We start from the raw sequence: 68847 nt of genomic DNA on the forward strand, positions 1-68847 counted from the left end.
ACATCTCCTGCTGAATTATCAACTAAGAATGCGAACCAGAACTCCAGGGCATTGGTTGCCGTACCAACTGTAAGTGTGGAGGCCTTGGCGGTGGTGCCCCTCCATTGCAAGCCCCGGCGGAGTGAGCTCGTTCAGCGTCGAACACGGCGACCATTCTCTGTTCCAGAGGTGGAAGCGCTGGTAAAGGCAGTCGAGAAGCTTGGGACTGGGAGGTATGTATCCGTGTATGTTCTGCAACATTTGATTCTTTGGAGTGGCCAGAACCGATACCATTGAGACAAAACTGACTGGTCGAACTTGGTACAGTTCGATCATAATCGCTTTGCAGCATTCTGCTCTTATTGGCGTTTTTTTGGTTGTTTTCTCAGATGGAGAGACGTGAAGCTACTAGCTTTTGACAACGCGAAGCATCGCACGTATGTCGACTTGAAGGTAGTTGCTTCTCCATCGAGCTCTCTGCTCCTTCATGCTTCTTTTCCTCAGTTTGGTACTCTTGTCTATCACGTAATCTTGCCTTGAACTACCGCATTGTTTGTGAGCTGTGAGGGACCTATGTCCTTCAAAATATCCCCTTCCTGTCCCTGAGATCGAGACGTCCCACGGTATTGTCCAGTCAAATCCTATCCGAAAGAAAACGATACGGTGCCTGAGGAAAGCAGAGGCGTGCAGGCGGACGATTCTCCTACTTCCGCAGATGAAAAACTCTGACTTCGTCCTGCCTATGGAATCTATTGCTTCTCATCTTCGGCAATCATGAAGATGAGAAGAAAAGGGAAAAAAGGAACGAGGATGGTGGAAGGCTTCCGTGGGAGCCACGGTTGACTGTAGCCTTGCTTGTTTTGGGAGCCAACTGTTTTCAAGCCACGTTTGGCCAGAAGAATGCTTGGTCTTGTGTACTTGGGCTGGACAGATAAGGTTGGCTGTCAACTTTAGAAGGCATTTTTTTCCTTTTCTGGGTTGAAGTAAACGGCAAGGGCCGCAGTCCCGCGTACTACCTTCCCTTCTCTGTACTTCTCCTGTGGTTATTGGTAGTTGGTACTGGGCCACAGGCCGCCTTCTTTTTCCTTTTTGCCCTTTTCTCTATTTCTTTAATGAAGGGCCAAACTGTCCTGGCAGCTTAGGAGTAGGATAGTGGGGCACCGTTGTCATTTTAGTATTAGTTGGCATGTTGGCTTGCAACCTGTTTCTTTTCCTTTTCTTCTTTTATTTCCGAACGTGGTGTCCTTGGTCTCATCACGTTTGCTTTTGTCTGAACGTGGTGGTGCCCTGGTCCCAGCCTTGCTGTCCGCCTTTAATTGCCACCGTCTATTTCTCGGATGGATGGTGTACGTAGTCTTCTGCCATGATGTGTTAGATTTCACGGGCTTTTTTGCTTTTCTCTTGGTCCCCTACGCTACCCGTTTGACCGTGCAGCTGGACCCAGCATGGCTTCTTGAACCGGCCCTCCTTTCCGTGAACAAGGAAATGATGCCTCTCTTTTCGCTTGGCGGACCCTCATAGGGTGGTTTCAAGTACCTGGACTCGATCATCAGAAAATGAACCGAAACGAAAGGCCTCTTTAGGTTCTCAAGTGGTCTATTGGTCCCACTGCTTCTACTAATCCAGAAGGCTTCAACACCAATCGAAACCGGTCCATTCTGACTTCCATTAGTCATCTCTATGCACGGTCGGCATCAGCTATGCTCCCCGTGGTTCTGGTTCTCTAGCGTCACGGTTTCGAGCCGAACGAAGTAGGCTGACCACACTTGTACTGCCCAATTTGAGAAGCCAAAAGACTCATCTTACTGATCCCAATTCCTATGTTTGTACACGATGGCTTGTATTGATGATGGCGGTATTATTGTTACAGGATAAGTGGAAGACGCTCGTGCACACGGCGAGGATCTCTCCGCAACAGAGGAGGGGGGAGCCGGTGCCGCAGGAGCTCTTGGACAGGGTGCTGTCCGCCCACGCCTACTGGTCGCAACAGCAGGCGAAGCATCAGGTCAAGCAGCAAGGGGAGACACGCTTGCTACTTTGATTCCCGATCTGTAAAAAAGGAGTGAACACAAAATGGAGACGAGAAGGAAAAAACCAAAGTCTGTAATATTCTCTCACCATGATTCTTGGCCGGAATTTTCCCTTCTGTTCTTTACTTACGAGGGAAGTCTGGTATGTGTATATTCATGAAATAAAGAAAGGGCAAAACCTTGTGGATGGGAAATGCTAACAAAAAGTCTTTCATGGTCGTCGGCCGTCGTCACCGGCGGCCGTGCCATCTCTGTTCTTTTTTAACCATCTGATGGTTCCTGACATGTGTGAATTGGGAAGAAGGAAGCAAGGGGGGTTGGTGGTGTCCTGTTGATTGGAACGGAGAAAGGGAGAGGTGTTCGATTTGTTTGGGGGAAGGTCTGTTGTAAAGAGATGGTCGACGATTCAATTCTTATTTTCTCTTCTTTCTAGCTTCTCTTTTGTTACTGGAATAATCAAGTGAAATTATGTGCAGTTTCTCCTTTCTTCACTGCGTCTCTTCCTTTTGCTTCTTTCCATTGACATTCCTTTTGTGGGCATTAGATAAGGCCACCTCAAGAAGCGGGGAGCAGACTGGAGCTCTCACGCTTGTGTATCGAAGCTGGCCTCCCCCCTTGGCTATGGAGGTACCTGAACTTCTTTTCTAATCTAAAACCAATTACAGTCGTCTTCATTTTCAGTTTTATGAAAAGCATACATCTGGTCTCAAATTCGAAAGGATGAACATCTTAACAAAGGGTTGGTGGCAAGTGCATTAGTATCGCTATTATCTTTTCTTTGATTTGGATACAGAGGGAACTTGCGACACGGCGCTGCATAGGCTTATGCTAGAGATTCACAACCATGATAATTGAACCAGTGACCGACCTTATATCAGTTGCAGCACAACCAGCCATGCCAAGCCACGCCCATGGGAATTGAACCAGTGACTGACCTTAATATCAGTTGCTGCGCAACCAGCTATGTCAAGCCTCTTGATGTTGGTGCCGCTTATGACGTACAATATTCTTTGCAGGTGATGTATATAATTCAAAAAATCAGAAATATTCTGTCATCAAAATTCCAATCGTTGTGAAAAATCAAGTTAAACATCTATGCAAACCAAGTCAGTATTAACAACAGGCTGCTATAGGCAATGTCAGGTGTATTTCAAAGGTTAGGCACACCAACCTTGCCAGTACATTGCGTTGCACATGGAGTTGGCAGTGCAGCTCCACCAGAAAAAGTAAAAACTGCAATACACCGCCATCCTGATCAATAAATCGTTAACGACAATGCACTAATTTGATCTGAATGAAATGCCGTTGTATATTTTCAGAACTAAGCGCAAGCTCTTATAAACGCCAGAATTGCTTGAAATCCAGAAGATGATTGCAAACAGCTTGTGTGGTTTATTACTACTTCATAAGCTTTAAGCACCATGGCTACAATTGCAAAGCACCCATGTTTATAGTTAAACACAAAGCTCGCAAGCACCATATAATTGAAGGGCTTATAAAGTAGAGAAACACTTACAATTGGGGAAGTCAATGGATGAGATTGGAATCGAATAATACCCTCCACCACATTCGACCTATCAGACATTCCCGTATTCATGTTTGAATTTTAATTCGAATGTGTATGAAGAAAAGTTTATATATTTATATCCAAATCTGAGTTTTAAATTCGAAAATTGAATCCAACGAAGATTCAAATTTTAAAATAACCAAATTCGACTCCGACTTTCAAGTACACAACCAAATCAAAACTTCATTATGATGTATTAAAAAAACTTTCAGACTGTGTGGACATAGGATATATGGTATCTATTTAAAACTAAATCCGAATCTGATCAGGTCCTTATTTAAAATTGAATCCAAATCTAAATTCAGTCAAATGTCATTAATTTGGAATCCCATCTAAATATCTTTCATACCTGAAAGGGCTTTTACTGCACCGGTGGTGGAGATCGGCGTCCTTTTCAATGAATTGCTTGAGTTATTCAAGGCATCAATAGAGACATTACTATACCGTGACTACTCCCTAGTGAAACAAAGGCTCTATGCAAGTAAAAAATCAGTGGAAAACACACCTAAGAGCAGAGGGATCCCCTCGCACGCCATGTTCGTCAAAATCAAGCTAAAGTGGTAAATTCCAATCAAATTGGTGGCAAATCGATTTAATTCACCAACCAATCCAATTTGTATGAATTCTTATTTGGATTGAATTTCCAATTTTTATAAAATGATTGGCATCTTTATACGTCAAGTTATCAGTGATTCCAAGATTCATATCTGTGTACTGTTTCAAGCAGATCGGGATGCATGCATGGAGGACGTAGGTTCTTCAAGTTAACCAGAGGTGTCCCACGCCCACCTGAGATTGGTTTCTCTTTTTTCTCCAAGGAAATATGACCACGTATCTGTTGCACTTCCTTTAGTATCCTTTCCTTTTCCCTCCATCCAAACGTAATGCTACGTGTAGGTTCGAGTAATGAATCCATGTATGTTTGTTGGCTTTAAGCAATTTACAAGAACATGTTTAGATCAAAATCCATGAATTCGAGTAATGAATCCATGTATGTTTATTGGTTTTAAGCAATTTACAAGAACATCTTTAGAAATACAAGTTTTCTAATGGGCCTGAAGCCTCGCAGGACGATATAAAATGCAAGACGGATTTCTCTTCCACTCAAAAGCCCGTTCATTTATGAACAAGCACTGCCTCTCACCTTCAACATCATACCATTAGGGTTGGCAACTCTTTGAAGGTTCATACTTTGGATTTCTGGTTCTGCTCCACACACAGGCACACAAACACACGCACTGTGAGAGTCTGCTGCCCAGAGAGTTGGAGGTAGTTGATCGGACCGGTGACTGATAGAAGATCTGTCTCCGGTTCATTTCAGATGGGCATCAATTTCCTGTACGCACGGCTTTAGACCCTGGAGACATGGGGAAGGTGGAGAGTTATCTTCTTGTTCCTCACCGGAAAATTTTCTGCTAATAAAAATCTAGCCCTTTAAAAGGTTTTTCAAAATGTGGAGCAACAAACATATATAGATTCTCGAATGCCATCAAAGAAACTTGCCCTTGAAGGCTTCTTCGTTTCAAGATATAGTTGCTACATGTTACCAACGACACGTAAATAGGTCACACACATATTATATATATATATATATATATATGTGTGTGTGTTTATCTTGAGATTTTTTCCCTCTTAAAACTGGGAAAATCTTCAAGAGAGGTTTGCCCCTCGAATCAAACACCACCCCTAGACTCTAAATTTTTCCCGTTAAAAACTGCTGCAATGCTGTACTTGACAAGCAGGCAGGTGTCCCGCGAAAGACGACAGTGAGAGAGGGAATGGAATGACCAAATATGGTAATCTTCCTCCTCTGAACGGTTTGCGGTCCCCACTTGCCCAACTGCAACGCGGTTTAGATTCCTCCGCCCTTACTTACATAATGGTCCCCACAAAGGTCCACCGGTGTGCTCTCGCCTCGGTTGGTCTTCCTCCTCCGAGTCGGACGCCTCCGCCACCGGTTCGGACCCCTCGCGTTCCGAGTCGGTAGCGGAAAATGATGAAGCCTGCCCAGCCCGCCGGCCTCGTCGCCCCCGAGCCGTTCCAACTCCTTGAGATCAACATCATATCCGGCCAGGGCCTGCACCCCCAGACGAGGCCCATGTCCACCTACGCCGTCGTTTGGATACGTCCCGACCGCAAGCTTTGCACTCGGGTCGACTCCGACAACCACACCTCTCCTCAGTGGAACGACAAGTTCATCTTCCGAGTCGACGAGTCGTTCCTCCGCAGCGAGACGTCCGCGATCATGGTGGAAATCTACTGCATTCGCTGGTTTCGCGACACCCTCATCGGCACCGTCCGGGTCCTCGTCGAAAACTTGCTCCCACGCAAAGGCTACGGCGGCTCCAGCATGAAGTTCACGGCGCTCCAGGTCCGGAGGCCGTCCGGTCGGCCTCAAGGGATTCTCAACCTCGGCTCGGCTGTGCTCGATGGGTCGATCTGCAGCGTGCCCATATATGCGAAGCTGGCCCCGGCGGTGGATTACCGGGACCTTACCGGCGAAAATTTTGGTCTGATGAGGCGGACCAAGAGTGAGTTCCACTTGGATGAGGCAGCGAACCGGAATGATTCCGATTCGGATGAGGATGACGAACCTGAACCGAAGTTCATGGGGAGGTCCTCGTCATTCGGCGGGACCGAGACGGTGGACGAATCGGAGGTGCAGTTCTACCCGGCCGAGGTGGGGAGCTCGGTGGAGAAGTGGAGCGTGCCGAGCAGCGGGGGGAAAGAGGAGCTGCGGCAAAAGCTGGAGAGGTGGAGGGCGGAGTTTCCGTCCGGCCACGACTTCCGGCGGGAGTCGCTGCAGGAGTTGAGCGCATGCCGGACGCCGGTACTGGAAGAGAGCAGCGGCGGTGGCCGGAACGGGGGAGAGGGAGGGGGTCCGTTCTCGTGCTTTGCGAGAGGCTGCGAGTGCTCCATCTCTTGTGGAGTGAAACCCGGGACGCGCTCCACCTGAGGTCCCTCGTCCCGCTCCTCCATTATATTACACTGTTCCCGTCCTACGCCAATCAAAAAATGCCTCGTGGACAACACGGGCCCACACTTACATACGTGGCAAAATGCAAGGGGAACGTGGGCCACCTTGGGTGCAATCAGCAACCGGTTTATTGGATCGGGTTTCGGGTTGATCCGGACTTACTCTACTCCTACCGCTCATCAGAAAACTCTCTCTTCTTTTATTGTTGTACGCCATTTTTCTCTTCGTTATTCATTTGTTCATAAAACGGTTCAAACTTAAGTGCTGTTCTTTAGAAATACAAATGCAAGCACGAAGTGTATTTTTTTTGGCGTATGCTGCAGCATATATGCACCTAAAAGTCTCTCTCTCTCTCTCTCTCTCTCTCTCTCTCTCTCTCTCTCTCTCTATATATATATATATATATATATATATATATATATATATATATATATATATATATAGGAATGACAGTGAACAAGAATGCTTAACTTTAGTGAAGTAACGGAATCAATAATAAGTTTAGTTTAGCTGCAGCTCGTCTTATGCGCTCAAACGTCAGGTTTGTTTTTATTATATTCCATATAAAAATGTTAAGTTGCTTGTGTGCAATATATCAATAACAACAAAGAACAAAATATAAGGATCTGACATTGGCAACATCTGACGTAATAATTCTAGAATTGAAAACCATATTGGCAGCATTTCGTTTCTTGGGTCAGAGTCCCATCAATTTTGAGAGTCCAAAGTTATCAAAATCTGTGGTTCTGAAACTGTGGTGCCGTTTCCTGTAAGCAATATCATAACCACCTCATCATATACTATGTTGCATATCATATCATATCATATCATTCAATATCTGTATTTCTTTTTGTTGGTACTCTTGGTTGGTCACAGCTTAAAAAAATGAAAGGAAAAAACTCGGAGAATGACAGCAATTGCGTGTTTGCTTGCGGAGTTGTCAACAACAGTTTTGTGTTAATGACGAGGAGGCACGAAACTCCGCTTATACGTCACGGACATACTTCTCGTTGATTTCTTATCCCCAGATATAGTTTGTCATGTAGTGAAATAGATTCTGACTAAATTACTTACACACATTAATAAAAAAAAATATGTAAAAAAAAAAAAACTGAGTACTTCTTCTCAAAATATAAAAGAAAGCTCTTCTGTGAAACAATTAGATCTGTACTTTCAAAAGAAGCTTTTTTTTTTGTTGGCATTATTATAATTATAATTATTATTATTTTGCATGCCAATTTAACGACAAAATAGTGTTCTACCTATTCTCAATTTTGGGTATGCAGAGGCCTATTTCACCATTCAAACGAGCACTTTGAACTAAGTATGAGGCTCAAATTAATGAATTAATTTACACTATTTGTTTCTTACATTACTTAAAAAAATAATATCAAGATGCAAAGGAACCAACTCATCTACAACAAGGGATCTAATTCTTTAAAAAAGAAAGGAGCCACGACACATTAATTCCAAGAAAAGAAATAGAAAGAAACACTGTTCATGTAAGCTTGATGATCTTTAATTCCTACCCATGTTTTTCTTTTTACATATATAAAGGGATTACGTGTTCCTCATTATTATTCTGGTCCCCAAAAGCTTACACATCTCAACCCTATCTTGCCTTACAATGTTTATGTGGTAGAAATTTGGACTCCACAGTGCTGCCTTGTCATCCAATCAATAAAGTGAACGCACCCAAATCAAAGTGAAAAACCTCAAACATAAAGCAAAAGGAGAAATCTACATTTCCATGTCCCATCTCTCTCTCTATATATATATATATATATATATATATATATATATGTTAAGGTTCTTACATCCTCAATGACTGACTCGCAATAAATATCAACAACAAAAGGTATGGTATAAAAGCAACCTTCAGTAAATAAAATATGAGCATACATGTCACCCACTTGCAAAGTCTTTGCCTCTCCCCACTGCATGAAGCCCCAGGGATGTCAACGGTTTTCGCCTTGGATCTGATGTCTCATGAATAATTCGGATCCGGGGAAATGTTTGATCTGGTTACTGATCGGGTCGGGTTTGGGTCTAGATCGAGCTGGTGGCAAATCTGGTGACTCAGGATTTGCATCTCGATGAAGAATGAACATGGCCATGATTTGATAGCCGGTTGCTGGTTTTAGTGGAATAGACATCAAGTCATTATACCAACCGACACAGCTCTGGACCCTCGAAACAAGGGGAGCCTTAGCTCCTTGCCCGTTATCAATGTATACTATTGTATATGTAGTATTTATAATCAGGGTAAAAGTTTTTTCTTCTGGATTTGAATCAGACCCAACAATCTCATTTGGGGTTTGGTCATTCTATTTAAAGGTGGGCTGGAACTCAGTTTCAAATTCAGGATAAGTCTGAGTTCAACGCAGTTAGGTCTGAGTGGGTCGTCGGACTTGGTAAAGCTTGAGTCTGACCGAGTGTTGATTTGGGTAGCTACCAACTGCCCTTTTTACCGGCGGTACGAAGTCACCATTTCTTTCCTTCGCCCTCGGACTTTTTAGGGTTACTAGAGGATTTGGGTGGTCCTATTGTACATCCTTCTGAAACACATCGGCGACGCAACAGCCGAGCCGACCATGCCCTTAGGATAAAAAGAAACTCAAATCAGAAACCCAATATTGCAAAATAAGTGAAATGCCTGATAAATTGAAAAAAAAAAATCATGACAATCACTTAGTCAAGTTTCTTGTGATTAAACAATATTGAATAATAGTTGCTAAAAAGCTTCAAAACTAAGCTTAGGTAACACGAAATGATATATGCTTGTTTCGTGCTTTGGAAAAATGCGACGAAATTTTTGCCGATGAATTATATTATTAAAAAGAGATTCCTTAACATTTTTATTTTAGAGCTTGTACTTAATAATGTTTTGATCAAGACGCAATTAACTATAAGTGCACTTTTTATTCACCGTTTACTTGCTTTTATTCTTTAGTTCCTAATCACTTGTTATATTTTCTACCAAATGATAAAATTCAATACCAAATACGACATCAAATTTGGACAAGAGAAAGTTAATAATCATTTTAAAGGTTTCATGCATCTTAAAACTCCCACACGACGAGCATTCTTTTGCAAATTTCCTTCTTGTTTTAAAGAGAGGTAACTTTAAATTGCTTTAACTTTTAAATTATTTAATTGATAATACAGTGTTAAACTAAGCTTCAGCGTTTGCTTTAAGTCAATCGCCCCATTGTTTAGAGGGAGGGAGAAGGATAGAGTGAGGAGCAAGTTTCCGTTGAACGTCGACCTGGTCTACCGGGCGAGCCGGTGGCGGGCTCTCCGATCGGCGACTCTTCTAGAAGAATCGGGCGATGAGGAAGCTTCGAGGTACGTGGGGTGTGGGGTCCGCGGCCACTGCCTTTGCTGTTTTCCTTTCTTTTTGTGCCCCAGTAAATGCATTAGCTTGTATATCAAAGTGGTGGCAAGGAAATATGAAGCCGCCAATAGGTAACCGCCACGTTTGAAATTTGGTGGGGCCAACAGGGCGCACTTCACCGATGGAAAACGTGGCGGAGCTTTATTAACGGGTCTGAACTGCTAAGGTGCGATTCGCGGTCGCGTATGACATCTTCATCTGGTCATGAAGGACCGTGACGACTGGTGGGGGTGTCGAGGCGCCGGGGCCGCTGACATGCACAGAGCCCATGTAGTAAAATAAATAAATATATATATATATATAGTGTTTTTATGATAATAAATGTGCAAAAAAAATAAAAAGATTTTTCATTTGAAATTTTTGATTTTTCAGACAAAACCTTGGCTTTCATTGGCAAAATGATTCTTTCTAATAGTTTTGAAAAATATTTTTTTTATGATTGGCTGGACAGGTAAAAGTTGGTTTTGGTAAATAACTTTAGAAATAGTTTTCTCAGTATTTTACAGAAAATTTGATTTTTCCTTTCATAAAGGAGTTTTAAGTATACAGGTTAATACACCATTAAAATTTAGAAAACAATAAAAAATATCAAAATCTTTCCCGCACTATCAAACAAAAACAATGGAAACAAACAAAATATTTACGCTAAGGACAAGTTACGTCAGGGGTATGTCCGAGGCAACTTTATTCTTATGTAATCGCTTCATTTTTGTCCTGTTTTTAAACACGACCGAACCAAACTAAATGTTTTTTCTTCCTTTAAAAAATTTTAAATCTCAATCTGAAATCGGCAAGTAGGGCTTAATTAATCACGCGAATCTGAACATTAACTCTTGATTGGTTAACAACCATATATTTCCTATCATTATTAGGCAATATAAATTAAAAATTAGTTCGATCGAGTCATTAACGATTATATTTTAATGAACTTAGATCAGGGCAGAGTCTCTTTTGGACGAGGAAGCTCTCCACCGTTGGCTGCTCAAGTCTGTGAATCTGATCTTTTTTCATTATTGATTCACGTCTTAAACTTTGGTCTTTTATTTTTATCGAGGGTTTGTTTCATGTGAATTGGGGTTTGTTTCAGTAAAACAAACATCCAGTCAGTGCAAATGCTAGTGGTTATGATGAGTGGCGGAGCTAGAAATTTTAAACATAACCGTGTTGTTTAAAAAAAAAAAAATCATATAAGAGAGCTGAATAATTCTATAATCTACTAAATAATAACATTTTTGAATAGTTTTCACATAGGCCAACCTTTATTTTCTCAAAAGTTTTACCTTCACTAAACCAATATATATATATATATATATATATATTAAAGTAATATGTAAAATCTACTTTTCCAAAACTTAGGAAGACCATGGGCTCTTATGCTCTCCCTTGCCTCTGCCCCTGCTTAGTTAGATCTGAAAAGAAAACACTAGTCGGTTTAACGATGGATTTGGAATTTTGAGGAAGATTTGCTCACTAAATTGAACAGGCATAAGTGCATATATTTATATGCAAAGAATTGGATAAGAGTTTCATTTTGTACCTTTAAATCCAAACCCCTGCCTCAAGTCGAAGTAAGTAATATTAGATTAGTTGAAATCCTGCAATAGTTATACTGAGGAGCAGAATGGGGTCCCAAATATAAAATTTTGAAAAAGTATTACAAAAAAGTTGCTTTAAGTTTGGGGAAATAACAAATCACAGTCATCTTTTGAAATTTAATAAATAGGTGCCCAATTTTTCTGAAAAATTATCAAGGAAATGCTTACTAATAGGGAACATTAATTCTTGATATGATATGACCAAAATGCCCTTCTTAAAGACAATGATATCTTCCATCAACCAAGGGGTGTAGTACTTTATGGCAAGTGATTCTGACCTGTTTTTATGAGATAATGAGTAAATGTTTGGGCGAGCAAGACGAGTATTTTACCTTACTTTTATAAAAACCCAGTTTAATGATGCATGATATAGAAAATATACTATCAACTAGCACAATGCTTCCACCCCAACGGTACATAGACATAATATGAACAAACTCGACCAGCTATCCTATGCCCTTAAAACAATTTTATTGCGAATAATACTTAAATATTTTGTTTTTAAAATGTCCTCTAAATTATGCTGGTCCGTTCACATTCCAACAGAAATATATCTTGTCATGAAATTTTAATATTGTATGTAAGCATCCATACAAAGTCTTTACATTAGATCCCAACTCATTTCAAGGGCGCCCCTCTAAATGGTACATGATCACGATCTTCTCTAGAATTATGCTTCGTGTTTATGTAAATATGAGATTACTTCAAATGGTGGAAAACATTTTTAAAATGTGCATAAGTTAGGGTGCAAGCTTTAAGTATCTATTGCGCCATTTAACTATTGGAACGGATTCAGTTTCAACGCTTCGTATTTAATTTTAATATTCAATTTATCACGATTGCCTATATTTTTTTATTGATATTATTAGTCGCTTCGAACGTGATAACTAGTTGCCAAATAAAGAACTCGATCAAACTAACTTTGAGGTTAATTACTTTAGTTCGGAAATTAAAACCAAGCTCCGAAGTTAAATTAACGACTTTTATATGTCTTTCATAAATTCAATGAATGTGTGTGTGTGTGTGTGTGTGCACGCAGGCATGAGAGCAAATTCCCTTTGCCAAGCTTTAGAAAAAAACAAAAGTGTCACTATTCTTAGTTACATTAATAAAATTTAGTAAAAAATTACAAATCACGACTCAACAAACGAGCGAAAGATGAATCACCTCCTATCTTTTCAAAAATGTCGAACATGCGCTCAACTTTTTCCTGCATTCCATAAACAACACCCCCTTGTTAAAAAAAAGTTAAAATAATCGTCCAAAAGACAAAATTGACCATTCAATACAAATTTAAAAAAATGATTTAACCCTTACAGTCCACCAAAGGGCAATTTTGTTAACAAAATTAGTCTTTATTTAAAGGGTCATTTTTGTCATTTTAACAATTTTTAATTAATAATGACTGTTTGAGAAATAAGGGGAAAAGTGGAGCACCGGTTGGATTCTTAAAAGAATGGTCCAATGGCGAAAACTTAGCAAAATAATGAATCTTATAGTCAACATATAAAGTAAACCAAAATGCTAAATTTTTCAGCTATCGAACATGATAGCTACACTTGAGCATTTCTTATTTTTCAAGGAACGAACGAGTCTTGAAAGAATAACAAAATTTCATAAAAACAAAAAAGAATCTCTTAGTCAATTTATAAAATAAAGAGACACCTTTGTTTTTAAACTTAAAAAAATCACGAACTTTTAAAAATGCTTAATTTAAAAGTCCCGTTAACGTTCTCTATGACAAAAACTATCATAAAAGCACCTATCGCTTTGCTCATGAAAGGGGCCACGATTTTTCAATTCTATTTCGAGTTTTTCAACCATCGATTGCCGACCACGGATCTTCACATCTTTATTTAAACCACATTCCCCAGATTAGCCCTGGCCTTTTCCTGCTCTCCAAGGCGTGGGAAGGTTAAAGCCCAAGTAAACAAGCTAATTCTTAGAGGGTGTTTAAGTGATTTCAGGGAGACAGCGACAAACAATTGACGAAGAATCTGAAACGGGTCAAAGGGGGGAGCACGTAGGGACGAGCGGTAGAAAATCGGCAGCGGACTACGCCGAGGAATCGAGGGGCCGCGCGGGGAAAAGCGGCAGCGCCACCAGAGTCAGCGGTAACCACGAGGGGTCACCGGAGACATCCCGTGGACCGTCAGTCCCGATGATCCGACGGCCGGCGCTCCTTCTTGCGGGCCCCGCCTTCCCCCTCTTCTCCCTGTCCGCTTTCTCTTAAACCAAAAGGCCGAAGGAGATTTGCTCAGTTCCCTCTCTCTCTCTCTCTCTCTCTCTCCCTCACGCACACACACACACACACTCTCTCTCTGGTGCGATTGTCATCATTTCCGGGTATCTCTCTTTCTCTCTCTCTCGCTCGCTTTTGTTCGATCGTCTTAATTAGGGAATAATTTCAGTTCTTTTTCGGACGTTTTTGCATGTTAAGTTGGTAATACAAGCCGTGAATTAGTGGGACCGAGCTATTTTTGGGGGTCATTTGTGCGGGTTTCTGGATATCTCCATCTTTTGATATGTTGGTGGGATTTTTACGTGTTTTTCTTACTGTAGTAAGTTCTTGGATTGTGATTGTCGAATTTGATGAGTTTCTCCGTGGTTGGTACATAATCAAGTTAAGTTATTGATCCTGGTGTTTCTTCCGGTGTTTTTGGAAGGGCGGACTGTAGGAATATGGAGGGACTGAAAATCTGTGAATGATTTAACTCTTGGATGACCGAGTTAGGAACGTAGTATTAGCATAAGAAATTTCAAATACTTGTTCTGATGCTAAAACCAGCTTCTTAACATGGTATTAGAGTCATCCAAATGGAATCTTATGCTTTTTTTTTTTTTTTGAATTTATAGTTTTATCTTTTAATGGAGCTTTGGAGTTGACCCACTAGCAGGGTTTATGCATTTTTCCGAATATTTGTCTGTTATTTTACTGAAAAGTTCCGTAGATTCAACCAAAAAATTGAGGACCATGCATCAGAAGTTTGTGCGGAAATAGGCATGGATAACTGAATCTCAGGCTACCAATTATTTTCTTTTGTTGGCATGGTGAAACTGAGTTACTCTTGTATGATTGTAGTTGGTGGGCCTTGTTGGCATGGCCTTTTTTTACTTTTTGAGGAGAACTGAGTTGTTCTTGTGTGCCTTTATGGTTGTTTACCCCTAGAATTTTAGGATTGCTTTTAGTTCAAGTTTTGAGTGTTGATTCGTTGAATGTGTCGCTCTGATGTGCTAAATTTCCTCTTTTATGATTCCATGTTAAAGCTGTAGAGAACCTCGTTCTATGATTTTGGAACTGCATCTCGTTAGGCTGCATTCTCTCCTTCTCTTGCCATAATTGGAGAAGCTATGGATCCACTTGAAGATTTGTCAATTTTCATGAACGGGTTTAAAGTAGAAGAGACCTTCCAGGATGTTCCCTTAATTCTATCCGATCCTCCTCCCTCAAATTTTCCTGCTCCTCCCTGCACTTATGCTTCTTCTGTGCCGCCCACGGATAGTGAGCCTCCTGATGACTGTGAATTGCTGTCTGACGTGCTTCTGAACTATATAAGAGAGATGCTAATGGATGAGAATGTCGAGGAACAAAGTTATGTGTATGAAGAAAATTCTGCTCTTCAAGCTGCTGAGAAACCTTTCTATGATATACTTGGTGAAAAGTATCCACCATATCCTGATCATCACCCGCTGTACCAAGGTGATGGTCCAGAGAGCCCTGATGATGGTAGCTGTTCAACCGCGGATGCCACAAATAGCCATCAAGCTGGTAGTCATATCAGTGGCGGCAGCAGCAGCAGCAGTGGGAGCGATTCTCACTGGACACCTGATCATGTTGCATATCCCCACCCGAATGAGTTGGTTTCCCCTGTTTCTACTCTCTCATTAAATTACTCGGGCAAGTCATCTTTTAACTCCCCGTTGGGTAGCAGACTTGATGAAGTAGAAGGGTGCAGGGAGACCTTGGTAGAAAATTTTCGGCTTCCTGACTTCTTTGATGAGTCTCATGTTTGGCAATTTAGAAAAGGAATGGAGGAAGCAAGCAAATTCCTTCCAAATGGTAGCATATCATTCAACCTTCAAATGAATGGATTACCTCCAGACTCTAAGCTGGAAGTGAAGGAAGTTCTTCCCAATGGTAACTTTGTGATTGACACAGAAAACAATGTGTCGGTCCAAGAATCAAAAGCTGGCGGAAAGTTTACTTCCAACAGAACCTCGATGGTTAATCCTAACAGTAGTAAGCAGGAGTTCGAAAAAGATGTAACCAAGTGTCTTCCCAATGGTAATGCGGTGGTTAATCTAGAAAACAATGCATTACCTAGAGCTGCAAAACTGGAAGCCAATAATTTTCTGCCAAATGGTAATGTGGTACTCAACCAAGAAGACAATGCATCGCCTAGAGTTTCAAAGCAGGAAGCAAATAATTTTCTACCAAATGGTAATTTGTTACTCAACCTGGAAAAGCAAGAGGCAGTGCATGATTTGAAGCTGGGTATTAACAACATCAACATCAAAGTGGAGAAAAGGGATGAAAGGGAGTCCTTGATCGTGAAATCTACAGATGATAATGATCAGAATGGATTTAGAGGGCATAAGAACCCTCACAGTGAAGACTCAGAATTAGAAGTGGGAAGGAGTAACAAGCACTCAGCAATCAGCTTCTCTTCAGATACTATTCGGTCAGAAATGTTTGACCAGGTCCTGTTATGTAGAAAAGGTAAATGCGTTGAGTTGGTAACCAATCTTCGAGAAGCTATGCAGAATAGCTTGGGTAAAAATGTGCAGAATGGGCATTCAAAAGGATCTAGTGGCACAAAGTCTCGTGGTAAAAGGCAGGGCAAAAGGGAAGTTGTGGACCTAAGGGCTCTCCTTATTCATTGTGCTCAAGCTGTAGCCACAGACGATCGTCGAAGTGCAAATGAGCTTTTAAGACAAATCCGGCAGCATTCTTCCCCTTATGGTGATGGTACACAGCGATTAGCTCATTGCTTTGCAGAAAGCTTAGAAGCACGTTTATCTGGTACAGGAGGCAATATCTATTATAACCTGAAAACTAAAAGAAATTCGGCTGCCAGCATCTTGAAAGCACACCAATTATATCTAGCTGCTTGCCCTTTCAAGAGGATCTCTCATTACCTATCGAACCAGACTACCTTGAATGTCGCTGAGAATGCAACCAAGCTGCATATCATTGATTTTGGTATCCTATATGGGTTTCAGTGGCCAAGCTTCATCCAGCGTCTTTCAGCAAGGCCTGGTGGTCCTCCAAGACTTCGTATAACAGGAATTGATTTTCCTCAACCTGGTTTCAAGCCTGCTGAAAGGATTGAGGAGACTGGGTGTCGATTATCAGAATATGCCCGCATGTTCAATGTCCCATTTCAGTATAAGGCAATAGCATCCAAGTGGGAGAATGTTGAAATTGAGGACCTTGATTTGGATGATGGTGAGGTCTTGGTTGTCAATTGCTTGTATAGAATGAGAAATCTGCCTGATGAGACTGTATCTGTAGATTGTCCAAGGGACATAGTGCTCAACAAGATCAGGAAGATGAACCCAAAAGTTTTTATCCTTGGCATAATTAATGGAGCATATAGCGCTCCTTTCTTCACAACACGATTCCGTGAGGCACTATTCCAGTACTCTGCATTTTTTGATATGCTTGAGACTAACACTCCCCGGGATCATCCTGAAAGGATTCTGATAGAAAGAGAAATATTTGGCCGAGAGGTCTTGAACATCGTTGCATGTGAGGGCTCAGAGAGGATTGAGAGGCCAGAGGTCTACAAACAGTGGCAGGTTCGAAATCAGAGAGCTGGATTTGTGCAACTCCCTTTGAACCAGGATATAATGCAGAAATCAAGGGAAAAAGTAAAGCATATATACCACAAGGATTTCATGGTTGATGAGGACAGTCAGTGGTTGCTGCAGGGCTGGAAAGGAAGGATACTACAGGCTCTCTCTACATGGGCGCCCAGCAAGAACCGTCATGACTACTAAGCCTTTCTTAAGTTTCTTTTACTGGAGCCTTCTTTCTTTCATTTCTTGCAAGATATTATATCCATGAGATGTACCTGAAACGTAAGGATATATGCGTTGAATTCTGCATAAATATTGAAGATGACGTAGGCCTTGCTAGAGGGTAAGATGTAGATAAATTTTGCAAAATCGACCTCTCCAGTTTTGTGGTTGCGATATGGAAAAGGTGGCATGCATAAGGATGGGAGAGGAGGGGATGAGTGCCACCAGTTTTGAGCTTGACAAAGCAAGAGAGGTACTTATGTTGTCCCTTTTTTGTGGTTCTTATGTATTTAAACAATTTACTTTTATTGTTGCTATCAAAATGTCTTTTGCTGCTATTCTGTTTAACTACTATGGTGCATTTAAGGATGACAAATTATGAAGAGTTGTAAATGAGGCCTATGAAGGCTCATGTACAGTAGTTCGAGGTCATTAGTCTCTTTGGTGCTTGTTGCTCTCTCTCTTTCTCCCCCCATTCTTTGATGAAATTTCGTTGTATAAAAATGTGCGTATGTTATGCAGGATAGGGCTGGTGAGAAGAGAAACCTAAGCCACTATGTTTCAATTTCTGAGTTCTAAAGCCCAGGACCTTGAAATGAGGGCAGTCGACAGGGAACCACTGGGATAACGTTAAGGTGTCTGCAACGTTCTGGTCTTTTAGAACTTTTCCCGCCAAGGGAAAGAGAGCAAGAGAGAGAGAGAGAGATCATGAATTTATAGTGTAGTTCATATTTAATAAAGCATCCCTTTATTTATACATTAAGGTTGAATTACTCAAAGCAGGTAACATGCTCAATAAATATGGCAGGAATGCCGTCGATTGAATTCCTTTTCCTGTTATGTATTGCTCCCTAGGAGTAGTCTGCATTGAATGCTCTGTTGATTAGGGATTTGGCACATCTTGTTTGTGGAGCTGCTAGGTTCAGCAGTTGGTTTTTCTTTCGTATGGTCTGATGCTCTATGTCCTCCTGTTCCCCCCCCCCCCCCCCTCTCTCTCTCTCTCTCTCTCTCTCTCTCTCTCTCTCTCTCTTTGGGGCTTTGCTGTGTTTATCCTATTTTTTGGCAATAAAAGTTGGGACCTTACCCCTTTATTGGCAATTACTTACGTTTTCTGGACCATCTCTGAGATGCATCCATGCTGATGGAGGAAGTTTTTAAGGTGGTGCATACACAGGAACAAGCATTTCCTTTGCCCTTTCCCTGCTTGCTCAAGAAATTGAATGGTGTGTTCCTATTTGCCATAGGATCAAAGACAGCCCATGTTAAAAGAATCAACTTCTTAATCGAATTTTGAAATGGAACCATTTCTAGGCCATCATACCTATGCATTGTTAGCGCGTGTGCCAGAAATTCTTTTGCCATCTTTTGGCTAAATCTGAGCCATGGATAATTCCAGTATAGACCATTTTCTGAGAAATGTCATTTTAATGCATTCTGTATCAGGAAAAGAGAAAATATCTCAGCCCATGAAATTTCTGACATTTGTGAACAGTTGATTCTGAATCTTCAAAAAACAAATTGACCTGACTTGAACAGGTAATAAGAGAATTATTTATTTAAGCATTCAACAAATAGATCGCACTTGCACGGCTAACTTTAGTTAGAAGTGAAAATAAAACTTCTCCGGTGCACTTGTCATTCACATGAATGCTTCACGTGCACACACGGCCGTGGTGCTTGAGCGTGAACTTGGCCTTGACGCGCATTTATCTCCAATATTCTTCATTCTGAAGAATACCATCCATCGGTCTTTACTGAATCAGAGAAACTTCGGTCTTTACTGAATCAGAGAAACTTAAGTGTCTGATACATCTGAATATTATCATGGATTTTCCATTCCAGATGAACAGAAGAAGGCATAGCCGCATAGGTGAAATTTTCATTTATTCCCTAGCATTCTCTAAACGGAGGTGCTTTGGGTGCTTGAGGTCCTTTCTTCAAACCAAATGAATTTGAAAGACATGCTGCATTTGGTGTTGTTCTGACCATCTTCTTCTTGCCGTACATTGATTTCCAAGAGTCCTTTTTCCTCTATGTGTAGACAAATGCTTTTTGGTTCGCAATCCTTTCTATTACTTCTTCGTGTTTCCTTCCAAACATTCAATGTCCTTTTTTTTCCTTTTCTTTTTTTCTTCCCTAATCTCCTATCATGACATACGAAGAAGAAGGTCAGTAGTTTAATAATCAATGCCTTAATAGTTGAGCATATTAATCAGTGCTTTTAAACTTAAAAATATGAGGTTTTATTGAACCAACCTAAAACGCAATATCCTCTCGTGTTTTATGATTCTATTCAAGTGGTGCTCTTGGCTCATCAAACCATCTTGGTGGGTCAAATCCCGATCCACCTATAGAAAGAACACAAAATCGGCGTTAGAATTACTAGAACGAGTACATTCTCATTCAATACTGATTTAGAAGCTTAACCGGACAACACCTTTCAGCACACATAGGAATGTGAAAGCACTTTCATTCTCTTCAACAACAAAACTGACTCGTTATGTTATAGAGACCGCTGAAAAACATGATTACGTCCGTGAGTTTATATTTATGTGAATCACGTCATGAGTGGCCTTCCACACAAGTTAACAAGTTGACCATCTTTCTTTTGTTCCTGCAAATTTAAAAATAACCAACGTAGCGTTGGCCACTCCAATAGCTACCAAGGGAATATTCGTTAATTTCCAAGTAATTTGGAACGAAATTTTTTCTTCAGGATGAAAACATCATTTTGACGTTGTATTTATAAGCCCACAGAGTACCCTTAATGCCATTATGATGCATAAAATAATAAGTACCAGTTTCAAGTTTGTGAAGAGCACAAACGAAAGTAGCAAACTTCTTGACATCCATGGAAGCTGGTGGAAGTTAATATAACCATACCCACATACGTCTGCCCATCGGTATATCCAATCCACATTGCATGGGAAATGAGTATTTCATTTTTTATGTAGCATGTGCATTAGCTATGCTGGATGCAAGTATTAGTGGACATGGTATAGGTTGTGATTAATAAGACCAGAAATTGAGCACAAAGTTGGTATCGTTACAAAGCTGATGCGCCCCCCCCCCCCTATAACAGTTTATGCTTGCACATGAGGATTATGTGGCAATGAAACAGCGTCAGTGATGATGATTGTAGTACATTCTAGATGTTGTGAGTTGCAATCAATGAAACCATCATGAACTAATGATTACTGTGATGCTGCAAAAATGTCTATAAAAGTATTGATGATGAAACATAGATTGTAAGCAAGGTGCTCCAGGATCACAACAGCAACATTCATGACAAACTGATGATTCTATCATAAGGAGATGATGCTAGTGGTGGAACACAAGATTGTTATACAATTGCTTGATAATAAATGGCTTCAATACTGATGCTTGGTGTTTCCACGTATAATCCTGATGTCTTAGCATAAGACTGTTTATGTTTGCAAAAGAGGATGCTGAGCAAGCAGCTTTTGAGTATAGTTATGATACTGTTTTTTAGGAATAAGATGTTGGGGAAAAAAAAGCTACCTATATTGCCTAAGAATGTTCTCCTTTCATCTTCCAGCTTACCAAGTCAATTTTTGAGCTTTGTGAGGTAAATTGCAATAACGTAGTTTTGCCAATTAGGTCCGTCTAATCATGGATAGAATGTTCAGGATGAATGATTGACGTATCAGATAATTTATATATTTCTCATGGTTAAAGGATACAAGCTCATGCATGCAATATCCACAACGCATAATGGAACAAGCTTTCAAGTATTAGAGCTACTATTAGTCTATTATGATACAAAGGAGTAAAGGAACCCTACACTTGAAAAAGACATTGCTTCCACCTTTAGAGTGCCGCCCAGCAGAGTACCTGCGGGTAAGCTGAAACCGTGCACATGGGGGTACTTTCTTTAAAGTTTAAAGTATCATTAACATGAAATTATGACTTATTGTCACATGCTGCTCTGACCATTGAGCTTGGCATGCTACATGCTGCCACGGAACTCTCTGGCCTAGGCCTCTACTTTGGTGGGACAAAGGAGCCAACATCAGATAGACATTTCATTTATCATGAGCAGTAAAGATCTCACTGGTAATTGAATCAAAGCTCTTAAAAAAGACATTTGCTGAGAAAACCTCAAAAGTATTTATCTTAGATTATTCGTAGGAGCATATCTTCACATCCATTGGCAAATTCAGTGCCAGTTGTTTCCATCTTATTGATTATCACGCCCTCAGTTACCTAGTGACATGCTTGATGTTCCCAAGAACGTGCAAGAAGTGCTTCTTTCTTTGAACAGTTAAGCCATATGCCTTACTATAATTTTACATCTTTCGTTGTATTTCTTCTAATAATTGATTATGTTGACAACAAAGGAATATCATGAAATTAGAATAAGACTACAAAATTGATTTTGTCTACGAAGCATGGCAACCAAGAAGAATCCAGTCACAACGCCTTCACAATGATCTTCAACCTCCATCGTCTATAATCATGGGTTCTTGAAAGTAAATGAAAAGTAACATTCTGGAGAACGAATTAGTAAAATAAAACCAGGAGCAAAATTTGGGAGATAAAACAATTGAATTGCCAAAATCCAACAACCATGCAAACTTTTTCTAATGTACTGGAAAAAGTTGAAAAGTAAATAAATAATAAGTAACAGCTCACCAAGAGGATTACAGCGGCAAAGGCGCCAGGCAGTCAATATTGTTCCCTTAATAACGCCATATTTCTTGTAAGCTGCCATTGAATACTCACTGCATGTGGGCACATATCTGCAGCTTGATGGCAGCAATGGTGAAATTTCCCCTGTACCAACACAAGGACCAATCAGAGTAACAAAAGTAGATAACAATTTAAAAGAATAAGAAGAAGCGAGCTTACTCTTATATAACCTCAGAAGAGAGAGTGCAGCTTTGACCCCCAAATCTTCTTCTTGCTCATCTAATCATTCAAAATAACAAAAAATACTATTTTGAGCTATAAAAGAAATGTACATCATGAGATCGACATTTTAGTTCCCAGTATTCCTTCTCTCATAAATTACATGTTTCAGAAATTGTTTAGTAAGTAAACTATGTGTACCACCTCTGGATTCCTTGACAGAGCCGAATGTCAATCTGGACATGATACTGCCATGGCTTTCAGATTACTTATTTTCACCATGACAACATATTTATGGATTGAAATTGAACCGAAACAAGAAACTTTTCAACTATCCTATTTCATTTGATCAACTAGTAAAAAAAATGAATTTCTATCATTAAGTTTATGCATACTAAAGCTAATAATTTCATTTTTCTACTAGAAGATCATACTTGGAAAGGAAAACATCCGACCACATTAATAGATTCGTTTGTAAACACAGGGGCCAAGACACATAAACATACACAAGTAATTATGAATTTTAAAAGACAAAAACTAAAAAGAAATCAGAATAGCAGTATATATTGAAAATATCATGAAACATATATCCCAGATCACTTAGGTCAGGCGTAACAACTAGACCACTTAAATTCTGGTTAAAAAACAAGTTAACATGTTTATGACTACTAATTTAGTATAAAATATGCATTGATTCAAGTCATTTTTCATGAAAGATATTGAACTTTTTACTATCAAAAGAGAGCCATTAAGATTTTATGAATTGAAAACACATTTAACTCTAAAAATGATTGACTTAAGGTTTGATTGCATAAAAGATACATTGTTTATCTATTTTAAGGGGACTGGTTTTTGTTTCTTACCTAAGTGGTCTCATATATATATATATATATATATTATATGTGTGTGTGTGTGTGTGTGTGACATAGATGAAGGGCGTCGGTGCAGATGCCGGTGCGGCGATGATTCCAACAACTTTTTCCGAGGAGTTCATATTACTCCTTGTCTTGGCAATTTTAAGAGAAAACAGCAGAAGCAAATTTTTATTGAGTATTCCAGACGGAAGGGGAAACAAATAATGGCTTCACTCGTAATTGACGATCTGCGTCCAAAGAAACAAGGGAAAAAATTGGCAGGTTCACTCATAATTAACGATTCCCGCCACTCTGCAGCCACGTCCAACAAGAACTGTGTCACCACAACATGTCTGGATTTCTCTTTGATAATTGCAGAACTTAGACTGAAGGCCACTAGGAGATATCAACCAAGTTTCAGACTGACCAAGCCAGATAAGCAGATTAAAAATCATCACAATGTGACACAATCAAGGTTGCCGACAAGGAAAAATAAGGAGGACATAGTTCAAGAACGGAAAAAAGAAACCTCACGCCTTAAGATATCATATGGTAATTCGCACTTTCCATTTAAATAGCACAAGCGGAAACAAGTTTCTCGTGTGATAAGAAAGCAATTTCAGAAGCGTGAGTCCAAATTGCAGAGAGTTTCGTTATTGCTAGATAAAATATATTGGTTCTGATTAGGGAATTTGAATCTAATGCACTCGCTACTTGCTTGCATTCTGAATTGACTACAGCCTACACTTCGTATTTAATAGAGGAATCCGTCAAGCAGTTTCCTACTGAAAATTTGCTTACCTGCTGACGAATTCTGGCTCGAATTCTTTTCCCCCGCGCATCTCCTTCGCCTTAGCTGTTGTTTTCAGAAAACAAATGGAGAAAATGAGGAAGAGAAAAATTCAAAACATATTTATGAGAAAAAATAACAAAAGAGAGACGGGAAAGAACAATGAAACTAGGGTTTTCAAGATTGCGAAGAAACTAGAAGCAAACTTTGGGGTTTATAATTCAGAAAAATACAACGAAAATTTGAATTCTTAACGAATGAAAAGAATCAATCGATGTCCTGGATAGAAGGAGGAAAAAATAATGAAGGTAGGAATTCTGGCAAATTTGAAGCTATCGGTCTATTGCCGATACAAAAAATCGATGGTCGGAGGTTCGAAGACAATGTCAGGAATCCACCACCGTTCGACATCTAGGTGAACGGAAGAAACAACTCGGAATTTTAAGAAAAGGGAAATTGATGACCTCGGAATCGTGGGGAAATTACCTCACGAGCTGCGCGGAGAGGAACGGTGGAGGCCTTGGAGTCTGAAAAGACTATCGACGACCGACTTCCATGGAAAGAGAGAGGGAAGCGGAAGGAAGAGTCCCGGAATTCAGTGGAAGAGGAAGAATTGCAAGGGAAAATGGAGGTGGAGAAGGCGAGGGCCATCGAAAACGGGGGAGGAAAGGGCACCAAGTGGGCGCGGGAAACAAACGAACGGCCCCTTCTCCCACCCGTTTTGAAATTTTCTCAGGCTCACGATGAGAGACGCCCCGAGCCATCGGCCTGCTAGGGAATTTTTTCATTTGAAGTCCTATCTTTTGTCAATAATCCTAGATACGATCCTGGTACAATTGATTTTTCCTGAAAGATGTGAAAGCCGATGTTTTGTGACTTTGGCTCTTTAAGCTAACAGTCTCTGTCTGAACTCACAGCTGTGTTCAGCTTGACTTGATGGCAGAGTTGAAATTTGGAATTCCTCTCGCCAAACCAAACTCACATCCATAATCAGCTTGGTTGGATGATTAAAAAAATAAAAGCTTATGACGTTCCCACAATCAATCACCTAATGTTCGCAATTACATGGAAACTTCTTCGTTTTGTAAAACAATTTGCATATACACATTAAGTAGAAAGTTCTTTGCAATTTACATGTTGTCTGGTCTCTCCACTTGTTTGTAGAGACAAAAGGCATGCAAGAGAGAGAGAGTTGTGTAATTGTGGAGAACTTTCTTTAAAAAATATGGTAGCGAAACATTTTGGAAGAAATTATCTTATTAAATGTAAAATACTTTATTAAATATATTTTAATGTTCTTCACGACCTAACCTTTTTTGTCCAAATAAAGCAAATAAATATTGTTTCTGAGCGCACGCTTTGATGTGCCTGAAGCAGTTTCCAGAGTATTGAGTGAGACAAATTTCACCTGCTGTGCCCCTTTCAATTAATGGTGCGGGAGAAGGAATATTTAACGCGCTAGAGGCTCCAATAGTACGTTTCTCGACTAGAATAGTCGGAGCTGAACAAGGGAAGATATTCTTCTTGAAACTAATTCGGATATGGGTCGGTAGGATTATAAACTGAAAATATATACCAACGAAAATTCGGTTGTTCGGGCTATACCCAATTTGAACAGATTCCAATTCTCACTGTATCTGAATAATATGAATCCTTACCATTTAGATCCTCTATAAACTTCCTAGGCTTATATATATTTGCATTAAAATCCCAAACATCGTGGTCCCTTGGTACAACGGTATCCAGGAAAACCAGGTCCGGGTTTTTAAAAAAAAAAAAAAAAAATCCGGGAATGTTTGGTAGGTGGAGAACTTATCTCGGTACCCCTCACCACGGACGACTTCTCTCAAGGTTCGACCCTTTTCCAAACAGAAATTGGAGTTCACAGACAACTTATGAGAGATAAGCAAACCGTTCGATGGACTGGTCCATGTCATTAATCGGCGAAGAATGTCCCGCTCATGAGACGCGTCCTCAGGAAGCACTGAGGAAACACTTGTCCAAGATAGTTTAGTCGTCCAGGAAAACCGGAACGTGCTGTATGAATCCGAAAGGCGGAGCGTTTTCAGCCACTGTTTGAAGGTAAGGTTAATATTCACCAAGGTAGAAGTTGTCGCGGCTCTGCTCATCACCTGCCGAGAAGTTAAATTCCCTGTCTATTCCAACGGTAACCCGTTCAACGCGAGATGGCGGAAGTCATCCTCCCGCGTCAAGTACTTTGTTTTTGTTTTTCTTAAAAAAAAAAAAAGAAAAGTCAACGACGACCGACGCCCGAGTCCCAACCCTTACATCCGAGGGCCAGAGGTCGTCCCCTCCGCGCGAGGGCGCACCCATCGCACCCGATCTCTCTCTGTCTGTGTGGCGATGAGGAAGTTCTTGAACTTCCATCACCGGCAGCATTCGACGACGCCGGCGCCTGTGCCGGAGGTGGTTCCGACGCCGACGGTATTCTCATGGCCACCGGAGTTCCTCTGCCCCCTCTCCTCGCAGCCGATGTCCGACCCCATCATTCTATCATCGGGTCAATCTTACGAGCGTAATTGCATCCTCGCCTGGATCCAGTCCGGCCAGACAGCCTGCTACCTCACCGAGCAGCCGCTCTCCCCTGCGGAACTCAGCTGCTCCTTCGTCCCCAACGTCTCCCTCCGCTCCGCCATCCACCGGTTCTGCCAATCCTCCCGCCTCGAGCCCCCTTCCGCGCCTTCCGACGACGAAGCGCGCCTTTTCGTCGCCAATCTCCTTCCCGAGCCCCAGCCGCAGCCCCTGCCGCCGGCCCCCGCCGCACCACCCGTCCGAGCCGCCCCGGTTATCCAACCGCGTATCTACCATTCCGCCACCAACTTCAACTCGGGGAACTCTGCCGTCTTCCCTCTTCCTCTCTCCTCTCGACCATTTCCTCGAGACGAGCCGCCTCCTGAGGAAACTCAGGATGTAATTCCGTGTAGCCTGGCTCAGAAGCTCCGGAGCTATGACAACGACGAGCAGGCGGCCGCGGCCCGCGAGATACGGCAGCTAACGCGGTCGGACCCTGCGAGCCGATTGACGATCGCGTCGGACGGGGCCTTGCTCTCGGCCTTGCTCCAGGCAACCGCGTCGCCGGATTCTCGCGCCCAGAGCGACTCGGTCGCGACGGTCGTCAATCTCTCGCTGGAGAGGGAGAGCAAGGTGCTGCTGGTCCGAGCCGGGGTTCTTCAATTCCTAATAGACGCGCTCCGGAGCGGGTGCAGCGAAGCGAGGGGTCACGCCGTGGCGGCGCTCTTCAGCCTGGCTGTGGAGGAGGAGAACCGGATCGTGATCGGAGTCATCGGAGCCATCCCGCTGCTGCTTCGTCTCGTCGGGACTTCCGGCGCCGGCGATCGCGCCACCGCCGAGGACGCGGCCATGGCGCTCTACTACCTATCCTTGGAGCGGGGGAACAAGGCGAAAATGATCCGGGAGGGCGCAGTGCCGATGCTGGTCCGGCGCGCCAGAGCGTCGACGGAGGGCGAGGACGCAGGGAGTATCCAGGCGAGATGCTTCATGATCTTGTGCAACCTCACCGTGGGGGAGGAAGGGCGGAGATCGCTGCTCGGCTCCGACGCCCTCGCGGCTGCATCGGAGGCCATCGAGATGTCGACCGGCGCCGGACCGGTGGAGGAACAAGCTCTCGCGCTGATGCTGCTCTTGGTGGGAAGGGGGAACGGGCGGTACGCGCCGACGGGGCTGCCTCAGCCAGTTATTCGCGAGGTGACGAGGCTGGCGCAGCAAGGGAAGGGGAGGATAAGGGAGAAGGCCACTGCTCTGCTCATGTTATTGAAGGAGGCCCAGGCGGCGGAGCTCCGCTCCCGTCCCCCCCGCGGCGGGGAGTGGGACATGATGCCGCCGCCGCCACCGGCGATGCAGGACGCGCACAGCATCACGGGCCCCAAGACAGCTGGCTTCTGACTGGCGGTTAGTCTTAGTCAACACGAAGCCCTTTGAAAAACTGTAAAGATGTGGTTTTTACTGCCCCTACTTCTCTCTTCTTTGCTCCTTTTTTTTTTCCTTCATTCATATATATATTTTACACTTTGGATTTGGATTTCATTTAAACTCTGGTTGTGTTTTATTTTTTTTGGGTTATATTTCATGGGCTTTTTATTTGGAAAAAAGAGATATTTAAATATATTGAAGGGGATATTCCGCCTCATTTTCTTCTTCATGGTGGGTGAGTGATTAGAATAAAGGGATTTCAGCAAATTAGAAGAATGTCAAGCTACGAAATGAAAGAGATCTACAATTTTTAGTGTCCACTTCTTTACATGGCCACCATTTTGAGAAGCATCAATGTAGTTACGAAATTTTATGTGATCTTTGTTGAGAATGGTTGGATAGAAGCAGATTATTCAATTCTTCATTAAAATCTAGTTTGGTCTCGGCCGTTTATTTCTTCCTCAATTTTAACAAAATTATTCGTTAGGCTTTTACCTTTCATAAAAGTTGCATTTATGAAGGAGAACAATGATCTGTTTGAACATACTTTCTTTCTGGTTTGAAATATTTTAGAGAGAGAAAAATAAATAGAAAAGCTGTTGTATAATGCGTGAGAGGTCACAATCTAATTTAATTTCCCCTAACTTTTTTGTTGAGTCATATTCACCTTGAGAGTGCTGCCAGTGACAGTACTTTCTTTTTGCCCTTTTCAATTTGAGTGGGCAATCATTTGTTCGTTAAGAAGGTTAGATTTCTGAACTTCTTTTTGGGTATCAAACGAGTTTCTCAAAACCATCTTTTCTTCGAAAACCTGAGTTTCTCAGGTTGATTTCCCACCACCGGTGACGGTCACCGGTGGTGGGTATGCTTCCTTGCCGTCCGGGCGGGTGCCGGCGGGAAATGGCCGGACTAGTGTTGCCTTTGGCCGAACCACATCAATCTCACTAGCCTTTGGACGGAAAAGACCGGAAAGAAGAAGGATCAGATCCCGGCCCCTTTTTTTCCTGCTTTTGATCATTTTCCGGCCATGTAACAGCGAAAAAGTCAGCGGCGACCTCTTTTGTACCATTTTCCATCTGAAGGGTCGCCAGAAAAATGGATATCATGTATTGCATAATAATCCTTCCCACTTCTATTGTAACCTATTATCAATCCGTCAACCATGCTTCATCTTCTCCAAATCTTTCTACTTGTTCGGCCATCTCCTACGACCTTCAATCAACGGTTTCGATCTTTGAAGCCATTACTTATTGTTGGATCGAACTTTCAACTCATGCTCCACAGCCATTACTTTTTTTGCGAATTTTCGTCGAGCCTAGATTAAGTAGAAATGGTTAAATGACCAAAAGATAATCGGTTCCATTTTAGACATGTTCAGGGTTTATTTTGAAATACTTTCCTACATGCCGTAGGTTTGATGCCAGTTAAAATAATTGAGTTTGGGCTTGGTCCGCAAGCGGATCTTTATCCTTAATTATGAGTTTGAACATGGCAAGCAAGGTTCAATTTGCTTGTTTATCCAATGAGGAAGTGATTTCCAGTGAAAAATAATACAAGGATCCTTACCTTAGCCTTTATGTGCTTCATCATAATGAAATTGCATAATCATTTGATCTACCTAAAGATATTGTGGGTCGCAGAAAGAGCCTTTCATCCTACCATTCAAAAAAGACCCGAAGGTTTCACCCAACTCCTCGTCCTCTTAAGGTACATATTCTAGCTTTAGTCGCTCCCGTCATACTTCAACTTGCATGTCAGTAGCCCACTTTTACAACACAAAAAACTAACGCCTTGAACATTCGAAACGGAAACTGATTGCCTACCAACCCCTGCCCAATCCGTTACGCCAAACTTAGTTTATTTCAAAGTCATAAAAAAAGACTTAACTAAATCAACCGCACTCAAGGTATCTTAAATTTAAAACACATTAATTTAGCATGAAACAAACATCTTCGCTAAAAACACATTATTTTGATGATTGAAATGACAGAAGGGTATCCAAATCCTGCTTATTTGCAAATCTAACACTTGAACAAGTTGTTTTTTTAACTTTAACCCTCCTCCTTTTAACTTTAACCCTTGATTGGTATCATAACTCATGCCAATCGAATGTAGCTGAAAATTCTCCTGATTGTGTTCAGCTGGAAAACTTAAACAGCGGATCAAGATGGGCCTCTTTGGAAGCCACACATATAAGTTCGTAAGGTTTTAATATAAGAAGATTTTGTTTTTAAGGCCCCACCCAGCAACCCTGATCCCGACCTCGCTTTCTGATGATAATGTCCAATCAAGGGTCAAGCTTTGCTGTTAGACTTGAACTCCTGCAAATATCCCAGTTGAGTTGCAGTTAATGGAAGTGAATTACTTTTGCAACACGTTGGACCAAATAAATAAATCCTCAAGGGATATACGAAAGGTTTCAACACATTTGATAAAAAAAAGTAATAAGCTGATTGAACTTGATCGGAGTTTGGCAAGATCTAATTAGATGTCACAACAGAGTGCAGAGCAATTCCGCTTTTTACTTCGAAACTCAATTATTAAAATTGACAACGTTGCTCTAATTGTCTTATTCCTTTTCGAAGTCATTCGCAAGACTAACTAGGAAAAGGACAACGCTTAGGGATCAAATGTTCGTCTTAATCTTAAAAAGAGGCTTCATGTTTCTCAAATTCTTTGTATGGGCCACACTCCACAGTTTTCTTGTCCTTACAACTCCACCCAAGTTACAATCCAAGTGAATATAATCGCATGAAAAAAATTTAGCAGAAAATCTAGGCCTTTCCGAGAATTAAAAAAAAAAGTTAGCCTGACAACTGAAATTTCCTAGCAATTGAATGAACATGGAGGATCCCCTCCGTGTACGGTCGGGTGATTTTGGTAGTTAGCAGAAAGACTGAAAGCAGCCTTCAGTTGAAGAACGGTCCACAATAGCGCGTCCAACATGGAATAAAGGCCTGTCTTCACCTCAAGGATTATTTTCAGCACCACTCACAGGCATTTTTACCACACTTTTACCATATCTACTCAGCAGATTTAAGTCAGTCCTTCATTTTTTGGTCTACACAATCAGTCAATCATTTGCCAAATCGGTCTGATGTTTCTACAAAACTTTCTCCCCAGAATAAGAACAGCAGTAAAAGTAAAACCCCAGGGCTAACTTCTCGGATTCACAGTTAATGCCCATGGAGTCGAACGGCAGCTGACCAGTGACCACCTGCTTTTTTCAGATTGCAGAGAAACCACTCTTTGGTTGGAGACCTAACTGACACTGGTTTAATATGCAGTACCTATGGTCGTCAACTTTACGATGAAAAACTGTACAAACCCATTTCTTTGGAAGAGTTTGGACTTTGGAGTAACTATCAAACAAAGCACGTCTCCGCAGTATGTGCCTACGTGGTATGAATTCCTCGAATATAATTGTTCTGCTTCCTAACTCCCATCTCCATCCCACCCAATAGATGGTATGAATTTCCAAGAAATGTCGCATGAGGAAATGGTGCATCAGAACTGCTGTCAGAACCAGAAAGCCTAGAACACGTAAAGGCACGCTTGGGGTAGTGTAGCTCAATTGTCAGGCTTCAACATTCAAAGTTCAAACATGCCGAAGGGGACAAAGGCCCACGGGATATTGGATTACTTGAAGATGGAAACAGACAGCTGCGAAAGTGCTGAAGGCCTTTTTCCAACACACGGACTTAAAAGACGTGCGGGAGATGCATGGTCAATTTTTGACCAAAACAAGGCAATTATGTCACAACCTAAGAAAAACTAATTGAAAAGAGCACTAAAGTTTTCCACATTAAAATTTCTCTCAACCAGCTTTTGACCAACAATCTGCAATAAATGTTCACAGTTCTTTTCACATAGCTTAGATATCATTTTACCACAATCGATCATGTCCCTGCACGTGTGCATGTGCACACCACCAAAATGTAAAGGGAGAAGAAGCAATAGCTTATAGCATGAATCCTAGTGAGTCACATGCCAAAATGAATGAATACAACTACATGTTAATAATAACAGTCCAGCTAGTGGCTACTGAAGAAAAAACTGTAGCAAGTCTCACCATAAACCTGGTCAGCATTTAAAGGATACAATATAACAAGACAGCAACTGAAACACGGACCTTGGCTCACACACTCAAACGAGGACCTTGACCAATCAGCCAAAACATGACACCAAAGAAGAAAATAAGGCAGAAACTCAAACGAGAACCTTCACTGGTCACCCAAAATTACAGATTAATGCAGGCACACGTGAAAAAATTGTCAAACTGCAAATGATCATTCATTCAGCTAATGGAAGATATACAATATAAGTAAGGATATTAGCTAAACATGTAACATGAGCATCAAAGAATTTGTATGTCCTCAAAAGGAAACTGCACACCAACGGTTCACCGATACTAGTGTTAACTCACAAGATCACATTAAAGGACATAGATCATGGGATAAATTTCATTGGCATCAATTGCTTATCCTGAAGATTTAATAAATTTCAGGAAACAAATAATGAACATATCATGGTCAAAACTTAACTAAACAATAAAGATACAGTTACAGAAAGATAGGCAGTGTCCTTGGATGTTACCTATCCCTTTGGAAGGTCACATGACTCATTGACTAGTCTACAGCATTAACTCCTTTGCTTATTTTGACCAGTTGGTGGCCTTAGAACTTTCCAATCAAATCGGCCTTGACTCTGCTGCTTGGAAGTGCCTGCCTTGTTATTTGATGGTTTACTGTGACCCGCACTTCTTGTAAACTGAGATTCATTGACCATGTCCATCTCTACTTTTGGTTTCTTTGTTTTATGCTCATCATCGGATTCACTGTCAGTTCTTGCAATATTGGGATCTGACTCAGATTCAGGAGCTCCATTTCCTCTGGTACAAGACAAAAAGGAGTTTAATATAAGATGACAGCAAAAATATTTTCACTCAAGGAAAAACATCTGTTTATCATAAGAGGTTGTTCATGCATTCATCTGGTTCCCAGATACTATTTTATACTGCATATTCCTGCCAAACAACCAAATGACCTCCTATATGCAATAGAAGAAACTGATGATGCTTGGAAACAGTCAACAAATGCAAACTTAGGCATAGAGTTTTTAACATGCCCAACAAGGCAGGACCGCACCAGGCCAGTTTGTTAACTGCACCAGCAAACAAGAAACAACCATTTGTTAAAACCAGACTGTACATGATGTGATCCACATTATCATTTCCTTCCATTCTTTTCAAGGTAGCAAATCAACTAGGACTTCATTACAGAACTAGCTGACAGAAACAACTTGCCATTTTTTATGTCATGCAAAATGCTTTAGAAATACTGGTTTAAGAAAAACCTCTAAATTAACCAAAGAAAGAGGGTTCATTTCACCCAAACACAGTCCTGCTAGATGATCTTACTCAGGTAGAAAAGTAAAAAATAAACCAAAAATCAGGAAATGGGGGGGTGTCCAGCATAGGACTGCAGAACCTTAATTGCTAATAACTTCACTTCTTTCCAAGAAGGAAAATGAACGACTTAGTCTTCAAAAGAGGGCAGGGAAGGACTGGAGGACAAGTGCAAGTGAAAAACCAACCTGTCTGTTGAGAGCTCAGCAAGAAAGGGAGGACAAAGGAAAAATGAAACACCTACTGTCTGTTTGGAGTTCAGCAAGTGATATGCAGGATTAATTCAAATGAAACACCTACCTGTCCGTTGAGAGCTCAGCTTTGCTTGCATCATGATGTTGTGATTGACTACGTCCTTCTGCTTCCTCGTTCAGTTTCTAAGAAGAGAAAGGTGAAGGATTCAGGTTTTCAGGAAGCATTGTGGAAAGGATGCCACCATACAAGGACAATCCAAGATTTTACACTTCAGATTTGCTGGAAATGCTTGTCATCGTACTCACATCTACAAAAGGATTAAAGCTTTGAAATGACATTCGACCTTTTAGTGCACCTGGATGAGGATCCCCCTCCATTATGACGATGCTGCAAGGACAAATTTCAAGTTTCACCCCTTGAATGCATCATTATACACGAGCTACGGTGACAATTACTTATTCACAAATACACAACCAATATAAATACATTCATCATTCAAGCAGGAAGAATTTGTAAAAGGAAAAAAACATGATGTGGGATGTTGAAGATCAAAGCCAAACACCATAAGCAAGATAGATATGGAGAACTAACAGAACAAATATTCAAACACTATTTTAATGTGACTTGTGAAAAGATAAATCGGGTTTAATATAACCAATGAAAAGCTAAAAGAATATTTTACAAATGTCCCACTATCACCAGCACAAGTATGATAACTATAATCGAAGGAAAAAAAATACTAGGATACCTTTAGGACATGTTTGGATGGGGGGAATGGAAAGGAAAGGATAGACAAAACTGTATTTGGATGTCTAACTAAAGAGGAAGGAAAGGAAATGATCAACACTTTTGTGTTTGGATAGGACAGAAAGAAATGAGATGAAGGGAAAGGGAAGGACAAAGAAGTGTCTCCAGTCCCCTCCATACATGGAAGGACTGGGAAGATAAGAAATATATGTTCTGAAAAATGACAAGTTTGCCCTCATCAGATTTACGTTAATATAGTGTTATCAGAAATATCAGAAACATATATATAACCTACCTCTCTCTCCCTCTTTCTCACATACAACATGCACAGAATGATGGGGGTGGTCAGAACAACTCCACAGAAGAGTCAATAATGTCTGTTGAATGGGTGTATAGCACACACAGCCACACATTTTGAGGCAACTTCTCATGAAAGAGCCTACTTTGCCAAAATTGGAAATCAGACACAGGCTGCTGAAGACCAGATAATATACTCAAAGAGGCATAAGATCAGGGCTAGACAGCTGACCAACTCACAGGCTGACCACTTGAGTAGTCTGTCTGAGAAACTAGTGGCCAGTTTGACAACAAAAGTCAGTTGACAACCAACCAGTCAGACTAATTTGGAATTTAACTACTAAGGAAAGAACCCTCCTCAAGAGAGGACGTTTTACCATAGGACTCCATTTCAAAAATAAAATAAGATTTTGCTATTCAATGAATGCAACAGGCTGAAATGAAAGCTCATAATTTTTTTTTTTAAATAAACATATTAACCTGATGTCTGAGAATGAGCCAAAAGGAACTAAGAACCAACTCAAAGATACCAACCAACTCCATTTTCAAACACTGCTCTATGTAATGTTCTTTTAGCAAACAAAATATGCTTCAAGTTTTAACAGATCCAAAGTTAAGACTGGTGTAAATAGGGATGAGGCCACATCCAAAACTGACTACTCCATCTCTTATATACATGCATATATATATATATATATATATATATATATATATATATATATATATATATATATATATATATATATATATAGAGAGAGAGAGAGAGAGAGAGTGATTGGTAAAAGCCAGACCAATAGGTCAGGGACAAAAACCAGACTTTTTTTTTTAAATATAACCTTGTCAATCTGATCTTAAAGATAGATTGACGCAAAATATATATTAAGTTGATCATTTGTTGGCTTTTAATAGTGGTTTTATGATAAGCAAAAATGAATGGCTCTCATAGCACCAACATTTTGGTCAGAGAAAAACCAAAATATAACCTTGTCAATCTGATCTTAAAGATAGATTGACGCAAAATATATATTAAGTTGATCATTTGTTGGCTTTTAATAGTGGTTTTATGATAAGCAAAAATGAATGGCTCTCATAGCACCAACATTTTGGTCAGAGAAAAACCAATATTTTTCATAAAAACAACTTGATTGAAAGCATGTTTTATATCAAAATAGCTTTTATAAATATATTAGGATGTTTGTATTTTATTTAACTATTTTTTTGCAAAAAATTAAAGGGTCTGGTTTTATCCCTGACCTAAGTGTCTGGTTTTTACCAATTTCTCTCTCTCTCTCTATATATATATATATATACATAAAGAGAGAGAGCGAGAGTAATCCATGTGAAGCAGACTCATATATTGTATCTTTTTGCGAATTTTGTTTAGTAATGTATATTTTATGAAAATGAATAATGAATATATGTGTTTGTTTGCTTTTGCTCTCTATATATTCATATCTATACCAGCCATGTTCCCACACTCTTTTTTACTCATACAAGTGTCTACACCCGCACACGCATCCACACCCATACACAAACCCATAAGATATAGGTGTGAATGCAAGAAATATGATATCTGGATGGTAAAATATTTCATTTAAATTTTCTTACAAATTTAAACTGCATAGGTAGATTCTACATGCCCAGAAACATAAAACTGTTTTTTTTGTGTATGTTACAATTTATAAGCTCAAAATTGCAAGTAATTGATTTTTTGAACCCTTACAGAATCTGAAATTGCAAAAAAGAAGATGGGTTCTTTTTTTTCACCGTATTAGATTTGTTAAAAGGTACAATGAGGTGCTGAACAGCCCATCCAAATGTCAAATCTCTAATGGCACAATCTAAATTTATCAGACACCAAAAAATTAAGTAGTGTTCCTGTAGTTTTGGTGTATCCTCTTGTCCTTTAAGCTAAAAAATAATGATTTCAGTTTACTTAATGACATTAATGGATTTAACACAGTTTTCTTATTAAAATCATGCTTCAGATTATGTCCTTGTAAAATAACCCATGATTTTTTTAACCCATGAAGCTCTGATCCATTATGAGCCATTGATTTTTGGTGTCTTTAATCTTCCTTATCATACGCCAATGATTTGTTTCAAAACTTAATCTTAGTTTGTTAGATAAACCATGCAGATCACATGCATCAAATTGTGTTAACCATCCAATCATATGCCTGTGCATAAGGCTGGATTGTAACTTCTACCAATCCTAAGCATTTAACGAAGAGAGATGGAGAGAGAGATAGAGATAGACCCAGTTGTCATGGCCTCAACTTTGGTAGAAGTTGGGATCTAGTTTCCCGTTAAAAAATAAATCTGTAGTTGATTTTTCTCTAACTTCCGAAACTAGCACTACATGACATCCTGCAAGATTAGTACGGTATCAAGTGCGCAAGAGAAAGTATCTAAAAACAATCGAATACATATGAATTATGTAAATTTAGGATCCAGAGAACAGCCGAATCATTCTATGCCATTAAAACACATCGCTTGTCCTTTCTTTCTCCTTTTTCCAAAATCTCCTCCTTTTCTGTTACAGTAAAATGCGAACTGGTTTTTAGCATTTTCTGACCTATGACGCGCTTTCCACCATTTTTTTTTCATGAGCGCTTTTGTGGTTCCCTTCTCACTCATTGAATGTAACCTGATTATAATCCCATTTCACTTAAAATTTTCTCGGCCACTGCTGCAAGGAGGAAGATTTTGCTAGAACTTGACTCCAGTTTATTGCCACACCAACTGATAACAACCAAGTGCAGAAACATATACAAAAGGATAAACAACAAAATATGATCTCCATATGGGACCGACCAACCGTGACTCCGATCATAAACTAAGAACTCCACGACCTCCAAATCGTTTAGCCGTTTGTCGCAAATCCTACAGTTTCACGAGTCCGAATAGCAACACCATTCCCTCCAACAACCAATTGCACATTCAAATGAATGACCAAAGCGCACGTGAATGTAAATTGACCGCGGGAAATAACAGTACCACTTTCGGTTTTGGGTAGTCGAATGTATCGGTTTTTCCTCGTCTTTCTTCGCTGCCTCCTCCTTCCGGGTCGCCCTTTGCATGAACTAACATTCAATTCAAAACAGCCACAAGATTGTCAAAAAGACGGCGTCGATATCTTTCTCTTAATATCAAAGTGACTAACCAAGAGGGGTTTAGGAACGGCCAGATAACATCACACCGAACTCCCTTAACAGAATCAGGCCTTTCGTTTAACTGGAGAAACAAACTAAAGATTGGTATTGAATGCTCAGAAGCCTACCTTTAAGTTCCTCAACGTGCTTGAGAGCTCCCGCTTTGCCATGTTGTAGCAGCTCTGCTCTGCTCCCTCCCCCTCTCCCTCTCTCTCCTCTCTCTCTGTAAGGAGGGTTTCTACTTTCTAGGGTTTTATATGTCCCTCTTTACAGCGAAAACAAACGGCGGCTTGGTTTTTAGCAAATGTGTCCGTGCCCGTTGTTGAGATTCTAGATTCATATCATATTGTTTTCAATTCAAAGGTAAATGGGGAAAGAGAGAGGCATGTGCCTATCAGTTTAACAATTAACATTCTTTTGGTATTTTCTAAATGATATTATGTCCATTCATTTTGCAAGTGTTTTAATGTATAATTAACGTTTTAAAATTATTAAAAAATAACATACATGCATTCATAATAAACCTGAGAGAGAGAGGAAGACCAGTTTACTTGGTTTCTTCTCAATTTATTTTTTTTCATTTAAAAAAATATATAATTATGTTGGTGTGTTTTCATGTTTAGTGCTATAAAAATAAACATAAAGTCTTATCCTTTTAACGTACAAGATGAGCTGTATAAGCCTAGGAAAACACTGCTGACTGTTGATTATTAAACTTTTATAATGTTTTAGTTACACGCTTAAAAAAATGTAATTTTTTTTATAGCTACGTAATTATTTTCTTATAAAGATCACTTATATACGGTTTATTTTAAATAAAAATAAGCAAAAAGTGTAAAAAATGGTTGTATAGGTGGCTTCTTAATTTATAAGTGGCGACTGATTCTACTCATTTCCCAGTTCTGTGTTCGACTTTCTCATGAGATTTTAATTTTCTTCCACGAGGTTGCATTTGATTACCCAAGCCGGAGATCCACTGTGTTCTTCTCAGGTCCAAGATCCGACCTCAAATCCACGTATTTTACCATAATTACAACGTAGTATAGATTTTGAGATATACGTTGAAATTTATGGTATGTTAAAACTGTGGATTTCAATTATGCTGATCTCGGATCCCCTTGGGCCTGATATCCATATGAAATCAAATATAAGATTTTGCATTTTTTTTATTTTTATTTGTTGTTTTTTATACATATTCTGTACATTATCTTATTAGTTTACCGTTTATTGCATTTCCTCTAATTTTTTTAATAAATTTTACATTTAAAAAATGTTTGTCTTATTTTTCTCAATCTTTTACCTATTTTTTATTGATATCATTTCAATTTTTATAGGCCTTATCCATCTGAATTGCAAACAATGGACTATGTTTAGTTGACAGGTATCCCGCTCTCTACATGCATCTTTCAAACAGTGTTAGATCCGAAATAATCAAACATGCAGTGATTAAGAAAAATCATCTTCTCAATGCAAACGGTTAAATATAATTATCAACATATCCAAATGGATCGAATTCTGTCCAAACATAACTATTACGATATTCAAAGGGATCCAATTCGACCGAAATGTAACTACCAACATGTTCAGCTAATTAAACACAATCAAGGTTCGAATACAAATCCCATTGGCTGAACCCGAACCGAGTCTGGGCTCTGGATCGGAACACGTTGTAAACTGGATATATCTTAAATTAGATCCAGATTCGCTTTTATCGTGATACAATTCGATTATTGATATCAGGACGAAGGTAAGGTGGCAAATGGACCGGATCTGGCACAAGGGTTTGAGCTTTTATTACTTTTCTTTTCCTAGGTTATATTCGATACGAATTCCAATTCGACAACAGATGTGTTCGAGTCCGTGACCCGACCCGTTTACGGCCCAGCGCCCCTGCGTCCAGAGGTCTGGCCCCTTTAGGTGGCTCTTCGTGTCTGATGCATCGTGTCCCTGTGACATAAGACGCTGAAAAACTCAGGCCTCTGGGCTGAAGTCACGGTACGCGCTCTCACTCGAAGGAAAGAGGGGGAAATGGAGGAATTCGTGAGGAGCCATGCCATAGCTGCCGCTTCCGCCGTCACCTTCTCCACCGCTTTTGTCTACCCGCTTGACACCCTGAAGACGCTGCTCCAAGTTGGTGGCCGCTAACCTCTCTCTCTCATTTTTCTGTTGGTTAGCTTGCAAAAATCGGTTGCCATTATTGCCCACAAGGGAACTCTTTTGTTGCTGTTCTTGTTGTTCTTTTTATTGTTTTTATGAATGGTTTAATTGTGGAGGAATCTTGTTAACATTGGACTCTTCTTAAGTGTTCAGATTGAGCATGCTAGGTGAATTTTGTGCTGGGAGGACGGGAAGTTTCTATGCACGTTATCGTGTCATTAAGTTATAGGCTTGTGGTTTGGTTGTTGCAACATCTTGTGAAGTCGTTTAGTTTGGTAGTAGTGGCGACGGTTGCAGTTTGTATGAGACGGGATGCTGGAACTGTTGCGTCTTATTCGAATGGTCTGCTTATCAACCCGCCTGACATGACAATTTTCCTTTTTCAATGATCAACCTCTGAGGTGAAGAAAAAAAGGTAAGCAAATGGAGTAGAGACAAGAGAAAAGAAAAAAATAAGTAAAGGGAAATATAATTAGTTAACTGCATATTTCTATCCATTGTTGGTAGTGTGAGGCCCCAGCTCGAATTCGAGAGCATTTGCAAACATTTGCATTTCATATCGATGGAGAAATGGGGTGTGATTCTTGCGGTTCTTGGTGAAATACCATCTTCTGGAGAAAGCTTCAGAAATGGGTTACAAAATGTTGTGCATCTACTTGGTGGTCTATTCGTATATAATCTTGAGTTTTATGATTTTATCACCCGAAGACTGAGCGGATCATGATCAATCATGTTTTTGGAGCACTAACACGTGCGGTTGCCATGTGGTATGGGAAGCATTATGCTGCAAAAAATCTAAAAAGTATGCTCCTTTATCTGATCTTATTCATCAACAATCAGTGATAGGCTGTCACGAACTTAGAGATGTTGAATGGGTGGTTGATCAGAAGTTATTAACAATATTCATCAACAATATCCATACCATTTTATTTATAAATCCAACCAGAAGTTATTAGTTCCTGTGTGGTCTTTGAACCTGCTTTGTGCTTGATGAAATACTTAGCTTGCAGATTTAATATCTGAAAATCCAATTTCTGTCCATTCACATCTATCATGAATGCGTTCAAAATTATCCGCAACAACTACTACTAAACTTTCTATATTTATAGTTCCTTTCTTGAAGAAGCTTAAATAGCATCCTCTCATTTTTCCCAATGGTGTCTTGCTTACATTTTCTTGACTTTTTTTTGTGGTTGTAACTTGCAAAATTGATAATCGAGTGAAGTAGGATATGAATGAAAAGTATCAGTTTGTATTAACCTGTTAACCTGTTGGAAACAAATGAGGCCCCCTTGAAAACCTCACAATTTGTATTTAATTGCAGTGAAGTAGGATATGAATGAAAAGTATCAGTTTTGATATTGAGTATCTCAAGAAGCACAAATATCTTGTGCGCTTTTGATAAGATGCTAACAATTTGCATTTCGTTTTGTTTTCATCTTAAGGTTTTCCATGGGCATAGAAGGAGATGATTATGATTCAGTTTTCATCTTATGTGACTATAGTATTCCATCCAATTGATGTTATGCATTGATGCTGTATCAGCTTGTAGCCCTACCCTTTTCATAGGTAATGCCAGCGGTTTCTTACACAAATAATGTGCTAACCCGGTGTTTCTCCACTTAACACGAGAATTGTAAAGCAGAAGAGATGTCTACAAGGCTTTTTTAATGACTAGTGGCTGACCTAGTTTCCTTTCAGAGTGGTCATGAATTTTCCTTTATCTCTTATCTTGGAACACCCTGGTAGGCATTTAGTCTAGCTAGGAAAATTATATTACTCATATTTGTGCTTACAAAAGTTATGTGCTCAACTATAATATTTCTAAGGATTGCGGAAAAACTGTCATATAAAATGATTTTCTTTGTGTCCTGACTTTGCATATATCCAATAAAATTCGGTTGCCCTATAGGTCGGTGCAGGTACTGGACCGAAATTGGACATTAGACAAGTTTGTGGCAGATTACAATCCATAGCAGGCCTTTCTGGTAATTTTACTGAACTATTTTGCTGTTATATGATTTATTTTTTGCTCTCCTTGTTCACAATAAAAATATTGGAACACATCAGTCATCTAATCAATTACCAAACACAGAATTCTCTCTCTAATATTATTCATCAGTTCTACTTCTGTAAATCCAAGCATGAATCCGATTGAAATTTGGATTTGATGGCATGTCTTTAGGAGGCCTTCTAGCATATAAGAAGATATGATACCATATAAGGTAGAGTTCTGAATTTAACATGATATTGTTACCCATGTTAGGATTACACATAGTAGAGGAAAATAAGGATATGTCCATAATATTGCATCTTCTGAATAGTGGGATTTCAAATGCTTCTCTTCAAGTAAAAGGGCTTTTTCAGCTTGGATTGTCTATTACAATTTTAAATAGTTCCAGATGCAACTCAGCTGCAGCAACTAGAAACTGGATCAAGAAGTACTCGTTTAGAGGATATTGTAAGTCACCTCTGGATATTGGAAGAACATGCTTTAGTCTTAGCAAAATTGGCTGCACAGAAAGGGAACCTTTTGTGGTCTTATTGACCACATATTTTGATGATCAATCTGTTGAAACTGGAGAATTTAAGGGGAGCAATTTCATTAAGAGTGAAATATAAACATGAGCAATGTTCTCTATTTTATTAATCAAGAAGGTATGACGATTATGTGAAACAAAATAAAAGATTGGAACATGATTGTAAAGCAGGGAACATAAAAACTACAGCTATTGATGGTTCGAGGTAAGAATGTCTTCAACCAACGCAGATTTGAAAGACAATATGGGTTTGGATAAGACAGGAACTTATTCTCGTTCTTTATTATGTTCATTATTCTCTTTAAATTTCTGAAACTTTTGTGGCAACATAAGTAGCCTCTAATGGTACATGTGAAAGGGATCCAAAAGCAATATACTGCCCTTTGTTTATATCCTTTAGTGTCCTAATGTACAAAACTTTTCTGGCCATGAACTGTGACATAAAGCGGATTATCATGTTTAGTCGTAGATTCATCTGATGGACATGAAAGGATTTGGTTCTCTGCATGCTGTTGAATATTTCCAGTGATATGAATTGTCAGTGTATTTCATAGTTATGTTCTCATTCCCTCTTTTTGTTCTTTAAACCAGTAGCTCATAATTTTTTATGTTCTTGTAGGATTTTACAGTGGGTTTGGTTGGACGGTGTTGGGTAGAATACCAGCAATTGGAACTCGATTTGGACTCTATGAGCTTTTCACAGCTTTCTACAAAGGTAGTTCACATCATCCATTCCTTGACTTCTTAAGCATGGGTTAACAATTTTGAGTATTTTTCTGTTACATTTTTTTTTCTTGAGTTCTTCCTGTTTATGTCAGAAATATAGTTGCATATGAAAACAAGAAGCTGCTGATTGTTTAAGTTGGACGTAATTCAAAATTTTTGAGGGAACAAAAAGTTAGGGTGTAATTCCTATAGCAAAAGTGACTTATAGGTCATCTTAGTTCTTTTACAGTAAAAAACTTAGAACTGGTTTATTTGATATGACTAAGATCCGGTTTGATGTATTTAAGCAAAGTGTTAAGTGAAAAAGCCTGAGTCGGATATCAATGGATTCTGTTCGGATATCAATGGGTTCTGTAGTATAGCATTTCATGATGGTATTCAAAATTTGGTTGCTCAGGTAGCAAATTATTACTGAATTACTTTGAGGATAATTGCAAAAGATACAGCAATGAATTTGGTTGCACCTTTTAACTTGAAAGCAACAGAACTTTTTTTCCTCTAAATAAGTGGTTGAAGTTCCATTGAGCATTGCTAGAATTTAGTAACCTTGAGAATATCTCCATGAATTGGTTTTTGATTTTTGGCAGATGGTCGAGAGGACAATCATGTTTATGTTTCTGAGGCTCTTTTAGCTGGCTTAGCATCTGGGGCTGTAGAAGCTGTCATAAGTACGCCGTTTGATCTTTTTAAGCTACGCATGCAGGTTGCTTCTGCCTGTCATAGTTCTTCTCTCAAGCATCATCATGCAGATGAAATTGTAAAACCAATCATTGCAAAACTGCTGCCTGGTTATGTGCCAGATAAGTTAGCTTGGGTCCATAATGCTGATCTTCTATCTAAGCTACCTAACAAGCATCCCAACCTCATTGATGCTCTAAAGGGATACCCATGGTTGTTAACTGGGTCTGGGAGGCAACCTTCAGCATATGATGTCAAAGGGCCTTCACAAGTTGTCACCTTAGAAGGATGGAGTTCCATTTGGAGAGGTCTTAGACCAGGATTATTTCGTGACTCAATCTTCAGTGGCATTTTCTTTTCATGTTGGCAAGCTATTCATATTGCATTACTTGAGTGGAAGAGCCTTGAGATGGATCACCCCCAAAGGTTTTCTGAAGTTTTGAGTTTTATATTTTGTATTTACCATAAGCTTGAAGTGCATGTAATGGTAAACCAATTGCATGAATTTCTTTGTGCATACATATTTAAATGTTTTTTCATGTCCTAAGTTTCTAACCTGCAGTAGATAGATGCACAAAGTGATAGATGGAAGTATGCTTTCGAGTCTTCATTTGTACACAAATTGTAGATGTGTTTTGTGTTAATTTGACATAACTTAACATGCAAAAGTGGATCAATTCTAAGAATCATCTATTTTCAAATCATAGAAGTGTACTCACTGAATATGCAATATGTGTTCCTATAAAATTTGATTTTTAGATCTTTAATTTTTATTGCAATTACTTTCCTTTGGGAGTTTAAACATATTTTTTTGAATGGAGCACTTGGGCTAGTTACCGGGAGTAGCCTAACTCCTAGTCCATTGGAAAGTGGTTCTATCAGTGTATGTTTCTCAAGCATTTAACAAGAAAAACTCATTCACTTGTGTGCCTTTGTTGTGGTTCGTTCACATTGCTGATTGATCCATCATAGCTTTTATTTTCCTTCGTTTCATGTAAGTTTAGCTCATTTTTTGTGCTCTTTTGTTAGATTTTCATCTCTATGTCATCATCCTGCAAACCAGTTCTCCATGAGTTAACTTGCTAGTGCTGAATTTCAATGTTTCCCATTCAGTGTCTTGATGTTGGTGGAAATACTGTTGCATATTTTTGAGTCCATTAAGAAGGCAATTTGAGTTGATGGGCAATTTTCTTGTTAATTCGCCATGTAAGGTTTTGCTCTGGCAATTAATGATATATCTAAAAAGCTTTTTTATTATTTTTTGAAGGGATAGCATGTTTGATGTAAATGAATGTGTTTATGTTATTATCTTCTAAAGAGCATAATGTTCTTTTGTATCAATCTGTCCATAATTTCAATCTCATGAACTCTTTCAGAGAAGAATGTCACCATGATGATTTATTGCACTGTTAAACTTGCAAACTTTATGACAAGACATGTTGCTAGCAATGTGGATCTTAATTAAAATATTTGACAGGTTGAAGTAAAGGATATTGACATTTATTATTTATATATACCTTTTGCATGCCATCCAGGTTCCCTGAAGAAATTAGTTCAATTTCCCCAATAGAAGCTTCCATAGCAGCTGGAATTTCTGGTTCGATTGCTGCTGCTTCTTCCCATTCTTTTGATACTGCTAAAAGTAGATCACAATGTGTTGTTATTCCTAAGGTATATCTGTGATTTATTTATTTATTTTCTTCTGTAGCTTTTTGGTGTTTGGTATTACATTTTCACATTTGGTACCAATAAATAGGACAATTTCTGAGTGGATGAAAAATCATATACTTGCCCTTGTGTGTGTGTAGTGGGGTGTGCATGTGCTTGTGTAGGGGAGGGGTGGAAGATGTTGTTTTATCCCCATAACACATGCTAAGGTATTACTGCAGCTATCGTTACAGATCTATTCACAGCATAGATATGACACTTGTCCCAAATTTAGCATGGCACTCATGAATGGTTTGGATTCAACAAATGAATTCCTTAAAATTATCTTAGTGATAGAGCATTGGTTGGCTACTGCTCAATGGAACCTGCGTTTGTATTGTGTGTCTTTTTCAGTTTTTCTTTCCAGATGATATGACTGTTCATTTTGTCAGTTGATTAGATGAAAAGCAAACCAGTAGCTGATGTAGGAGCAGTTCATTTGATATTAGATTCAGTTTGGATTCATATTGGATCAATATATTTGATTTATTTATCTGGTTCTTCATTTGTTTTATTCATTAAGTTGAGCTTGGACCTTTTATCTTAATGGTGGATCCAACATCCAGCTTAGTTAGAAAAGACCTATTTAAGATGGACGTGTACTTCATTTGGTATTAGCTAAGGAAAATGAAACCCTAATTCTGTTTATTTCAGTTATTTTATTCATGCTATTCAATTTCCCTTCAGTTTTCCTTCGTTCTTTGCACTTCGGTTATTGTTTGGTTGTTCTTCCACATGGATTAGAGCTAACCCTCTAATCACTGCATCAATAACCAGCCATCTGATTAAGGGGAAATAAGATGCAAATTAATGTGTTAAATGCGGTGGAATAAGCATCAAGTGCAAAACCTTGTTTTCAACTACACTATAAAATATTCTACGCATGGAACACTCTTTTACTGTTGGTATTGTAGCTAAAAATATTCACCAATAGTTAGTATTGAATCACAGAAACATATTCACCAAAAGTTCGGATAGCCAGCACCATTTTTTCTTAATAATATTGATATAATGCATATTAATTGGGCAACATTTTTTGTTTTTGGTGAAAGGAATATATGAACAACTTGTTTGACATCAAATGTGAAGCTAGAACTGATGAATCCAAACTATATACTCACTAGCAAAAGTAACATAAAGACACACAGCAGCACAAGTTATGATCAAATTGCTTATCTTAATGAAAATGGACTCAGAAAGTGAATGCCATGTGTTTCTCTTCAAATATTCTTAGTCTAGCAGATGTTTGATCATGATAGCCAGGTGAATGGACTTAAGAGCACATTCTTTTCTTGGTTTGCACTTTATTCTCTTAGATGCCTTATTGGCATATAGAATTGTGTCGTTCTATTCCAATAAAGCATCTACAGGACTACCTAGTGCTGTTGGATATAGTGTAATTTGCAGATAGTAGTACAAGGCCATTGATGCTGGATCGACATAGGGCTGTGCAACGAGCTGGATGAGCCAAACAATGCATGTTTGTGCTTGATTTGTCAATTTATAACTAACTCAAACCCCGGTCACTTAAGTTATGCAATAAGTTATTTAGTCTTCGACTCATGAGCTATTTGATTAACTATTAATATAATCAGTCGAGCTGAAACTTGATCCAAGAAAAAAACTCACGGCATCACAAATCTGATTTATATTGTGAGATCACATGAACTCCCTTGAACTTGAAATTGCAAGTCTCATTTAGCTCGTCAGTTTAATGGGTTGATCTAAGCTTATGTATAGATACAAGTAACAAATAAATTAACAAAATATAAATTTAGTGATCAGCACAAAGTAACAAATCATGTTGGATGTGCCACTATACACACACAAACATGTGCCAAGCCAAACAAGCAGAACCTATTTCATGGCCCACTACTTGATATTGTGGGTTTGTTCCTAGTAACCGCCTCATGAATATAGGATATATTGGCAAAGAAATATTTCTGCTCAGCAATTGTGGTAGTATTAGTAAAATCATTGAGATGTCTTTTTTCTGTGTCATGTGTGGTTGGTTTTGATGAATGCTTCTTTTGTTGCTTAATAGTCAAGAACAAATTCTTATGATGAACTCTATAAGATTCTGAGTATAATAAGTGAAGCAAGTAATAGTCCATTAGGATAGTTGGAGATCTTACTTTTCCAGACTTAAAGATTTATGCTGAATATTCGTAAATTTGGATTGCAGTATATTGCTATGGAAAGGAAGCTTCTCAAATGGAAGCCACCTGGAACTTGGTTTGAAAGGCTTTCTGGCATCCATCCAGCGGATAGGCAGATGCTATCTCGCGGAATAGGTCTTCGCATGGTTCGGAGTGGTGTAGCCTGCACTGCATTGGTTGGAAGCTACTTCTTGGCAGTTGATTATCTTTTGTGATGGAAAGCTGTCTACTTACATTGCCTACAAAACAAGATCTTGCTTATTACTCTCAACAAGAAGTGCCTAGCATCTCTACTAGAACGTAAATTTTTAGCATATCAAGCTTACAGAACGTACACATTAGCAGAGCTCCAGGAAGCCAATTTTCAATCTCATTTCCCTGCATTTATGACATGCAGGTAAGATGGATGTTTTCTTTTCTTTGATTAAGGAGAAAATACCAACAAAAGTGAACCAGTTGGCTGTTGGTCTTATCTTTTTGACTGATTGTTCCTACTAGAGCATGACTCTTGTCCAGGAGGTCAAAAATATGTAGTCACCAATAGTAAGGTCTGAATTATTACTAAAACAAAAAATAGTAAGTATATTTTGGAAGTAAACTTGTATTCTTTCAATGTACACTATATGGTATTTGCCAGCAACCATGATTTTTTACACCAGATTCTGAACTTAGTTACCCTTATGAAACTTGTATACAATGATCAGACAACCATGTAAAACAAGCTTCTGCCTCAAGTTCGCTCATTTTCCTTTTTCTTCCATATGTACTTATCAGTTGAAGGATTTAATGTATGCTTTTAAACCTAAACATTTCATCACAGCAGTAAACCAGGCTTCGTTTCCTGCTATTTTGTATCCATGAGAATGTTAAATGCAGCAGTTCTAGGTTTCAAGCCTTTTCCCTTCATACCAAGGAAGAGGCCTTCAGACTCTTCAATCTGGTTTGATCTTCTTTAGGCATCCATCAATAGGTTTGTTTTACAGTATACCTGAAGGAAGAGGCCTTCAGACTCGTCAATCTGGTTTGTTTTTCTTTAAGCATCGATCAATAGGTTTGTTATACAGTATATCATGAGGACTGGTCCCTTGCTTCTCCAATTAAGACCACCGATCATGCCCCCAAACAATTTAGAAAAAAAGCTTGAAAGACTTAAGCATCATCAATTTTCATTTAGTTACTGAAAAGTCGAATGTTCTGATCTTTACCCGGTGCTTCCATCTAAAGCACACCAAACCCGATGATGACATCGGTTCTGTGCATATCCAATCTCAGTTGTTTGATGTGAGTCTGAAAAGACCCCAACATCTGTGCAGTATCTGCGCTTTTCAAGAGACCGAACATGATTGAACATTCGGATAAGTCTAGTCTCAGTTTCCTTGTTTCTCATATCGAGTTGGGCAGGCTTCTCGTTGCTCTACATGCTTGTAATGTCAAACACCTCTTTTTGCTTGACCTACCAAGTTATGTTGACAAACGCTTCTTTTTACTTGAAGTTAATTTGACAACTCAATTAGGTCTTGGAAACTGTTGATGCTCATTTTCTTTAGACTGGAAATGTCAAATTTGAAATTGGAAATCTCTAATGTTTTCAATCTCTGTGATCCTTTTTACGTGTCTTTGGAATGTCAGAAACTAAATGTCCAAGCAAATGTTACCTGCACAGACACCGCATCAATTTTGCTCATCATGATATCTGAACCCAAGGAGTTAAAGCAGGGAAGATGGTCACATAGCGCTTCCATGGAATTGCTTATTTTATTTGACAGGTTTAACTAGTCAGAATTTAATGCCCATTAAGTGTTTCTTTAGCCACGATCCATGATTTAAAGAAAGGGATGGATGCTCTAGATTGGCAGATTGTTGCTCCTATATCTGCCACGTTTGAGTCTACTTCTCTTAGAGGCTACAAGAAGTCGAGTATCAGAAAGCTGTACAAGCTAGCTACTTATAGAATGCAGACCATTATGATTGGAGAGCCTGTTGACTAGTGCTGCGTGCACTTGTTTTATCATCAGTGCACCAGATCTGGTCGCAGACCTTTATTGTTTGAATTGGTCTTTTTATTAGTGCTATCAATGAAAATAATATGTAAAATATTCAGGTTTCATCCGTGGATGCCACCGAATCTGATTTTAAAAAGCAAATAGGCCCCGTTGATCCAATGCTGCAGTACTTGGGGAACTTGCTGTATCCAGCGCGTTTGTCTCGACTGGATCTAATCATCCAATTCTAATTGATCTCAGCAGATCCAAATATTTTGTGCTGTAACTTTTTTTGCAAGTTTAGAATTCATGTGGTTCGGGGTTGTTCATCCTTGAGGCACCTTCGTCAGAGTAAAAAAGAACCAATTGCATACTAATGAACTTTTCGAGATTCAGGTGTTCTTCAGTTTATAAAATTGTCAACTTGAGGAATTGATGCAAATGGCCAGACAACTATATACGTTCACTAAATCGAGCTAACATGCTGAAATAAAGATCTGTTTCTAGAATACGTTTCCACAAAAAAGAATCAGAAAAGGAGAACAACCAAGTTGGTGAACCTCAATCCTTCAAAGATCAGAAGCAACAAAATATTAGCTTCATCCTTTAAAGAATGCCTGCTCAGTTGGTGATCTCCTGCCCATAAAGAACTCATTCTGGTCATGGTGCACTACTTTGTTCCAATACTCCGGCAAGGTCAGCAGTGGCTCGGTGAGCCAACTTCTTGAATGTACAGCGTCCTTCCGTCCGGGGCCACCATCGCTACTGCTGCCTTCTTCCCTCCGTTCATAGCTTGCGCACTGGAAGTGATCACCAAGCTGCTGGCTTAAGCTCTCTTGCCATAAAGGCTGCGTCGTGGAGACCATTCTCAGGAAGTCTCCCACCGTTTCATGATCTTCTTGCAAGCAAAATTGGTGGGGAGGCAGCATCTTGGCCTTTCTATGTGGTGGAGTCACCACGGGCGGCGGCGGCGGAGGAGGAGGGGGCGCAGAGGTTGCAGCTGCAGGTTTGAACGTTTCTGTTAGGTCTTCAAACAGAGCGTACATCCCCATTGCTCTCTGCGTTTGTCTTATGGCTTCCTGCAGTTCACGATGCTCCGCCGCCATCCTCGCTCGTGCTAAGCTCCCCTCGTCGGCTCCGGATGCTCTTCCTTCTCGCCTTCCTCTGGACTGAAGTCGTGCCATCTTCTTCTCCTTCTCCTTCTTGGTGGGTGGAAAGAGAGAGAGAAAGATTCTTCCAAAGAAATCTGCTGTACTTGTCGACGCCAAAGTTTCTGGGGAGTTTTATTTCGTAAACTCGCAAGCTTTACACTGTGAGAAAAGATCATGAGAAATCAATGGAAGCCTCTGCCTTATTCCTGTAACTCGAGTTTTATGCTGTTGGAAAGGCCACTAAAACCTGCTGCCTCAGAGTAAGTACCACAGGTTGAACGAGACGCAGTCAGAACATGATTTCTTTGTTTGTTAGTTAGTTAGAGAGAGAGAGAGAGAGAGAGAGAGAGAGAGAGAGAGAGAGAGAGGGTTTGAGATTTCATGCCTGCAGCTCGCTTGATGCCATGAGATCAAGGATAGAGACGATGACGCAGATATAAATCTGTTAGTTGATTCCTTCTGCGGATTCTGATGATGATATATGTAAAGCAACAGCCTTATGTAGAAGAACTGAAAGTCGAGGAGATAAGTTACGAATTGCGAACTTCATGGGTGGATTTTGCTTTTCCATTTCTTTCTTTTGGTTTATTTACCAAATGTATTGCGTATTCAATCTTTTATTCAAGAGATTTAGAAATTAAAGCAAATACTAAATACTCGTTATTTCGTGCTTGACTAAAGAATATTACTGTGTTTAGTTTCTATATATAGGTGGTTCTACCTGTTTTGACTTAAATCCATGATCTTGTTACTGTGGAAAGTCCAGCTCCGATTTTTTCAAAAAAAGAAACTAAAGATTGTAGCTTCTTTCTAATTATAATTAGTGTTGAAAAAATTAAAAAAGACAACCCATCTTTTGGGCGAATAACAAATGACTGTTCATGCCCAACAGATGGATAAATAGGCCTTCAAGTTTTCACCCACTCAAATCACTTTTTCTAAATAAAAAACATGATTTGAGAAAGATAATCTCACAAGATTACCCCTCTCAAAACAAAAGACCAAAAATATAAAATTACATCAAGAAAAATGAAAACACTGTGCAGTGTGCAATAGGGTCTGATTGGAGAAAAAAACTAAGCAAAAAGTTATTTTTCCTCCAAAAATCTATTTGGAGAGCCATCCAAACACTACCCAAGGCCAAGGAGGCTTTTGAATGATACTAACCCAATTCTATAAAAACTTGGTTTTACAAAGGTAAACCCAAAACTTGGTTTTCATGATCTTACTCGAATTCAACTTGTTTAACATTTGGCACGTACATTTGAACTTGAACTAAACTTGTTTATAAACTAGTTGAGCTCGAGATCGAATTTTTACAAGCGAATTCAGGTTGGCTAAGTCGTTATGCAACCCGGCTCAACTTCTAGTGAGGGATGTAAATGGATCTGGCTCAATTTTGAATTCAGTTGAAATTGGCAAAGAAATTCAGATCTAAACACATACTGTGCCCGTATTCAAACTCAATCTAGAAACGAATTTGATATCCGACTGGAACCCGATAAGAAACCGACCAGTTGCCCACATAATAAGTATTAGATCTTATGCTAGTCGGATTCAGTTCTGGTTTAAAGAAAGGTCTGTCTGAACCCGATTACATGGAGTCTGACTAAATGGAATCCGGTAAAAGTCAAATCCGGATCCAATCCTGTACACCCATCTGTGGCCTCTCGATGTACCACGGGCCTGCCCCCTTTGCCTAGTCGGTTCGACTCGGATAGGATCGATACAACAACGTTCCGGTTCTCACAGCCGACACGCGATGGAGGGAGGTGAGGATAAGGTGTGGCAGGAAGGAAATCCACGAAGCTAATCCTGTCTCCGGTTCGGGAAATTAAAACGATGGACGGCGATTTGATCGTTCCCCTTGTATCCGCAAATGGCGGCAGTGACACGTGTCTCCGTCCATCTTCCCTTCTCGAACGTCAACCCCACCCGACGCCGCTCAGTGGCAGCGCTCCCCAGAAGGCCGCCCTTGGCGGAAACCGCTAACCGCTACAGAGGTTTTTCCATCTTCGCCATGGCTGCTCCGACGGTCTTGGTCACTGGAGCAGGCGGCCGAACTGGTAAAGTTTGCCGTTAAATAGGATTGCCTACGAAATATATCATATTTTTTCCATGGATTCTGCATGTGGGGAGTCGCATTTGCCACGGATGTCTTCCTTTCTTGCTTTTATTTTCATTTTCTCGTATCAGGATTTGTATCTGCATGGATTCTGTACATTTTTCTGTAATTTCTGACGGCAGTGTGGAACTAGGAGATTGTGTTTGGGTGAGAAATTCCGTCTACCTTTCTCTGGATTTCAAATCGTCTGGAAAAATGTTGCTAAGGGTTACTACGAGGGGAGAAGTTGCATAATTTGGGATACTTCAACATGGAGCCGTCAAATTTTATCCTGTGACATACTATAATATTCACTGTTTCCGGCGTACCTCGAAATAAGTGAATGTTCCCAAGCACAACCGATCACGTACCGCAATGTCTCACCATATCTTGTTTATCTGGAAAGAAATGAGTCCATGCAAGGGCAAACTACAAATGCAATATCCCACTTTATCCCATTATCTGCACCCACTTAACCTGACAAATGGGGGTCAGTTGGAGCGCAGCAATTTTTTTTTTTCTGTTGGTTTTCTGGATATATGGATGCATCCAACTTCCCAATAAGCAGAGGTGGGGTAAACTTGAAAATGAAGTTCATGGGTGATGGTGTTTTTACAGGACGGTTTTCAGTAGAAATATCAATCTCAAATTTCGTACGCCATCCTGCAAGTGCTTTGGAACACCTGTATATATGGGTTGGCTCAAGGTGTTCCATCTGAAAGATACCAAGAAGTCGGTACCCACGGTTTAACTCTTGCTGCAAGGACGAAATCGAACAGGAATCTTTCCTGGCGGTCGAAGAAAATACCCATTGTAATTGTTGCCTTCGTGAGGAGTTGATGTGGCGAAGAATGGATGAAACGTGAGAGCATTGCCCCACCAACTGCCGCTTTCCTTATATATATGTATAATATATATATATATATATATATATATAGAGAGAGAGAAAATTTGTGTCGTGGTTCTTTTTTATTTTTTAAATTTCTTCTTGGAGACTGGGCTTCAATAAAGTGTTAGTGCAGTCCTGTTTTTTATCCTTCGCTTAGTTTTCCATATGCTTTGACTTCACTGCATTTTGGTCCTTTTCAGTTAGTAGCCTAAACTAACAAAATGTAAATACTGATAGACAAAGAATAAAAGATGGGTTTTACTACCGTAGGAGGTCTGAAAGATCTTTTAAACTTTTTTTTTTTTTTCATTTTCTCGCTCGTCTACAAGTGTAGGAGATTACATTGATCTGGAACTCTTTTTCCTGCCCAATGTACTGTTTAGTTTTTTCCATACTGCTTGAATATCAGCACATGGTTGTTACTGCTATTTGTTTGACATAAGATGCCTGGGATTGTAGGGCAACTTGTGTACAAGAAACTAAAGGAGAGAACTGATCAGTTCGTGGCGAGGGGGCTGGTTAGAACAGAAGAGAGCAAGGAGAAAATAGGGGGCGCAGATGATGTATTTGTTGGAGACATTAGGGACTCCAGCAGTATTATGCCAGCAATTGAAGGCATTGATGCATTGATAATTCTTACAAGTGCAGTGCCGAAGATGAAGCCTGGCTTTGATCCCACCAAGGGGGGGCGGCCAGAATTCTACTTTGAGGATGGGGCGTATCCTGAACAGGTGACTCCAAAATTTGATTTGAGGAATTTGTTGCATACATATTTTCTTAACCTTTTTGCGTTTTAAGTGTTATGGTGGTGACATTTCCTTTTGGGTTTTAGGTTGATTGGTTGGGACAGAAAAATCAGATAGATGCTGGTTGGTATTTTTTCCTTTAATCTACGTTTGGTGTGAAAGCCCATTCATGGGATCAAAGTTTAATATATTCTGAATTTGTTCTATATTTTTATGCAGCCAAAAGTGTTGGAGTCAAGCAGATTGTTTTGGTAGGATCCATGGGTGGAACAAACCCAAACCATCCATTAAACAGTCTGGGGAATGGAAATATATTGGTAAGTTACCTTTAGTCAGAAATTTCCTTGCAGCCTTTTTGTAAGTTTTAATTAGGCATTCAGGTAGAGAATGTGAAGACATATTGTCTAATTAGGTAAACATTATATTAGCCTAAGAAGCAAATAGTCTTGTTCTTTTGAGATGCAAAAGGATAATTTTTCATCTTGTGTTGGGAAAAATCTGGGTTGTTATCTGATTGGTCCCTTTAGACTCCTCTCGTCTAGACTCTAAACAAGAAGATAAGCAGTTGTTTCTTTTATATCTTACCTGTGGCAAATATTGACTGAAGTGGGGAACATTATGTTTTGTTTAAATGTTTTTATAATGGACTACCTTGCACTAGTGGATACATTTTCTGCTCTGATCTTTACCCATGGTGCACATTCCATAGACGGAAGAACCTGTTCTTTCCTTTTTGTATATTTTAAGAATCTTATGGAAGGAGGGAATTTTAATTGTTGTTTCAATTTTCAAGCATGGAAAAAAATATCGTTCTCGGGTTTTTATTGATGAGGGTTTTCTCGGGTATTTATCGGCAAAGTTTTTTTTTTTTTTGGGGGGGGGGGGGGGAATCTTGGGAAAATCTCGGAGTTTTAAAAAAGAAAAATCAAAATGTTAGGTAAAAATACAATAAATGAAAAACTAATAAGTATTGTATTGCATTGCATTTAGAAGGTCATGTTATATACCTAAAATAAGAGGAAATAAAACAACGGAACAAAAGTTCAAAAGTTAAAAACAGAAAATGAAATAAAAAATAAATGAAAAAATACTTTTAACGTTTTTTCAATATATCGCGATACTTTCCTGTTTTTATCGTTTTCTTTGTTTTTTTCGTTAATATTGCCATATTTTTGAAAATATCGCGATATTCGTGGCTATGCTTTCAAGTATAAACTTATGTATGGTAGTCTTCATATTCACATGTGTTATTCCTTTCTTGGTGGGACTCTTTGGGCCATTTTTCCATCTTATGTTGAGCTGATTAAGAGATTGGGATCTGTCTCATTTTTTCTTATTGGAAGTTCCTTAATAACTGCATCTCCAGGATATTAGAAGCACAAGTTTTGACTGCCTATGTTCTCACCAAAACTTTGAATTTCTGTTTGTGGTGGAATTGTTTTTTAATTTTTCTTCTGACTTTCAGGTTTGGAAGCGTAAGGCTGAGGAGTATTTGGCAAACTCAGGTGTACCATACACAATCATAAGGTAGTTCCTGGAATTTTTTATGGTCTAGAGCGTATATATGTTTAATGAGCTACCACCTGGAATTACAGAATTCACTAGGGACACTTTTGTGTGTGTCAGTTGAGTCTTTGTTACATGCAGCTTTTGGTGCAATAAAGATGTGATCTGCAGTTTGTTTCTTTAACCTGTCTGTTTGCTTCATTTTGATGACAAGCATAGCAGAAACTTCTCTGCTGCAGTTCCTTACTTCCGCATTTAGATAGCCACATGTGTTCACTATCAAACTGGTGTCCTATTATTCGTAGAACTTTTTCGCATCATCTTTAAAAGGTAGAGTTTTCAATTGCTGTATCCAGTCTATTTTTAGGGTGAGTTTAATGTGCAAGCTGTTTCAGAAGCCTACTGTAAGTCCATGAGCTATGTACTATTGCTTATGTGCACATGGATAGCTTGTTTTCCCTGGAAGAGTTTATAATAGATTTGAGATCAACCACCATATGCACATCATTCCAGGTGCCATCGAATATTAAAAAACTACCATGCTCTAGTCCCTATATGAATGATTGATAAATGCTTGCATTGAGTAATTGTCATAATTACAATGTTCTGGATCCATTTTTAGTGCATGTATAGAAGTCAATATCCTTTGCAGCCCAATTGTGCAACTTGTATTCAATCTCCTGACTTAATTTGTATTTAATATTTATGTGCTCTAGAGCTGGAGGCTTATTGGACAAAGAAGGTGGTCACCGTGAGTTACTGGTTGGGAAAGATGATGAACTTCTTGCAACCGAAACAAAAACAGTTCCTAGGTCTGACGTAGCAGAGGTTTGCATTCAGGTATGCTTTGCATGTGCAGGAACACATATATTTGCAGCTTTTCTCACACAAGGTATGGGAATCTTATGCTTTACATGAACATTGTTTTCCTTTTGTTTCCACAGGCATTGCAATTTGCAGAGGCAAAGAACAAGGCCTTTGACCTGGCATCAAAGCCAGAGGAAGCTGGTCCAGCGACAAAAGATTTCAAAGCACTTTTCTCCCAAGTCACAGCATCTTTTTGATAGCTTGGCAAGGAGTCCAGCTCACTGTGCTTCACCATTGAGCAGCCATGCTTGCATTCTTGGTAGTCTATGGCTGTCGAACATGTGGCAAATAAACCAGAAGAGCAAATACTAGAAAAAACAGAATTTTTTGTAATATGATCTTAGAATGAGCTTTCTGCAGAATAAGAGTTAAAATTAGGGATTGTCAGTTATTACTGCCTCCTCTATGGATGTGCACATCATTTACATGATATTTGTATCACATTTATCTTCATGTCTGTACTTCTATTATTAGGGGTTTGAGTGCATCAATGTTATCTTGGTTCTTTGGTTTCGGATACGTACAGTTTTGATTGAAACAGGACACAGACATAGGAGAGATCGGTGTTTGCAGGGTGAGTGGACCTTTCTTGGATCATGACCGGTTTCAGCACGGGTAGGAGGATATAGGGGGTAAGGATAGGATCTTAGGATGTCTCCGGTCTACTTCAATCTTGACTGCATCAAGTAACTTGATTAAGAAGAAAGTTAATATAAAGAAGACTGTGGTGCTTCAAAGTAGTTCTTGTTCAACCAGGTTCATGTGCCCGAATCCTCCGCAGTCCATACATGGTCTGTACATGGATTGATCTGAGCCAACTCTAAGGTCTCCTACAGCAATATTTTAAAATCCAGTGACTAGTCGCTGCCTCTTGACTGGGCAGGCCAACTCGGCGACTTGGGCCGGGTGTTGTTAACTATTGTTTTTAAGCAAAAATAACTTGTCGTTTAAACATAAAAAAAGGTTGTAACATGACTTGATCACATGTATAACTCAGAAATAAATTAAGTTAATATCAAGCAAGTCGTCATTAAGTCATGTTTGTTCATGTAATAACAAGATGCTGACAATTGTTGCTACCTTGTAGTTGCATCTTTCAACTTAACTGAGTAGGAAGTATCAATATGTCACTTGTCAGTGAACAACTCTACAAGAAATAAACATTAAAAACAATGTATTCAACATCCATACCATAACCATTTAATAATTAACAAACTAAACATGCATGTATGTATTATCTAAAAGTATAATTCCCAAGACCTAAAAATTGAAATAAGTAAATGACCATAGATGATGAAGTTAAGCCTAGCCAGCTTTAGCTTTTCATTTGCAATATGCAAATCTAATAACTGAGCCATGATCTTAAAAGATTCATGTCAAAAATTAATTAATTAAGTACCAAGTAGCCAACCCCTTGTAGATTGTATAATACGAAGTTCATCATTAGATTGCCGAGTCAAACAAGTTTTGGCTAAGTTAAACCAAGTTTTGACCCAGCCAAGCCGAGTCAGGCAGAGTTTTGACCATAAACGAGTTTTCTTCCTGGGTTGACCTAATAGGTGACTGACATAACCGAGTAGCAAGTATCAACATATCAATGAAAAACAACTTGACTAGAAACAAACATTAAAATCAATATATTCGATGTCTACAATTATCCAATAATTAACAAACTAAACATTCATGTATATCTAAAACTAGAGTTCCAAAAGACAAAAGCCAAATTATCTAAAAATTGAAATGAATAGATAACCATGGACAAAGTTAAGCCTAATGAGCTTTAGCTTTTCATTTAGTAATATGAAAAATTAATAACTGGGCTATAATTTAAAATTTTATCTCCCAATATAAGTAAGAAGATTCATGCAAAAATTAAGCAATTAAGTAGTTAGTATCCAACCCTTTCTTGATATAGTATGCAGTTTATCACCAGATTGCTGAGTCAAACCGAGTTTCAGCCGAGTCAAGACTGTTTCAAGCCAAGTCAGGCAGGGTCATGGCAAAGTCAAGCCTAGTTTTCACTGTAAACAAGTCCCCAGTTGAGTCCAACCAAGTTTCAGCTGAGTGAAGACCATATCAAGCCAAGTCAGGCTGAGTCACGGCCAAGTCAAGCCGAGCTGTCACTGTAAACATACTGGGTTGATCTTGTAGGGGGATGTCAACCAAGCAAATGGTTTGATTCAGCGAGTTTTAAGACACTGATCTACTCTTTTTCTATCTGAGCCTATTGCCTAACATGGTCTTTGCAGATACCGAAGCTGTGACTAACATTATCTTCTGTCTGCTGGAGACTTTCAAGCTGGAAATGCAACTTGCATAATATGATACCTCATATTTTCAAACTGCACTTCTCACAATATTATCATTTCCTATAGAAAATTCATTAATACCGTGAAATTTAAGAGTTTCTCATTAACTAAAAACTACTTTTCCATTTTTTTTAATTATGTGTCAGCATCAGACATACCCCATATGTATACCTGTGCCCTTGTGTCATATAGCTCAATTGATGATCTATGGATGCATGAATATGCATGTATGCTTACTTGACATATACTCTTGATTGATCATGTGGCATTCGTTTATGACATCACTCCACTGATCATTTTATGCAAAGGAATGTCTCTATATCAGACATACCCTGTATACCTATGTGACATTGTTCAACTGATGATCTATGAATGCTTGAATCTGTAGATACATACCCTTTATATGGTACCTGCACCTATGTGATATAAGATGCACGTATCAAGCAAATTATGTCCGCAATATCGCAAACAAATATCACATATAGATTGTTATTTTTTGAAATTATTGTGGACTTCTATGAATCTCTTTTGCAGCAGAAGGACTATTGGAGCCAGAGTTAATGCGAAGCACTTACAGGCATATCTGGGAGAATAGAAGGGAAGACATTGATTTATTGGCAAGCGCATGCCTCTAACTCAAGACCAAAAGAGAACCAGGCTGAGCCCACTAAACAAACTCGAGGGTCTTCTTCATCAAGGATTGCAGGGCATTCACATTGTCATTTAACAAATGCACTCCATAATCAAGCAAAAGCACTGCATGTTTATTCTGTCCTCTCTCTCTCTCTCTCTCTCTCTTTTTCTGTGGGCCAAAGGGAAAAGCTCCTTTATTGGAGTAAAAATGGAATGGAGATAAGACCGCCCTCCAAGTGATTGTGGAACACCACCAGGAGATGCTTCCAGGTTGGCGTCCCATCAGCAGTATAATAATAAGCTAACCAGATGTGTGGTCTCATTGTGTTGTAAAGTAACACTGAGTGACCTGATCTCAATTTGCAGATAAGCATGATTTCGGTTGGTCAAATCTATACTGACTATATCCAGCTTCAACTTTGACATCAAGGGTTTCCCTCTCTCAGTTTTGAACTTGTGATGCCTTTCATTATTTTTAAACTTGTGACATCCTGCTATCTCCTATCCCTGGGGTCTGTCATACTATTTGTGAGGTCCTCAGGCCTTGTAAGGGCATCTCACATCCTTACCAGATCAGCAGAACCATTACTGAGCTTTTCTTCTTCCTTGTTTCATTATAGAGGGATGCTGAGTTTCCATGACTTAAAGAAGTGATATTCATATGGCCTGCTTTGATTGGTTCTCGGTGTGAATCCCTCAAATGTTCCTTTCGAAATATCTATAGCAATCAATTATATAGAATGATTACGATAGAAGTCTTATGCCTAACTCCTTTTCAGTAATGATGTAGCTCCTTTTCCTAACAGGAAGTCAATGGAAAATAGGAACCAGACTCATCCACAGAAAGAAGCAAAGAGATTCGTTACTCATTCAAGGACTAACCAGTCTGTTTCTTCTGCGTAAAGTGATGTTTCACTTCCAGTTTTGTCTTGTGCTGGCAATAGGGACTCACATGGTGGTTTGTTTAATACAATCAGAATATTTAATTACCATGTGAACTTCATGGTTATCTGAATAATTTTTATTTTCTCAGTTAGGACTTTGGTTGGATTAAAAACAACCGTAAGCTTTCAAAACAGTACCGGGTTTGACCGCCATGATAATATCAATTGTCTTCTGAAAGCTCAATAATTGTTAGACTGCCTTAGAACAAAAGGATTAACTTTGTAACTCTTACGATCCAATCCCTATGAAACGATGTCGCATTCTTTTCTTTTTCAAAATTGGCAAGGTGGGGTTAGGCAAAACTTCACCAGATGATTAATAAAGCGTGATCGGATCTGGATCAAAATCTCAAAAAATTTCTTAAAAAGTTTAGAAAGCAAAACTTCTAAAATAAAATGAAAAAAAGGCAAAAATATAATAGAAAATGCAAAAAAAACCAAAAAAATGAAAATAAACGTGCGTTCATGATGTCTTTTTTTTGGATTTCCTTTCTTTTTATTGTCTTAAGAAAGGGTCTTTTTGCAGTTTTATACGGTTGACTTTTTTTTGAAGTATAAATGGGTATTTAAAAAAAAAAATCCGAGTTTTATGTGGCTATGATATGAAGTAAGTCCACACAAACTTGTTCTCAGATCTCAGAGGCAAGGGTTTTATACTTTTCATTGTTAAAGAGTGAGTTTTAAAATATAAAAAAAGACTCAATGTCAGCTACCAAATATGTAACATGTTTCATGTTAGGTGTATGCTCTAGAGCTTTAACTGGCAACTGGTCTTTAGAACCTACAAAAGTTGTAGTATTTGAGTCAGAAGGCAAAGGGTTTGCAAGTCACATGATCAAGATAGCAACAGGGACCATTGGCCCAAGCCTATGTTCCCATCAAGAAGACTAATAAGGCCAATATGAGGTCTTTTAGCAGTAACATTCTTTTAGTTCACTACATGGTAACCTGCAACTACATGTGCAGTTTAATAGGAACAATAATAAAATGATAACAATAATACCAAATAATAATGGAAATTAATGTTATAAAACATACCTAACTCTTTCTATTGAAGGCTTCAGATTGGTTAGCCTATAGTATGTGAAAAAAGCATAGGTCCCTCTCTTCCTCAGCACCAGATGGCCATAAAGTTGTGACAGAAGCACATATCATTGAGATGTAAAACTTGTGATGCCTCTTCATTTTGGGCGCCTTACTTGTGTAGCTCCTACCAAACGAGTGGCCAAAGCCCATTTGGGCTGTTCAATTATTTGCCTTGACATAGACAAGATCAGTCTTCTTGGTCTCTATCAATTAGCAAAGGGACATGAATTAGTGAATGCCAACTCGTTGGTACAACAATAGCAGTGGCAGACAAAAAATTGCACTTTGGGATGTCGATAAAGAGGAAATGGCTCTTCAGATGAGGCCAAGGAGGAGAGTCCTGTCTCTGTTGCATGATTGAGGTCCAAATAAGGCCATGGTTTGTGACTCAGACTTCTTTTGGCTTGTCCCAGAGCCCTTTTCATTTCAATCCACGAGCTTTCCCATTTGCTCTTCCCTCTGTCTCTTTGTCTTTTGGTTTTTTCATCCAGAAGTCAGATTATTGGTCTAAATGTTCGGTGAGCATGAATGCTTGTGGACACCTTGTCCGTGTCTACAATGGTTCATCCAATGGAGAAGGGGAAGTTGAACGTGGAATTGTGGTGTGAAATCAGGTTTTTCTGAAGGTAGTGTTAGAAAGCCAAAGGCTCCTAATTACTGAAAGATCACTCATAATATGACGCAGAATGTGATCCTTAGCAAAAAAGCATCAAGACTGTGCTACAAATAAAATGAGTTCAGATATTAATGTACAGGAGATATATATCAGTACAATACCCTTGCCAATTTATTGACAAGTAGATCTGCAGTAGGGAATGTGTCAGAAAAGCTTGGTACAAGAAGTTGTTGATACAGTTCTGTATGGGGGGTTGGGGGAGGGGAGAGAGAGAGAGAGAGAGAGAGAGAGAGAGAGAGAGAGAACATGTACTACTTATTAACATTATTGGCCAAGCTTCTAGTCCCTGCTTGAGTAGATAAAGAGTCAGATGGACTTGGAAAGCTAAAAGGAATGACTAGCTTTACACCATCTTTCTTTCTGCATTATTCTGCTCTGTCAGATGCACAAGAAGCCAAAAAACTTTCTTCAATCTTATGGTGGGCAGTGTCAAATTGGTACCAAAAAGCTGGATCTGATTTTCACTGCTTGGTTTTGATTTACATGCACAACCAATCAAAGCACACCAAAATATCAACTTGAGAAAAGGTCTGCTGACAGCCAATTAGGTGCACTTGAACTACACAACGCAGAAACATGCACACTCATATGTATTTCTGTCGGCCCCATGAAGCAGGATAAACACAATTATCATCTTGTGAGACAAAAGACTGCACTGGCCATGTGAACTGGACTAGACAATAAGCTGTTCACCGGCAGTTTCCGCCGCTACTTCTGTCAAAAAATTGTTACTAGATAGCCTGCTCACAGTATGTGATCCTTGTGATTACTTGCAGCAGCATTCTTTGGAGAACCTTCGCATCTGCATTTGATCCATGTCCTATCTGAAGATTGTTTAGATATTTCTTGGACTAAAATACCTTTCCTGTCATAGAAGGTCCATTTCTGTACGGGTCATTGCAGATGCTATTAAAGCTATAATCCAACTTTCAGACTCAGGGTGCAGTTAGTGATAATGTGTGCTTCTTGATACTGGTAGTTTGTAACGTTGGAGGCTTGGAAATAACTCGAAAATAATTTTGCAACCAGCAAATTTATCATACAGGATGTTTACATGTGTTTAGGCCCAAATATTACAGGATGTTTGCTTCTTGGGTTTCAGCCTTGCTGTCGTTGAAACATGTGTGAGTCGCAGTTTTGCTTGCTGAGCTATATGATGTCTTAATAACCTGTTATCACCATATTTTCTAGTTTTTTCTTTTGGTTTAGCCTTAATCTCATCCTTGTGTTCAATTTCTCTTGATTGAGTTACATGTAAGAATTCCTTACAACACTATAATTTTTTTATTCTATGAATGTACCATAATCTCATTGATTTGTTTCCTTAATTGAGTTTCATGTATAAAAATAAAGACTTTTGTTACAACATGTGTGCAAGGATTGGGCAAAGCCTTCTCACTGGTTCAAGAGAGAAGCGTTTAGCCTGTGTACTATGGTTGACAATGCTCTTGATTGCCGTTTGTTGCATCTGTTGATATTATTAATGGTAAAAGTTGAATATGGGTTCATCTAGATTTTAAGTTTAGATTATAATTTTTGACTTGGATTTCAATGAAAAGGCCAATACTTCCCCTCAGAACAACTAAACATGGAATTTTTTTTTTAACTTGTTCTTTCTCCTAGAAATAAAACATGAGAAATCTTTTGCCCTGCCAAAGTTTCGCCAAATCTAAGCCTCAAATTATTGTAGTACAGGAAAGAGGACAAGTTCTGTTGATTCTTTTGTACATAGAGTAACTCTATTGGCCTACAATAATTTTGTTTGTCATTTTCTTTTCTTCGCTGTCAATGGGACCAAGACGTATAAATCAGGTGTACTATTAGGTTTTTCTTTCATGAATCACATTTGTTGTTGTTTATACATTGATAGCCAAATTATTGATCATATCGACGCTGACCTTTGTAGTATTTTTGTTTTGATAGCGACATTAAACATGAAATATTGCTGGTGAGGGTTACCAAATAATTCATACCAGACTCACAGCCTTGATGGGCTGGAACACATGATTGCAAAAATTATTATACAATTGCATTTATTTGTGGTTCCTAATTATATGAGTCCATTCCTCTCATGGTCCAAAATCTGTGAACTGACTCTTTTGTTAATTCAGTTGAGAAGTTTCACATTATATAACACTCCAAAAGTTTGTTATTGTAAAAAATCTTGACTGGAGTTGTTAAGTGGTTGGCTGTTCTGCTTTGCAGCATTTCTAAGATGAAACCGAAACTGCTAGGAAGTAGGTTGGGATCGGTAGGACCGAAAGCCCGAGCCTGGCATAGGAGTTGGCTGAATTATTACACTTGGCATCAGAATTGATTCAACATTCAAACTAGAGGTTGTTAAGTGATTGGTTGCCTTGGTTCTTAACCTTTTTGAATCGAAACCAAATCTACTAAGGAGCAAGTAGGAATCCATCAAACTAAGGGTCTGAACCCGTGGACTGGTTTGTCAAAATAAGTAATAGATGATTACATAGTTCTATTTAGAAACCCAAATAAAGTCATGCAAGAATAGGGAAACTTTCACAAATTATTGTAAGAAAGGTCAGACTTAGTGTGGGGCTCCTGCATAGAAAGCCTACAATGAAAAATTCAAATGTCACTTTTCATATTAGGCAGAACATTCAAAGTGTTTCCATCACCATTTGGAGTTTTAAAATAAAAAAGGACGGCTGAATCCTCCTTCATTCCAGTGGGCAGATGACTATCTAAAGTTATTTAAGGAAATTCCCATATTAAAAGCTAACATTTTGGCGAAGGATGTAAATTGATCAGATATATTCAAGGTGGTATTATGTAATTTACTATTTCAACAAATATTTCAGATCCATGGATCTGAGATGATCAGAAGTGACCGTGGATCTCAGATCTACAGCTATCAAATACATGCCAACTGAACTAGTTCTCTTTCTATATCGGTTTATTTAAATATGGTAAAAGAAATTCAAATCTTTCAGATTCAGAATAAAGATCCACGCCAGTTTCCTACTAATTAACATCAGATCTTATGCCGGTCGGATCCAAATTGAAGTACTCCGAACCCAGATCCAATCACATGATTTCCGGGTCAATAATCAGGGAATCTAATTGGGACCCTTTGATGATGTAATGAAGGATGTCATTCAATTGATCGTGAGGGTTTTTGTTAAACGAAGATCACATTCACGAGTTGAGTTAAAGCCCGCAGCTTCTGTTGGCACGTCATTCTCAGTACCAAATAAGAAAACAAAGTACGACGTTTAATTATATTTGGGGCCCCTCAAGCCTTCCCACCACCAATCCCAATCTTCGGGAACAGTTCTTCCTGGGTTGTCCCTGCTGTTAGATTATTTTCTGTGGCTAAAAATCATCAGAAAAGATCACATAAAATTTTAAAAAAATCATTGCTTGGGTATGGTTTTTAGTAATGAAATGCATTTCTCATTATAGTTTTTAGCGACATAAAATACAAAAAAAAAAGATCCTGCCTCAAAGGTGGCTGGCAGGTTTTAATTTTCCTATATATATATATATATATCAAATATGATTTCTAGATTTTTCTGTCTAGATTTGGATGAAAAAAAACCTGACTTCTTAGTTCTTACAGCATACAGTCCAATGCAATCCATGAGGTACTGTGATTTCACGCTTGCCCAATACAAATCTGAATGGCTGGAGGATTTCACCTTGCCTGCCCAATACAGATCCGAATGGTTGGATATATATATATATATATATATATAGGTAAGTATTAGATCCTTAGGCCTGGATTTGGTGTCTTACTGTTTCTGAGTGTCACTCGCTGTGGCAAAAGACTCAAATCTTAGGTTTGAACAAAAAAGTTATTTAATCAAATGCGGAAATTAACTTTTATAAAAAAATTGAAATCAATGACTTAGATTCATAGAAAATTTAAGGGTCATGAAGTCCATACTGTGCGTCAAATTTGGACCAACTTTTTTTTTTCCAACCTTGTAAATTTGAGTTTCTCAGAGTTTATTCGTGAAGTCAAATTTTGGGAAGAACAGCTTACTTTGGCTGCGCGGCAAGAAAATTGCCTTGTGCGTTTTTGTGTGTATGTATCTGATCTTCGCTGGCTAGCCACCTCATCTCAGCGACGTATTCATCTTTGATATTATATGTGAATCAGCATCCCGCCAAAGAGAGCAAAGACAGAGTCAGCTTTAGGTTTGGGCCCAGCGGAATGTACCTTCTAAACCCATCTTTTTTATATGGTCCGATCATACAGAAGGTTTTGAAATGGAAAATGGTTTCTGAATTTCTCTTATATATATATATATACCCTTCATCTATCATGTGAGATTTAATGGACAGAGATCTCATCAGTGAGAGGAAAATGAGTATTTGCATCCACAGTATGTTTGAATTGCCCTTATCTCAAGTTAAAAGAAAACAGATATGAGCAGTTTGGAGAAATTACAATGCAAAATGCCCATATATTTTTTTCATATCGACTCATCAATCTTGTTTATCAAATCTGACATTAATGGCACAACGCAAGGCCCCAAGTGAGGATCTGCTAAGACCAGGTTGGACAATTCTATTGAGCCAAGTTATTGCCAATTTACGGAAAGGGGTTGAGGTTTTGAGTTTGTTTGGAAGTTTATAATAATACTGCAGGAAAATGCCAAAGAGGTCAAGAGCATGGCTTACGCTACCATAATTATGCATAGTTCCTGCCTAAGAGATTGTGACATTTTCTCTTGCATACGAAATTAACAGCTTCTTTAAAAAATGTTCATTTTTTCTGTAAAGACCTCTTTGCAAAATTGATGCATGAAAAAGCCTTTGGAATAGTTAGATCACATATATAAGCCTGTAATATGTTTCTTAGAAAAGCTAAACTTTTGAGGGTTAATTAAAAATAAAAAACCTTAAAGTATTTAACAGCCTGTGACCTGCGGCACCAATGAATTAAATCAGCTTGACAGTGATTTGACTAGAATCGACTAATTCAAACAACAATTAAACTTTTGCCCACAGCTCCTATGATATAACAACTATTCTATGTTTGATTATATCATTGTTTGATTCCCGTGAATATTACTTCTCTGTATTACAAACAACGGCTGACATGAGTTAAAACGGCTGACATGAGTTAAAGAGTGTTACTTCACCTAGGTTTCGAAACAGCCCTTAACCCTAGGGTAAGGAGGGGTTTCAGCCGTTTCGGAGTAATTCCCACAAACCCCCAGGACATTCGATCCATCTGTCATATATGAGCAACTACAAACTTTGTGTTGGAATAAATGATTGCAACCCGCACCAACATGACTGAAGGGAGATATCTTTATGGTAGCATAATTAGTTAACTACAATGGCTGACTGAGGAAGGCTTTCTATGCAGTTCAGTTGGGCCTTGGAAGAATTCTTGGAGAATGAAGCACAGGCGTCAAGATACAAAGCTTTTTATTCATTAATGATGGACTATGAAGGCATCACACATTTTTACAATGGGGAAAATCTAGATCTCCCACTCACTAAGCAGTCACTGATGTCTCTATGGCAACACCAGCAGGGTAGCGGACCTTCTCTGCCTTCTCTTTGCCTTCCCAGAGAGCAGGCAGTGCTTCCTTGAGGTTATGGATGTTCTCCAGGCAGAAATCTGCACCTTTTACTCGAGCAGAATTTCCAACCTGCAGAAAATTATCATCCAAACTCCATTGTTACTGCTATCACCTTCTTACACCAAAGTGCACAATGTATTGATTTATCTACCAAGAACTGAAAGTAACTGTACACAAGATAAGAAAGGTTACTTACCAGTACTGTGTTAAGTCCTGCAAGTTTTCCAGACTGGATGTTGCGGACACTGTCGTCAAAGAATATCTGCAAAATGAACCACCTAACCATGAGCTTCATTTCTCTCAAAATAATCGACTCTTCACCCAAACTTTCTTGCTGTTGCGGTGATTATATATTTCACACCATTGATGAGATAAAGCGAACGAATCAGAAAGAAAACAACAATTCATTTTCCTATGCTCATAAAACCGAGTTGCTGCATGACCGCATAAAGCATGCAGTACCTTTTTCAGTCTAATACAATGGATGGTCAGTACTTACTGTCCGGTGAGGATCAACATTGGCTATTTTAATGGCCTGATCGTAGGCATCTTTCATTGGCTTGCACATAACGGGAGTAGCAGG

The 68847-nt window shown here is 39.2% G+C and overlaps 9 protein-coding genes across 19 annotated transcripts in view; 6 read left to right on the top strand and 3 right to left on the bottom strand.

The window, feature by feature from the left end:
• Window positions 1-2496, top strand: part of LOC116254343 (telomere repeat-binding protein 5) — a 6756-nt gene extending 4260 nt beyond the window's left edge. For all 5 annotated transcript variants that reach the window (XM_031629709.2, XM_031629711.2, XM_031629708.2 and 2 more), the window contains 3 exons: window positions 1-212; window positions 369-432; window positions 1850-2496. The exon at window positions 1-212 is cut by the window's left edge and continues 91 nt beyond it. In XM_031629709.2, coding sequence (XP_031485569.1) covers window positions 1-212; window positions 369-432; window positions 1850-2020 — 447 coding nt within the window. In that variant the 3' untranslated portion in view covers window positions 2021-2496. The remainder of the gene's footprint in view (window positions 213-368; window positions 433-1849) is intronic.
• A 3073-nt stretch (window positions 2497-5569) lies between these two features.
• LOC116254358 (uncharacterized) lies at window positions 5570-6532 on the top strand. Its single transcript, XM_031629732.1, has one exon. The coding sequence runs from the start codon at window positions 5570-5572 to the stop codon at window positions 6530-6532; it is 963 nt and encodes a 320-aa protein (XP_031485592.1).
• Window positions 6533-13613: 7081 nt separating this feature from the next.
• LOC116254321 (scarecrow-like protein 9) lies at window positions 13614-18324 on the top strand. 2 transcript variants are annotated; one of them, XR_004172679.2, is made up of 3 exons: window positions 13614-13891; window positions 14813-17822; window positions 18092-18324. XR_004172679.2 is itself a non-coding variant. In XM_031629652.2 (2 exons), the coding sequence occupies exon 2, from the start codon at window positions 14897-14899 to the stop codon at window positions 17546-17548; it is 2652 nt and encodes an 883-aa protein (XP_031485512.1). In that variant the 5' UTR covers window positions 13614-13891; window positions 14813-14896; the 3' UTR covers window positions 17549-17917. The 2 variants fall into 2 exon arrangements, 1 of the variants encoding a protein (XP_031485512.1); XM_031629652.2 differs by lacking the exon at window positions 18092-18324 and having other exon boundaries at window positions 14813-17917.
• Window positions 18325-19037: 713 nt separating this feature from the next.
• Window positions 19038-25713, bottom strand: LOC116254584 (uncharacterized). 5 transcript variants are annotated; one of them, XM_031630056.2, is made up of 6 exons: window positions 24572-25431; window positions 24097-24151; window positions 22442-22501; window positions 22226-22366; window positions 19826-19917; window positions 19038-19713 (listed from the first exon to the last, which is right to left on the bottom strand). In XM_031630056.2, exons 1-5 carry the CDS (start codon window positions 24734-24736, stop codon window positions 19859-19861), a joined length of 480 nt encoding a protein of 159 aa, XP_031485916.1. In that variant the 5' UTR covers window positions 24737-25431; the 3' UTR covers window positions 19038-19713; window positions 19826-19858. The 5 variants fall into 5 exon arrangements, with proteins under 5 accessions (XP_031485916.1, XP_031485919.1, XP_049933908.1 ...); XM_031630059.2 differs by lacking the exon at window positions 22442-22501 and having other exon boundaries at window positions 24572-25713; XM_050077951.1 differs by lacking the exon at window positions 19038-19713 and having other exon boundaries at window positions 19825-19917; window positions 24572-25437.
• A 510-nt stretch (window positions 25714-26223) lies between these two features.
• Window positions 26224-28172, top strand: LOC116254583 (U-box domain-containing protein 40-like). The gene has a single exon (XM_031630055.2). It carries the CDS (start codon window positions 26450-26452, stop codon window positions 28007-28009), a length of 1560 nt encoding a protein of 519 aa, XP_031485915.1. The 5' UTR covers window positions 26224-26449; the 3' UTR covers window positions 28010-28172.
• A 4135-nt stretch (window positions 28173-32307) lies between these two features.
• On the bottom strand, window positions 32308-38117 carry LOC116253959 (uncharacterized). Its single transcript, XM_031628965.1, has 5 exons — window positions 37966-38117; window positions 37683-37768; window positions 33944-34025; window positions 33744-33820; window positions 32308-32927 (listed from the first exon to the last, which is right to left on the bottom strand). Exons 1-5 carry the CDS (start codon window positions 38005-38007, stop codon window positions 32678-32680), a joined length of 537 nt encoding a protein of 178 aa, XP_031484825.1. The 5' UTR covers window positions 38008-38117; the 3' UTR covers window positions 32308-32677.
• A 1691-nt stretch (window positions 38118-39808) lies between these two features.
• On the top strand, window positions 39809-49571 carry LOC116254582 (uncharacterized). Of its 2 annotated transcripts, XR_004172713.2 has the most exons (7): window positions 39809-39967; window positions 41907-41982; window positions 43154-43249; window positions 43848-44364; window positions 45474-45609; window positions 47831-48201; window positions 49434-49571. XR_004172713.2 is itself a non-coding variant. In XM_031630053.2 (6 exons), the coding sequence occupies exons 1-6, from the start codon at window positions 39866-39868 to the stop codon at window positions 48017-48019; spliced, it is 1116 nt and encodes a 371-aa protein (XP_031485913.1). In that variant the 5' UTR covers window positions 39809-39865; the 3' UTR covers window positions 48020-48534. The 2 variants fall into 2 exon arrangements, 1 of the variants encoding a protein (XP_031485913.1); XM_031630053.2 differs by lacking the exon at window positions 49434-49571 and having other exon boundaries at window positions 47831-48534.
• Window positions 49572-52787: 3216 nt separating this feature from the next.
• On the top strand, window positions 52788-57568 carry LOC116253879 (uncharacterized protein At5g02240-like). Its single transcript, XM_031628855.2, has 7 exons — window positions 52788-53003; window positions 54390-54661; window positions 54763-54799; window positions 54896-54993; window positions 56142-56203; window positions 56899-57022; window positions 57127-57568. Exons 1-7 carry the CDS (start codon window positions 52817-52819, stop codon window positions 57244-57246), a joined length of 900 nt encoding a protein of 299 aa, XP_031484715.1. The 5' UTR covers window positions 52788-52816; the 3' UTR covers window positions 57247-57568.
• Window positions 57569-68089: 10521 nt separating this feature from the next.
• The window catches only part of LOC116255322 (uncharacterized protein C24B11.05-like), a 3831-nt gene continuing 3073 nt past the window's right edge, over window positions 68090-68847 (bottom strand). Inside the window, exons 7-9 of the mRNA XM_031631126.2 lie at window positions 68764-68847; window positions 68461-68526; window positions 68090-68333 (exon numbers count right to left, since the gene is read on the bottom strand). The exon at window positions 68764-68847 is cut by the window's right edge and continues 192 nt beyond it. Of these exons, the coding sequence (XP_031486986.1) occupies window positions 68178-68333; window positions 68461-68526; window positions 68764-68847 (306 nt within the window). The 3' untranslated portion in view covers window positions 68090-68177. The remainder of the gene's footprint in view (window positions 68334-68460; window positions 68527-68763) is intronic.

Source organism: Nymphaea colorata, chromosome 5, assembly GCF_008831285.2.
Source record: "Nymphaea colorata isolate Beijing-Zhang1983 chromosome 5, ASM883128v2, whole genome shotgun sequence".
Classification (NCBI taxonomy): domain Eukaryota; kingdom Viridiplantae; phylum Streptophyta; class Magnoliopsida; order Nymphaeales; family Nymphaeaceae; genus Nymphaea; species Nymphaea colorata.

What these genes read in the sequence shown, in the direction of transcription:
- LOC116254584 (XM_031630056.2), bottom strand. Translation starts at nt 24,736, where the DNA reads ATGGCCCTCGCCTTCTCCACCTCCATTTTCCCTTGCAATTCTTCCTCT. An exon ending in TCTTCTGAGGTTATATAAGA is followed by an intron (nt 22,367 to 22,441) that starts GTAAGCTCGCTT and finishes GTGTTGGTACAG; the next exon opens with GGGAAATTTCACCATTGCTG. An exon ending in TTGCCGCTGTAATCCTCTTG is followed by an intron (nt 19,918 to 22,225) that starts GTGAGCTGTTAC and finishes TTCTTTCTATAG; the next exon opens with GTGGATCGGGATTTGACCCA.
- LOC116254583 (XM_031630055.2), top strand. Translation starts at nt 26,450, where the DNA reads ATGAGGAAGTTCTTGAACTTCCATCACCGGCAGCATTCGACGACGCCG.
- LOC116254321 (XM_031629652.2), top strand. Translation starts at nt 14,897, where the DNA reads ATGGATCCACTTGAAGATTTGTCAATTTTCATGAACGGGTTTAAAGTA.
- LOC116253879 (XM_031628855.2), top strand. Translation starts at nt 52,817, where the DNA reads ATGGCGGCAGTGACACGTGTCTCCGTCCATCTTCCCTTCTCGAACGTC. An exon ending in GTACCATACACAATCATAAG is followed by an intron (nt 56,204 to 56,898) that starts GTAGTTCCTGGA and finishes TATGTGCTCTAG; the next exon opens with AGCTGGAGGCTTATTGGACA. An exon ending in TAGCAGAGGTTTGCATTCAG is followed by an intron (nt 57,023 to 57,126) that starts GTATGCTTTGCA and finishes TTGTTTCCACAG; the next exon opens with GCATTGCAATTTGCAGAGGC.
- LOC116254582 (XM_031630053.2), top strand. Translation starts at nt 39,866, where the DNA reads ATGGAGGAATTCGTGAGGAGCCATGCCATAGCTGCCGCTTCCGCCGTC. An exon ending in ATCCATAGCAGGCCTTTCTG is followed by an intron (nt 41,983 to 43,153) that starts GTAATTTTACTG and finishes ATGTTCTTGTAG; the next exon opens with GATTTTACAGTGGGTTTGGT. An exon ending in AATGTGTTGTTATTCCTAAG is followed by an intron (nt 45,610 to 47,830) that starts GTATATCTGTGA and finishes TTTGGATTGCAG; the next exon opens with TATATTGCTATGGAAAGGAA.
- LOC116253959 (XM_031628965.1), bottom strand. Translation starts at nt 38,007, where the DNA reads ATGGCAAAGCGGGAGCTCTCAAGCACGTTGAGGAACTTAAAG. An exon ending in GCACGTTGAGGAACTTAAAG is followed by an intron (nt 37,769 to 37,965) that starts GTAGGCTTCTGA and finishes ATTGAATGTTAG; the next exon opens with TTCATGCAAAGGGCGACCCG. An exon ending in ACTACCCAAAACCGAAAGTG is followed by an intron (nt 34,026 to 37,682) that starts GTACTGTTATTT and finishes TTGTCCTTGCAG; the next exon opens with CATCGTCATAATGGAGGGGG.
- LOC116254358 (XM_031629732.1), top strand. Translation starts at nt 5,570, where the DNA reads ATGATGAAGCCTGCCCAGCCCGCCGGCCTCGTCGCCCCCGAGCCGTTC.